This window comes from Myotis yumanensis, unplaced genomic scaffold (genome assembly GCF_028538775.1).
Source record: "Myotis yumanensis isolate MYYU_CA2020_CCGP unplaced genomic scaffold, mMyoYum1.0.hap1 SCAF_3, whole genome shotgun sequence".
NCBI classification, from domain to species: domain Eukaryota; kingdom Metazoa; phylum Chordata; class Mammalia; order Chiroptera; family Vespertilionidae; genus Myotis; species Myotis yumanensis.
In genome coordinates this window covers 29,768,091-29,840,179 of record NW_027223754.1, presented here as the reverse complement: position 1 = coordinate 29,840,179, position 72,089 = coordinate 29,768,091, and the positions used below count along the sequence as shown (strand labels likewise).

Here is a 72,089-nt window from a genome sequence, read left to right as displayed (position 1 = left end):
GATGCAGTTATAAAGCTTAATGGAATGCTAAGCCCAATGTTTTGAACACAGATGTTTTACTATTGACAATGAATTTTTTTATTGTTTAAAGTATTACAAATAATAGTGCATATGTCTCCTTTTTTCCCCCATTGACCTTCCCCCGGCCACCCCTACCCCCTGGCACATGCCCTCACCCCACCCCCCCAGTGTCTTATGTCCATTGGTTATGCTTATATGCATGCATACAAGTCCTTCGGTTGATCTCTTACCCTCCCCCCCAACACTCCCCAGCCTTCCTGCTGTAATTTGACAGTCTGATTGATGCTTCTCTGCCTCTGTATCTATCTTTTTGTTCATCAGGTTATAATGGTCTTTATTATCTATAAATGAGTGAAATCATGTGGTATTTTTCTTTCACTGACTGGCTTATTTCACTTAGCATAATGCTCTCCAGTTCCATCCATGCTGCTGCAAATGGTAAGAATTCCTTCCTGTTTATAGCAGTATAGTATTCCATTGTGTAGATGTACCACAGTTTTCTAATCCACTCATCTACTGATGGGCATTTAGGCTGTTTCCAAATCTTAGCTATTGTAAATTGTGCTGCTATGAACATAGGGGTGCATATATCCTTTTTGATTGGTGTTTCTGTTTTCTTGGGATATATCCCTAGTAGTGATATTACTGGGTCAAATGGCAGTTCCATTTTTAACTTTTTGAGGAAACTCCATACTGTCTTCCATAGTGGCTGCACCAGTCTGCATTCTCACCAGCAGTGAAGGAGGGTTCCTTTTTCTCCGCATCCTCTCCAGCACTTGTCATTTGTTGATTTGTTGATGATTGACATTCTGACAGGTGTGAGGTGGTACCTCATTGTTGTTTTGATTTGCATCTCTCAGATGATTAGTGACTTTGAGTATGTTTTCATGTGTCTCTTGGTTTTCTGAATGTCCTCTTTCGAAAAGTGTCTATTTAGGTCCTTTGCCTATTTTTTGATTGGATTGTTTATCTTTCTTTTGTTAAGTCTTATGAGTTCCCTGTAAATGTAGGAGATTAAACTCTTATCAGAGATAACATTGGCAAATATGTTCTCCCATGCAGTGGGCTTTCTTGTTGTTTTGTTGATGGTTTCTTTTGCTGTGCAGAAGCTTTTTATTTTGAGGTAGTCCCATTTGTTTATTTTCTCCATAGTCTCTCTTGCCCTAGGATCTGTGTCTTTAAAGATATTGCTAAGACATACGTCTGCAATTTTGCTGCCTATGGAGTCTTGTAGGATTTTTATGGTTTCCCATCTTACATTCAAGTCTTTTAGCCATTTTGAGTTTGTTTTTGTATATGGTGCAAGTTGATGGTCTAGTTTCATCTTTTTGCATGTATCTGACCAAATTTCCCAGCACCATTTATTAAAGAGGCTGTTTTGATCCCATTGTATGTTCTTGCCTCTTTTGTCAAATATTAATTGAGTATAATGGCTTGGGTCAATTTCTGGGTGCTCTATTCTGTTCCATTGGTCTATATGTCTGTTATTGTGCCAGTACCAGGTAGTTTTGAGAACCGTGGCTTGGTAATATAGTTTGATGCCTGGTATTTTGATCCCTCCAACTTTGTTCTTCTTTCTCAGGACGGTTGTGGCTATTCGGGGGTCTTTTTTTAATCCAGATGAATTTTTGGAGAGTTTGTTCTAGATCTTTGAAATATGCCGTTGGTGTTTTAATAGGTATTGCATTGAATCTATAGATTGCTTTAGGTAGTATGGACATTTTACTGATGTTGATTCTACCAACCCATGAACAGGGTATGTTCTTCCATTTGCTTATGTCTTTATCTCTTTCTTCAATGTCCTGTAGTTTTCTGATTACAGGTCTTTTACGTCCTTGGTTAAGTTTATTCCTAGGTATCTTAATTTTTTTGGTGCAATAGTAAATGGGATTGTTTTTTTCATTTCTCTTTCTGTGAGTTCATTATTGGTGTATAAAAAGGACATAGATTTCTGGGTGTTAATCTTGTATCCTGCTACATTGCCAAATTCATTTATTAGGTCTAGTAGTTTTTTGATGGAGTCTTTGGGGTTTTCTATGTATAGTATCATGTCATCTACAAATAAGGATAGTTTTACTTCTTCTTTTCCAATTTGGATGCCTTTTATTTCTTCTTCTTGTCTGATCGCTATGGCTAGTACTTCTAGTACTATGTCGAACAGGAGTGTTGAAAGTGGGCATCCATGTCTTGTTCCTGTTATTAGGGGAAATGGGTTTAGTTTTTGCCCATTGAGTATGATGTTGGCTGTAGGTTTGTCATATAAGGCTTTTATTAGGTTGAGGTAGGATCCCTCTATTCCCACTTTGCTGATAGTTTTTATCAAGAAAGGTTGTTGTATTTTGTCAGATGCTTTTTCTGCATCAATTGATATGACTCTGTGATTTTTATCTCTCAATTTGTTTATGTGATATATCACATTTATTGATTTTCGGATATTGTACCATCCCTGAATCCCTGGGATAAATCCTACTTGGTCATGGTATATGATCTTTCTGATGTAATGCTGGATCTGATTTGCTAAAATTTTGTTGAGGATTTTGGCATCTATGTTCATGAGGGACATTGGCCTGTAATTCTATTTCATTGTGTTGTCTTTATCGGGTTTTGATATTAGGGTAATGCTAGCTTTATAGAATGAGCTTGGAAGTGTTCCTTCCTCTTGAATTTTTGGAATAGTCTGAGGAGGGTAGGTTTTAGTTCTTCTTTGAATGTTTGGTAAAACTCCCCTGTGAAGCTGTCTGGCCCCAGGCTTTTGTTTGCTGGAAGCTTTTTGATGACTGCTTCAATTTCTTCCATAGTTATCGGCCTATTCAGATTTTAGATTCTTTCTGATTGAGTTTTGGAAGGTTGTATTTTTCTAGGAATATGTCCATTTCCTCTAGGTTGTCTAGTTTTTTGGAATAGAGTTGTTCATAGTATTTATTAACAATCCTTTGTATTTCTGTGGGGTCTGGTGTTATTTCGCTCTTTCATTTCTGATTTTGTTTATTTGGGTCCTCTCTCTTTGCTTTTTAGTGAGTCTGGCTAGAGGTTCATCAATCTTGTTTATCCTTTCAAAGAACCAGCTCTTGGTTTTGTTGATCTTTTGTATTATTTTTTTGGTCTCTATTTCGTTTATCTCCACTCTGTTCTTTATTATTTCCTTCCTTCTGCTTATGCTGGGCTTTTCTTGTTGCTTTCTTTCTAACTCTTTGAGTTGTAGGGCTAGGAAATTTATTACCATTGTTTCTTGTTTTTTGTGGTAGGCTTGTAGAGCTATGAATTTCCCTCAAAAGACTGCTTTCATTGTGTCCCATAGATTTTGGATTGTTGTGTTTTCATTGTCATTTGTTGCCATGATGATTTTTTTTTAATTAAATCTTTATTGTTCAGATTATTACATTAGTTACTCTTTTTTCCCACCATAACTCCCCTCCACCCAGTTCCAACCCCACCCTCTGCCCTCACTCCCCACCCACTGTCCTCATCCATAGGTGCACGATTGTTGTCTAATCTCTTCACTCACCCCCACACCCCTTTCTCCCCGCCCCGCACAAGAATAGTCAGTCCATTCCCTTTCTATGTCCCTGATTCTATTACAATCACCAGTTCATCAGATTATTTATTCACTTGATTTTTAGATTCACTTGTTGATAGATGTGTATTTGTTGTTCATAATTTGTATCTTTACCTTTTTCTTCTTCTTCCTCTTCTTAAAGGATACCTTTCAGCATTTCATATAATACTGGTTTGGTGGTGATGAACTTCTTTAGCTTTTTCTTATCTGTGAAGCTCTTTATCTGGCCTTCACTTCTGAATGATAGCTTTGCTGGATAAAGTAGTCTTGGTTGTAGGTTCTTGGTATTCATCACTTTGAATATTTCTTGCCATTCCCTTCTGGCCTGCAAAGTTTCTGTTGAGAAATCAGCTGACAGTCATATGGGTACTCCCTTGTAGGTAACTGATTTTCTTTCTCTTGCTGCTTTTAGGATTCTCTCTTTGTCTTTTGCTGTTGGCATTTTAATTATGATGTGTCTTGGTGTGGTCCTCTTTGGATTCCTTTTGTTTGGGGTTCTCTGCGCTTCCTGGACTTGGAAGTCTATTCCTTTCACCAGGTAGGGGAAGTTTTCTGTCATTATTTCTTCAAATAGGTTTTCAATATCTTGCTCTCTCTCATCTTCTGGCACCCCTATAATTCAGATGTTGGTACGCTTGAAGCTGTCCCAGAGGCTCCTTACACTATCTTCATATTTTCAGATTCTTTTTTCATTTTGCTTTTCCGGTTGGGTGTTTTTTGCTTCTTCGTATTTCAAATCTTTGACTTGATCCTTGTGACCCTCTGGTCTGCTGTTGGGAGTCTGTATAATATTCTTTATTTCAGTCAGTGTATGCTTAATTTCTAGTTGGTCCTTTATCACAACATCGAGGGTCTCATTAGATTTCTTGAGGATCTCACTACATTTATCGGCGGTCTTACCAGTCTTTTCGAGGGCTTCTAAACAGTTCTTTAAAGACCTTAAAAGTGTGGTTTTGAACTCTATATCCAACAGTTTGCTTTCCTCCAATTCTGACATTTGTGTCCTGTTTCTTTGTCTCGGCATTTTTTTATGCTTCGCTGTGTCGATAGAGTGCCTTTCTGTGCTAAGTGTCCCAATTACCTAAGGTAGACACTCTTGGTGCACCCCCTTGTGGGCTTTGTGCACAGTCTTGTTGTGGTTAAGCCTTGATTGTTGTAGTTATCACTGTGAGGAATTGACCTCCAGGTCAATTGGCTGTGAGAATCAGCTGTGTCTGCGGTGGGAGAACTTCTGTGCTGGAGACACCCCTCTGGGGCTAGACTTGCTTCGATGGGGCTTTGGTGCTCACTGAGTCTGCCTCCTGAGTGTGTCTTTTATGGTTCCACGGAGCTTGCCATGATGATTTTTATTTCTTCTTTGATCTCTCTGGTAACCCAGTCATTGTTTAATAGCATGCTATTTATCCTCCAGGTGTTTGATTTTTTTTATGGTAGTTGATTTCTACTTTTATGCCATTGTGATCTGAGAAGATGCTTGATATGATTTCTATCTTCTTGAATTTGAAGAGACTTTGCCTATGACCCAATATATGGTCTATCTTTGAAAATGACCCATGTGCACTTGAGAAGAATTTATATTCTGTGGCTTTGCGGTGAAATGTTCTGAAGATGTCAATTAATTCCATCTGATCTAGTGAGTCATTCAGGACTGATGTTTCTTTGCTGATTTTCTGTTTAGAGGATTTGTCCAATGATGATAGTGGGGTATTAAAGTCCCCTACTATGACTGTATTGCTGTCAATCTCTCCCTTGATCTCCTCCAGAAGTTTTTTTTATGTATTTGGGTGCTCCTATATTGGGTGCGTATATGTTTACCAGAGTTATTTATTCTTGTTGGATTGCTCCCTTTAGTATTGTGAAGTGGCCTTCCTTATCTCTTGTTATGTCCTTCACTTTGAGATCTAATTTGTCCGATATAAGTATTGCTATCCCAGATTTTTTTTCATTTCCATTCGCCTGAAAAACGTTTTTCCATCCCTTCACCATCAGTCTGTGTGAGTCCTTTTTTCTGAGGTGGGTTTCCTGTAGACAGCAGATATATGGGTCATGTTTTTTTATCCACTCAGCTACCCTATGTCTTTTGATTGGGGCATTTAATCCATTTACATTTAAAGTTATGATTGATAAGTACTTGTTTGTCCCCATTTTTATTCTTTATGCCTGTGTTCCTTCTTCGCTTCCTATTTTTTCTTTTTACAGCAGACCCTTTAGCATTTCTTGCATTGCTGGTTTGGTTGTAATAAACTCCCGTTGTCCTTTTTTGTCTGTGAAGCTCCTGATTTCCCCCTATTTTGATTGATAGCCTTGCTGGGTACAGTATTCTTGGATTCAGACCTTTCCTTTGCATGACTTTGTATATTTCATTCCATTCCCTTCTGGCCTGATTTGTTTCTGTTGAGAAATCAGTCGCTAGTCTGATGGGGGATCCTTTGTAGGTAACTTTCTGTCTCTCTCTGGCTGCTTTTAAGATTCTTGCTTTGTCGTTGGTGTTTGCCAATTTAATTATAATGTGCCTTGGCATCAGTCTTTGGGGTCCATTTTGTTTGGGACTCTGTGAGCTTCTTGGATTTGTGTGGTTTATTTCTTCCCTATATTAGGGAAGTTTTCTGTCATTATTTCTTCAAACAGGTTTTCTATTCCTTGCTCAGTTTTCTCTCCTTCTGGTACTCCTATTATGCAGATGTTGTTTCATTTCGTGTTGTCCCAAAGGTCCCTTAGGCTCTCCTCCTGTTTTTTAAGTTCTTTTTTTTAGATGCTGCTCTACTTGGGCATTTTTTCCTACCTTGTCTTCTAGCTCACTGATGCGGTCCTCTGCTTCTTCTAGTCTACTGTTGATGCTTTCTATTGAGTTCTTTATAGCAGCGATGTCATTTTTCATTTCTTCTTGGTTCTTCTCCATTTCCTCTTGGTCTTACACATATTGTTGAATTTGTCTTCCATTCTTTTCAGCAACCTTATGACCATTTCTCTGAATTATTTCTCTGGGATATGGCTTGCCTCCATTTTGTTTACTTCCTTTTTTGGTGATGCCTCCTTTTCTTTCATATGCAGGCTGTTTTTTTTGTCTCCCCATAATCTCTCTTCTCCGGGTATCTGGTTATGTAGATCTCTCTCTCCTGCATTGATTTAAAGACACAAAATACAACACAACAAGGCACAATGCACAAAGCACTGAACACAAATGTATTCACGATACTAAAAACCCCAAATAAAGGGGACCACCAGAGAAAAGAGAATTAGGGGATAAGAAAAAAAAGGAGTGCAAAAATTATATTGAGAAAAAGAAAAAAGTAAGAGAGAAAATAAAGAGAATAAAAAAGAAGGGGGGAAAAAACTATATGGGGAGAAAACTCCAATAGAACAACCACTAATCCCAAAAAATGCAAACAACAAACACCCAGAGATGAATGCAAACTACAAACAACAACTAATAACAAGTGAGGAGAGGAAAAACAGAAGAAAAACAAACAAACAAAACAACAACAACAACAAAAAGAGAAACAATCTCACAAACAAGCACAAAAAAAAAAAAAAAACCCAATCTAATCAACAATCAAGCAAACAACAATAGGACAGAGAGAAAGCAAGGCAAAATAAAATAAAACAAAAAAACCTAGAACAAAACAAAACAAATAACAATAACAAAAACAACAAAAAAGAGAAGAGAGAAAAAATTTGGATAGTAAAAAAGAGAAGAGAGGTGTGTATGGACTTAGAGCAGGGAATCAGAAACTAGATATATAAGTAGGGTGAACTTTTAACAGGGGGGGAAAAAGAAGAAATAGGGAAAATCCAAAGCAGGAATATGGTAAGAGAAACAGGACAACAAAAGGGGAAAAGTGAGGAAGAGAGTGTTGGCATAAGTGTAAAATTGAGATAGAGTAAGATGATACTAAAGGAAAAATGAAAATAGAATGTAGAACACTAATCCCAAAATAAAGTAAAATAAAGAGAAAATAAAATGACACTTTAAAAAAAAGGTAAGCCCTAACTGGTTTGGCTCAGTGGATAGAGCGTCAGCCTGTGAACTCAAGGGTCCCAAGTTCAATTCCCGTCAAGGGCACGTACCTTGGTTGCAGGCACATCCCCAGTAGGGAGTGTGCAGGAGGCAGCTGATTGATGTTTCTCTCTCATCGATGTTTCTAACTCTCTATCCCTCTCCCTTCCTCTCTGTAAAAAAATCAATAAAAAATATAAATTAAAATAATAAAAATTAAAATTAAAAAAGGTAAAATAGTAGTAGTAATAATACTGATTAAAATATAATAATTAAAAAGGTAAAATCAAGTGATGAAGAAAGAAAAAAAATTTAGTTTCTTAAGTAAAAGATAAAAAAATAAAAATGTGCAGTAGTGAAGGTCATTCCGTTCCTCTACTCTTCTGTTTAGCACACCTGTTTCCTGTCAGGCAGTCAGGACAGTATTGAAGTTCCCTGCGTTCCACTGTTCCTCCGTGTTGTAAGCCACAGTCCTGATTTTCAAACAGGCCGTATTTCTTTGTTTCTTAGACTCCTTTATTTGTGTTTACACAAGAGTCAATTTGTGATTCCACCCCTGGGTGGCAGTGTTTCTGGATTGACCTCCGGGGCTATAAGTCCTCTCTAGCCAGTATTTAGATTTTGTTTTCCCTGTCGCACTTAACACTGGTTTGGAAGAATGGACTGCCCCAGAGCTGGTTCTCTGATCTTTACTCCCCGCTCTGACCCTCAGTTTCCACAAAACCAACTTTCCCTTGCAGTCTCTTAGAGTGTCCCCAATTTCGTGATCCTATGTACTGGGTTTAGTAATCAAAAGCAAGGATTTAAAGAGAAAAAAAAGAACCAAAGTAAGTGCGTGAACTCTCGACTTTTACCCTCAGGCACTGCGCGCAACTCTGTGAAAGTCTCTGTGCACATCTTTTTCCCCCTGGCTCTAAGCAGCCAGCACATTGGTAAAATTTTAGGCTGCCTTTTTACGCCCAGTCCAGCTATAGGTTGATTTTTAGAGTTCCCTTTTGCCAGCAGCCCTGCGGATCCCCTTCCACATTCGCGGATCATGCTAGCCCCGGATTTTGTGGGGCACAGACTTCCCCTGAACCTCTAGATCCCATTGCGTGTGTTTCTCTCTCCAGCTTGGATCGCAGACCTCACCTTACCCTAGGCCAGTGATGGCGAACCTTTTGAGCTCGGCGTGTCAGCATTTTGAAAAACCCTAACTTAACTCTGGTGCCGTGTCACATACAGAAATTTTTTGATATTTGCAACCATAGTAAAACAAAGATTTATATTTTTGATATTTATTTTATATATTTAAATGCCATTTAACAAAGAAAAATCAACCAAAAAAGTGAGTTCACGTGTCACCTCTGACACACGTGTCATAGGTTCGCCATCACTGCTAGGTGAAATCTGACCTTTCTGTGAGACGGTGCAGAGCTCATCCAAGTCCGCGCATTCACGCTGCTTGAGATCCGGTGTTCCTGGGTTCACAGCTGGTCCCTGGGTGTTGTGGTTGTAGAGTCCCAGGATGTATAGGCTTCTGATAGCAGCCACTCTCCCCTTCAAGATGGCGCAGTCTCCTCGGCTTTGCTCAGGAGAGAGATTTCAGCAGCAGTGGAGGCTGTCTGGTCAAAGGAGCTCGGTCTGGCAGTCCCCAATAGTGCCTTGGAGTATAGCCGTCCCTTACCCACAAATACACTCCCCGTACATCCACACACTCTCCTTTCGTTCTCTCACTCACACACTATTTTGCATTCTGCCTTCCCGTCGGCAGCCATCTTCTTCTTCTCCATTGACAATGAAATTGGCTATAGTTTGGGATTTTTCTTTTTTTCCCTGTTGTTTTAGAGATTTATCAATTGAAGGATATTTTTCCCATTCCTATTTTAACAAGATTTTTATGAAGAATATTTTTATGAAGAATACTGGTTCTTATCAAATGCTTTTCTGAGAGTTTTGAGGTCATATGCTTTTTCTCTTTTCATCTGTAAGGGTGTTAAATTACATGAATAGAATTTTTTAATGTTGAACCAACTTGAAGAAATCCCACCTGAATGGAACCTTGTATCTGGTATATGGCTATGTTCACTTTGCTACTTTTTGTTTAGGATTGGAGCACTTGTCCACATGAGCAAAGTTGGTCTATAATTTTCATAAAAGATGCTATTTTTTCATAGGCACCAAAGTGCTTGTTAATTCTATCCACATTTTTTAAATCTAAAGCACTTCCAAACTTGTGGTGTTCCTTTTCCTCAACACAGAAGTACCTCTAGCATCTTTTACTCATCAGCCACAATACAAACATTTTTTCACTTACAAAAGGAGCAGGAGGCAAAAGGCAGAGGAAAAACTGGGAGTACCTATGGCCCCTCAGCTGGAAACAAATAGGAGAAGGCAGAACTCTGGTTTGTACCTCTTCTGGGCACCAAAAATCAGTTTGCAATAAATCAAATGATGTTCAAATTCCTTTCTAGAGTTTTCCATGAAGAACCCAAACTCCATGCATTGAAAATCATGTGCACTTTTCCTTACAGTTGACTGGAGCATCATGGCTAGCCAACAATTGTAAACACTGCACTGTGAGATTCTGACCGGTAGCCGGTTCCATCCTCAGTTTCACACAGGGCATCTGGGGAATTGTCTCTTTTCTGGCCTGGTCCAGATTTCTTATCTGCTCCATGCAGATCCTCTTGATCCTCCTGTGCTCCACACTAATCTTGTCTTAAGCTGGTCTGTGCAGGGATATTGCTTCCCTGTGTCAGGGACCTTGTTGCTATCTGCATAAAATTCTTGGCCTCTCCATCGGCAATTACTCCAAGTTCACATGAAGTACCACATCTCTATCAATTACTAAAGAGCCTTTGCCCTCCTCTAATCAGTTCTGCAAAGCAGAAATGCTGCTGGTTAAATTGGGAGGCTCCACAGCATTCTCTTTCTCTTTGAGCCCCTCTATGTTTTCTGGTCAAAGGCCAATGTGCGATGATGATGAAGATGACACGGTGATGATGACGATAAGAAGTTAACATTTACCTAATCTCATTACGTGCTGGACACCATATATGCATAATCACTCACTTTCACAGGCCGATGAGAGCTCATTTTACAGATGAGGACGCTAAGCTCCCACAGCTCCCGGAGGGAACAATTTGCCTGAACCAAAGTGACACGCCACAACTCTTCTCGCCCGACACTCGTATGTGTCTTCCAGGCTACAGTAGCCAAGGGCCTCACTTCTGAGTCATTTCATACCCACCATGGCTCCAGGTAGCAGTGAGGAGGTGCTGGCACGGATGACTCATGTGACTGCAAGACTGGCCGACACTGCAGGGGAAGGTCACACGGGTGAAGCCTGGTAAAAGCTGCCTGGCCTCCTCCCAGCAACACTGTCCCCAGAGCTGCCCCTTCAACCAAGGCACTTCTTGGGAAGGACCCTGCAGTGGCTCTCAACAGGTGACCTTCTGGCAGCTCGCCCTGGAGGAATTGGGGACAGTACCCCAAACTATCCACCACAGGAGCTGAAGGCTGAAAACCACTGGGTTAGAGGAAAGAAGCATGAATAGCCATGTGCGCTAGGTGTCTGTAATTTTGGTGTTTATAACTTTATAAATTTTCTTAATAAAAAGTGGTAAAAAATGCATATTACATTTAACATAGCAAGCAATAAAACTAGAAGTGTTCCCCTGGCAAGTGGGTCTGTGAGCAGTTTATGCAGGTTGAAATGGCAGACCGTCCTCCGCTGCTGTCTCATACTATCTCCTCTGCCGGCCCCTCACAGCGCAGACGCCTGCCAATTAGCAGTAAGCCTATCCCTAGCGAGCCCAGGATGGGGCTGTGATCACGTCCAGCTAAGATCAAGGATTAGCAAGCCAGCGTGGCCCCCGATTGCAGAAGCTACTTAAGTCCACGACCAACCAGCTCGTAGTTGCATTATTTTTCTGGCTAAATGGGGAGAGCAAGCTCTGGCTGCCTGGAGAAGCTTACACTTACCTTTCTCCTCTGTCAATTACGGCAACAAAAAACGAGCATCGGTGTTATCATGCTGCTGATCACACACCAGCAAGTCAGCATTCACATCCTAACACTCTTACTGTCCATCCACTGCCTTCCATCTCTTACCACCCTCCCCAGAAGGCTGGGTATTTCTCTAGGCAATGCCAACATTGTCCTGAATGGGCACCTGCTTGAAAATAGACTGAAAGGCAATGGCTTCCTTCCCTTTTCTTCCACCTGGAGCTGATTCTAAACAACTTCACGCCTTCCCCTGCTTACTACCATTGCTAGAGTTCAGGTGAGAAATATATCATTGAGGCTTTAACCAGCAGTACCCAGAGAGGAGGCAAGGATTGTGTTCATGCTGAAAGCCAAGGTTGGTGCTTCTTTCATTCCAGATCAAGGGAAAAGTGGGCAGTGGGGAGACATCCTCCCAGGCTCCCAGTGGATCTTGTTGCATAATCCAGGGGCCAGGAAGAAAATAAATAGACCTATCAGGAAATGGCTCAGGTAAATCTTCTGTATTCACCTGCCTTTAAATGCTCAGAAAGGCAGGTCAAAGTGGAGGAGGCAAACTATCCTTACCCCTGCCTGGCCCTCAGCCTGGTCTCTCCTACTCTGTCTGCCATGAAGGAGGAGTAAGTGCACCCTACCTGTAGCCAGATAGTTATGAGCTTGGGCATCTTCTGGTTTTGCTTTACCTAAGTGGGAAACCTGTGTGTTGATTTTTATGAATTTCCCCCATATTTGATTTCTAACAGACTCAAAAGGAAATGCATATCCTTGTGTAGCTCTCCTTGGCTCCCGGACCATTCATTTAACTAGCATCTATTGAGCACCTACTATGTGCAAGGCATGAAGAATGGGGCTAAGAACATAAAAGCGAGGGAAATGGAGTCATCTTGAGTTGATTAAAACTCTGGTTCATAAGAGTCATACCTTTTTACTGACCTCTGTGAGCCTACAGGGTCCAGCACAATGTCAGGACACACCTGCAAACGAAGGCAATAATGGGCAGAAGGGCCACCTGAACAAGTCCAGATGCATGAGCACTTTGACAACTTGCAGTCAGACCAACATTCACATCCTAACACTCTTAATGTCCATGCACTGCTTTCCCTTAATGACTACATAAATGACAAAATAAAGATGAAATCATTGCAGGATCTATTGATGTTGCCCTGTGATGACAGTGGGGAAGTTTCCTGCTCAAAACTTGTATATAATTCTTACATCAGCTGATACGTATCAATAATCAAATGAATAATGGCATTAGAGTAGCACACAGAATAGTTTCACTGCCTCAATATCCCCTGTGCTCTATTTATTCCCCCAACTCAACCCCTGAAAACCACTGCTCTTTTCATTGTTTCCATAGCTTTACCTTTTCAGAATGTCATATAGTTGGAATCACATAGTCTGTAGCCTTTTCAGATTGTTTTCTTTCACTTAGTAATATGCACTGAAGGTTCTTCCATGTCTTTTCATGTCTTGATAGTGCATTTCTGTTCAGCACTAAATAATGTTACACTGTTTGATGTGCCAGTTTGTTTATCCATTCACCCACCAAGTTTTCAGGCCAGCTCTTTGCAGTACTGAAGAGGAATACAGAAAGCATCAGTGAGAGAAAGGGAGAATTATTGGGACCACCCTAGAAACTGGTCATTACAGTGTGGTTCCCCCTGATTCACATCATCCTACAAAATATACTCATTCATTTTCTTCTAAGACCCATTATAGTTTCAGCTAAAGTCCAGATTGTCATCACCTAAAGATATGGATGGCAGTTCTTATGTGTAGTTCCTTAAGTATACCACCTGAGTACAGCTCCTCTTGATCTGAAGACCTTCAAAATAAAGATAGTTATCTGTTTCCTACACACACACACACACACACACACACACACATAGCATACAATGGTGGGCAAGGCGTAGCATAACTGCTTGAGACCTTCCTGTTCATTTTGAATTAATTTTTGTATAAGCTATGAGGTATGTGTCAGAGACAACACACAAAGCGCCCACGACACACACAGCCCACATTGAGTCGCTCTGATAACATGGCAGGGACCAGGAAAAGATGTAAACCACACACACACAAAAGTTACTTCACACTGAATTAGCCCTCTCTAAGCTCAGCCTCAGAAACCAGAGGCACTGAGCAGCCGACCACCTGGCACTGACCAGGGATTGTTTCCCAAGCACATGCTGGCAGGGTCAGCTCACAGGTCTGCTGCAGAGTGAGCCTTTCCTTTGGGTTGAACTTTGCACAAAAGGAAGATATGGCAAAGATAGCAGTAGCTTGAGAGCTTCAAATCCAAGAGTCACACGGTTCTCATAGTACTTATCCTTCTCCCCGTAACTCACCAAGACTTGGACAGCCCCAGAGAGAGCCCCTCGGGCAGAGAGAAGAGTTCTCCCAAGAAAGGGAGGAGAGACACCCAAGGATGACTGAATGAGGAAATCTGCTTCCAAGGACTGGAAAACAAAAGGTAAAGTTAATACAGCATAATGATAGTGCAATTTCCAAATATTATGTAAGAGGCCGCCTCGACACAAATATTTTTGAATTTCTAATGGAAAAATGGCATTTCTTTTATTTATTTTTTCATGTATTTTTGAATGGTAACAAATAGTTCTCGTGATAATTAGCATCTTTGTATATTTATTGAAAACCAACACTAAATCTGTATATTTACAGAAAAATGCCTTAGACATAGATAATAGCACAATTCCATGTTTGTGAATTGACAGTTTCCTCTAAACATAGAGTAGAAATTCAGCAATTATCACTACAGCTGTTTGTTAAAGTTTGACAATAGATAAATAATGACTAGAAATCAATCTTTTCATTAAAATTCAAGAAACAAAAAAATATCTAAAGGAGTTTTATTATTTCTTTAACAAATCCAGGCCAGCCTTTAGAAAGTTCCTATACTAGTACATATATTTTGATGTTGTTTCTATTTTTGTAGACCCAAATAGTCTTTTTCTTTTCACAGATGTGCATCTTGTTGGTGTCAGGAGAGAGGTGGTGCCTGTCCTACTACTATTCTTAACTCACCTTCCCATCTTTTTTTTTTTTCATTTACTGAAGGCTTAGGCTGCACACACACACTCACACAATCACACACACAGATGGTGCTTGAACCAAAGTGCTCACACTGCTTATTCCCTCCACTGACTGGACCAACATGTGTGTTTGTTCTTGTCTATACGGTCCTCAAAATCACTCCCTCCCAAGAAAACCCTACTGGTTTATGTTTTAAATGTTAATTCATTGAAAATATTGAGTTAGATATTATCTGTACCTGAGAGTTAATTGTGCTGCAGGCTTTTATTACAAAGATAAGTCAGGAATCACAATCAAAGCAAAGATGGATGAGCATGAGCCACATTTTATTCGGGTATAGAAGAGGAAGAACACTACTCTCAGGCAGAAAATGCAGGAAACCCCCATTTTTCAGAATAGACAAGGTGTCTGTGTCGATGCCTGGCCTTCTTATCACCAGAGCCACTGAAACAGAGAGCAATGGGTCAGCACACTGAATGGTGGCTGAGAAAGATCTTCGTCAGTAAGATTCTCTACAGGGTTTGTGTCTGATTTTCAATTTATACAATGTGGGCAAAAATGAGGTTGGGTCTAAGTCAATCTTTCTCTAAGAATTCAGGGCCGCCCTGACTGGTTTGGCTCACTGGATAGAGCATTGGCCTGCGGACTGAAGGGTCCCAGGTTCGATTCTGGTCAAGGGCACATACCTTGGTTGTGGGCCCATCCCCAGTGGGGGCTGTGCAGGAGGCAGCTGATCGATGTTTCTCTCTCATCAATGTTTCTAACTCTCTATCCCTCTCCCTTCCTCTCTGTAAAAAAGTCAATAAAATATATATATTTTTTTAAAAAGAATTCAGGGCCAATGGAAGCCCCTTTCTCCATGATTTCTGGCATTTCTTCTTCATTTTCCTCATCTCCATAATATCTGTACACATGCACATCCATCTCTTGGGATGATGATATTGTGGTGAGCAATAATGCAATTACTCATGCTGGAAGAACAGGATAATTACCATCACAGAAGCCCACATAGTCTACAGATCTTCAATTTTGAACTTTCCTTAAGAGATATAGTATTTTCCATTTTGGAGCTGGAGATATTTTCTTTCTCTTTTCCCTTCTACCCTTCTTAAATAGTCCATATTTTGAATGAACAACAGTGAGAGTTCTACCTCCCATAAGGAAAAGGGCAATTATTTAGAAACTAGAGGCCCGGTGCACAGATTTGTGCACCGGTGGGGTCCCTTGGCCTGGCCTGCAGGGATCAGGCTGAAACCAGCTCTCCGACATCGCCTGAGGGGTCCTGGATTGCAAGATGGTGGTTCTCGGGTGATGTACCCCGGAATCCAGCTCCCTCCTCTCTGGTTCCAGGTGCATCACCCAAAAACCACAGTTGCCAAGTCACCACAGCTCAGCAGCTCCTGCTTTGAGCATCTGCACGCGGTGGTCAGTGTGCATCATAGCTACTGGTCAGAGCATCTGCCCCCTGGTGGTAATTGCATGTCATAGCTACCTGTCGGATGGTCGAACGGTCGCTTAGGCTTTTATATATATGGATTATACAAGCAAAGGCAGATGTGTCTAGCACTGTGAGTCACTCCTTTCATCAGATGAATTATCTTCACCATTCACTATGGCAATGTTCCCATAAAAAGACGGTTGCCAAAGCCAACTCACCATCCTTTGTAGAGACTGTTGACAGACTTGCGGTGGGGATGGCACTGTGAGAAGTTCAGTCATCTCAGTGGGCAGCACCCAGGCTGTAGTTATGAGAATGAAGCAGAGTGTGGAATGTTAGGGTCTTCCTGCCATGATCATTATCTCAGGTGAGCCAGCCAGGATGCCAGGAAAATGTCAGTGGTGTAGCCAAGTTGTATCTGTCTAGAAAATGAGTCCTATTTTGGTCAAAAGTCTTGGTGGAAAAAGAAAACAAACAAACAAAAAAAAACACCTTGAATTTATTTCAGTGAAAGTTTCCATGCTAGAACATATGCAGGGATGGACCTGTTTCAATTGCCTGCCCAATAGACAAACATCAACTCAACGATTTATTGAGTGTCTTTTCTGTTCCAGGCTGGATGTTGGAAATCATATGACAGGTATGACATGTCTACCCCGAGAGGCTCATCATCAGCAGTAGTTTATAGAAATGGATTTCTTTTTAAGTCATTCATGCATTCAACATCATCCCTGAACTTGCCTCCCTAACTCTGCCCATGATGACAGCACCCTAGAGTCCCAATTCCTGGGCCATAGGGCTTTAAATGTGAGCAAAAGTAATCCAGTTCAAACTGGGTTAAGAAAAACCGTAATACACTGGCTTGTGTAATCCCAAAGCCCAACTGTAGGCCTGGATGGGTCCAAGTGTTCAAACAATGCCGACCTCTGTGGCTATCCCCTCTCTGCTTTCATCTGCATTGGCGTCGTTCTCAGGCAGGCTGCCCATGCCGTGGTGAGGATCATCACCGGCATTTCCTGGATTAAAGCCCACTAGATTCGCAGTTCTCCGAGAAGTAGAATGCCTCACTTACTCTTATATAGTCCAGGAAAAATATGTACATGTATGCACATGTGCATATCATATAACACATAAATGGAGAGAGTGAGTGGGAGAAGGATCAAGCAGATGTGGCAGAATGTCATTTGGGAAACCCAGTGGTCTAGGTCAGTGGTCGGCAAACCGCGGCTCGCGAGCCACATGCGGCTCTTTGGCCCCTTGAGTGTGGCTCTTCCACAAAATACCACGTGCGGGCGCGCATGTACAGTGTGATTGAAACTTTGTGGCCCATGTGCAGAAGTTGGTTTTCGGAAAGGAGATAGATGAAACAAGTATACAAGATGAGTGTGGATGGGAGAGTTAGAAGGGGTCGACCTCAGCGAATGTACCTCAATCAGATTGAGGACGTTTTTAGCAAAGGCCAACTTAGGAGTACCCGAATTAAGTTAATAACAATGTACCTACCTATATAGTTTAAGTTTAAAAAATTTGGCTCTCAAAAGAAATTTCAATCCTTGTACTGTTGATATTTGGCTCTGTTGACTAATGAGTTTGCCGACCACTGGTCTAGGTGAAGCCCTTTAGGACTTACTTGTATGCCTCTTGCAAATAAATTTTCGGTGAGACTGGGGTGAAGATTTTAAGCTTTCTTGTCGGTTCCAATAGCGCCCCAGCAAGGCTCATGGGCAACCTGGAGTCTTGGGCCCCTCCTGGGTCAGTTGTGGGCACCAGGGTGTGCATGGCTCATGGGGAGACCCATGCATCAGGCAGTGAAAGGGGTGGCTTTTCAGAAGGATATTGGAGTTCTGTTGCCAAAATGAGGAAACATAGATGCTGGCCATGAGCTAAAAACAAAAGTTCCACGACACCTTTCCCCTGAAATTCTACCCCAGGGGCCTGCCGTTCCTTCATTTTTTCTGGTCTGCTAAGCAAAAGCCAACAGATCATGATTATCAGAAATAAAAAATAATAATAAATCTGCAATTCCAACCCAAAAATCATGGCATTAATGAAAATCTGTGATTCCAAAAACGTGTTTCACACCAGTGATGGGACCTCATCATAGAAAGAAGTGATATCAGTTAAGAAAACTTAGTCATATTATTTTCAAAGAAAATCTTCTATTTGTTTACAAAAATACTTATTTTTCTTTAAAAAGAAAAGTAAGCCTAGTCAATGGGGTTGTTTTATCAAAATGTTCAGTTACATATAGTAATTGTAATTGTAATTAGGCACTAAAATCCAGCCCAAACCTACCTTTAAAGAGGAACTTGAACATGTCAGAAAACATCAAACTCATGTAGAAATCTGACGTTAGAATCTTCCTCAGTCCCTTAGGGGGTATTGTTCGTAATAACACCGGGTAAGTCAGAGAAACCCCTTGGAGCCCAAAGAAAATCTCTAGAATAAAGCAAGGTAGAAATACAACCTTTTATACAATTTTATAAAGAAGAAAAACAACCATGACTCCACGCAGTAGTTTCTACATATTTATATTTGGATTGTTGTGCCTTTAATGTAATGCTATTTTCTGCCTTTCAGGTGCTTAGGCGATGGTAACATTTTAACACTGTTCTGGAATAAGTGCTTTTTGTGAGAAGTTCATCCTCTGGGTTCAAACAGACTGCATGTCCTGGTAAAATTTTATTTTGCAATTATTATACTTTTTTTTTCAGTCTTCTTCATGCCACAAGATATGTGAAGCCCAAAATATTTATGTTCCTGATTGTCAGTCTTTCCTCCTTAGAGATGTTGAAGTGAAAACAAAATAGACAACTTATTTTGTTGAATCAATACAGGCGTATTATCACAGCAAGATTATAATTCAGATGCACAATACCTGCATTTTCAGAGCACAGCAAGGAAGCCGGTAGGTGCTCAGAGGCACAGCAGGTAACTAATATCAATAAAGTAGCCCAGATTTGTGTTCCAACAACAGAGTAGGGGTCAAACTTCAACCTGCAAAAGTGATGAAAAGCAGAGTTAAAGCCAAAGTCCTCCCCTAAACCCACCTCTCAGCTTGGGGATAAACTGCCCCGTGGGACGTGTCCCTGCACCACCTCCTAATGCCCAGGGCTCCACCACAGAAAAACCAGGATTCATTAGGGTTAGAGGCCAATCCATCCACTATGACCAACTCTCAGTCTGAAGCAGGGACAGGCAACCAGGCACAGGCACCACTTAACCAGCTTCAGGTGACCTTTGTCTAAGATGCCATTTCTCTCTGCAGGTTACACGTGTTTAATTTTATATTTAGGGCATCAAGACACTATTTTCAAATGAGTCATTACAATATTTCGTAAGAAGAAGCAGCCTTGGTGTGTGGGCTTCTGCTCAGTGCCAGAGCTGAGCCTCAAATGCACTGGCCATCCATCATCCACCAGTGGCACATGAGTCAGGGGCAGCGTCTCTTCCTTGCCTGTGAGCCACAGGGAGATGCCTCCACACCATCGAGTCAGCCTGTGAGGCCCCACAGCTGGTGCCTCGGTTGTGCCCTGGGACAGAGCCTGGACCACGGACATGATCACTGTCCTGATCGCCCAGGTGGCAGTCCACTGGGCGTGGTGAAGGCAGGGCGATCACCCCAAGGGAAATTCTGGCCAGACAGGGAAGTGTGGGGCCAACGCAGCCCAGGCCTCCAGCTGCACATCAGGGGACCAACAGGTCCAGGAACCTTGCAGCCCCCCATTCTCACCACCTTCATCCAGGGACCACCCTGAAGCCCAGAAGGTTGGGTGTTATGTGTGGGCCACAGCCCCAGGCTTCCCTTCTGCTCCATACCTGAAACCCCAGGATCTGTCACAAGTCCTGTCTTAGTTTGTCTGTCCCTGAACTGAGCCTCCCTGGGCTTCCTCGCCTGCTGGAAACCCATATCCATGCAGTTCCTGCTCAAACACCACCAGGGAAGGAGGGAAGGAAGGAAGGAGGGAGGGAAGGAGGGAAGGAGGGAAGGAGGGAAGGAGGGAAGGAGGGAAGGAGGGAAGGAGGGAAGGAGGGAGGGAAGGAGGGAAGGAGGGAAGGAGGGAAGGAGGGAAGGAGGGAAGGAGGGAAGGAGGGAAGGAGGGAAGGAGGGAAGGAGGGAAGGAGGGAAGGCGGGCTCTGCGGCCTCCACGCTGCAGCCACCCACACATGCTTATGCTCCCAGGGTGGTGCCTGCACTCCCCTCCCGGCCCACACTAGACCCCAAGCACCTCCCAACTCCAACCTACTTCCCAACACCCCTCACCGGCCCTGGGACCTGCACCTGGTCCTGTTTCCACCCACCCAGTTTCCAGGCACCTCCTTCTCTCACATCTGCTGGCAAGGCCTTGAGTCTCTGCAAACCCCCCTGTTCTGACACCCCTCAATGTGGGCTCAGTCAGGTCCGATCTGAGAGAACCTTCTAGACCAGAGGTTCTCAACCTGTGGGTCGCGACCCCTTTGGGGGTCGAACGACCCTTTCACAGGGGTCGCCTAAGACCATCAGAAAACACATGTATAACTACATATTGTTTTTGTGATTAATCACTATGCTTTAATTATGTTCAATTTGTAACAATGAAATTGGGGGTCACCACAACATGAGGAACTGTATTAAAGGGTCGCGGCATTAGGAAGGTTGAGAACCGCTGTTCTAGATGGTGCCTGATACTGGCATTGAACCACTCCTGGGCAATTTCCCCTCAATGTATGTATCCAGATACATATGTTTTATTTCCCAACTGGGTTCAAACTCCTCTAGAGCAATGTTCTTTCTGCTGCTTCAGTTAAAATTCCTCACAAGACCTCAACTGTGCTGGGCAGAATAGACAAATGCTCTTTATGTGAATGGATACTTTTTTTTTTTTTCAAAGACAGGAAAGCTGGTCTTTATTGAAGCCTTAGGGACAATTCTCCACCATATTGCTGTCTATGAAAAGATACAAAACAGCAGCAGATGGCGTGGGCTGTATTTATACAACATGCAGACTTTTGGTTACTTTAACGGGCTGTTTTTTTGAAATTTCTCATCTTCACCACACAGCACTTTGACTCAGGGTAAGTGGGAGGCCCCTGGTGGGAGAAGCCTCCTGCAGAGCGGCCCTGGGTCAGGCTCCGGGAGCCTAAACATCGGCTCAGATGCAGAGCTGCTTGCGTTCCATGATGTAACTTCAGGGTGGAAGGGAGTCCCCATCTAAAATCCCCAGTCCCTCCCACCCAGCGGATCACACACCTCCCCCAGGGCATCCACTGACTTTTAGAGGTTTTTCTCTTTAAAAACTTCTCTTTGAAATGCAAGCTCCCGTAGGAGCTGCAAGATCTTAGGTTGTTTTGAACAAGGGCCTGGGCAGGCAGGGAACAGAGCTGGACTGGGGGTGGGTTATGTGTAGAGAAAGGGGGCCCTGATACATGGACTCAGCCTGACAGAGACAGACATCAGGGGTGACTTACAGCCTTCCACTGGCTCCTGGAGTGAGGGGGAGAGACGGGGCTCCTCTCTGACGGACGAGGAGGTGAAAGAGCCACATGGACACACACAGTGCGCAGGCCCAGGAGACCGCTGGGGAAAGGAGAGGGGCTGTGGGCTTACACAGCCGCTTGAGAGACATATGGTGGTCCACGTACCACCAATGGGGGAAGAGGCACCAGGAAAACCGCTGCTGCTGAATGGCTGGGGAAAAGATGCACAAACTGAATTACATGTTAAGGCAGGTGCTTTTTAAGTAAGTCACAAGTTAAAGGAGTAAGGGACACATAGTAGGGATGAATGTTTCATTTTATGCACAGCTGAGCAGGCACCTCACTGATATCTTTACCTTCCAATCCTCTCTTCAACCTCATAAATATCACAGAAGGACCATAACCCTAGGACTCAAACAGACATTAATATTAACATATACAACATACACACGTAATATGTAACCTGTATGTATAAAATAATGTTTCCATAACACATCACTTACATACATGATTCACACACGCATATAACAGGACCAGGTACTATGTATAATGTACAAATATAACATGCATAGTATACATGTGTGATGTGTATTATAGATACCTCTAAATAACATGTGTTCATAGTATATCATGTGCACATACAGTGCATAACACATGTGAATATAACAAACAGCATTATAAAATATATAAACATTATATACACAACACAATATACATGTGCAATATGCATAATGTACACATAGAATAACTATATACCTAATGCGCACATATAACACATGCATGCAACATGCATAGACATGTATAGCACAAACATAACACATATGATGCAAACATGTGAGAATATATAACATAAAATAGCATGCATACATATGATACATAGTGTACAGGCATAACATGCACACAATGTAATGTACATACCTTTTGGCATTTCGTTGTTATATGCACATGCAAAACATTGAGGCTGCTCCCCGGACCACCTGGGACCAGCTACCCTGGCACACATACCTCCTGGCCCTGCTCATATGAGCTTCACTGAGTGGTGCACCCCCTCACCCCCTCATCCCACCCCCGCCTCCAAACCTTCCTTGGGTCATTGTCCTGTGCCACTCAGTTTTCCAAGAGCCTGCCCTCCACCCCCGAGGGCCCCTCCCACACATGCTAGGGCGCCGTCTTTTCTTTTGGAAACCACAAAGCCTTCTGTGGGAAGTTGAAGCAGGGCACTTACAGTCCCACCGTCATTAATGAATTACTCCTGTTAGCACTTGCAGCAAGTGTTCTGTATTGTGGCCAGGGAACATAATAAGTGTGCCGAAAAGGAAAATAGTTTTAATTAAAGCTGCTAAGAACAGGGCCAAGAAAACTGAAGCTGGAATAGGGCATGGGCTGAAGGCTTGCAGCCCACCTGCCTTCTGCCTCCCAGTTGGGGCGAATTGGTGTGGGGGCCCAGAGGACTTCTCGGCGGATGGGGGCTCAGGACCACCACAAAGCTGGACAGGAGGGGAGGGGCCATGCTCTCTCCTCCCTCCTGAGACCCTGTAAAAGGGGTTAGAGAATAAGGCTCCGTTATTGTGAATGTTTTTGTTCTCAATTTACTGCCAAAGGGTGTCTCATCCTCTCTCCCAATTTCCCTCTTCAGTGCCTGAGTAAAGGGTGTGTTCTTAACTGCTTGATTTCTGTTTCCTGAGCATTCCAGTGAAACCATTCCCTGTTGGCACACCCACCATGAGAAAACAACATTCTGAGTGCAAGTTCTCTCTCCTGCTCTTAAATCCTAGAGTCCCCTGGAGAGAGAGGGGTGTGCACTGCAGGTGGCATTCAGGGCCATAGGGACCCCAGGAAATCTTTGGTAGAGCCTGAAAGCTATGAACAGGCTTCCAGGCCTCTATGAAAGGCATGCAGGAGAGGGGATATTTATCAACATCAAACAATCACTTGCATTAGGCATTAACAAGGCAATCAGGGGGAGTAAGGGAAAAGGGCCCTTTGGCGGTAGGATCACCCTTCCGCCCTGAACGAGGAAGACTTTGGTGTCCTGCTCATTGTGGTCCTAAGAACCCCCTAAAAAGTCAGCACCGCCTGGTGAGCTAGTCCCAACAGAGCGCTGCACAGCCCTTGTGTTCAAGATTCACTGAAATCTAAAGTTCTACCGAAAACGTGTTTGATCTGGCTCATCAGATTCCAGGCTGCCTCTGGTGATTTTAGTTGCTCTAATTTAATTAACTTTAAAACACCCAGAGCATATTGGGAAAATACAGTCCCTGGTCACATCTACAAGATTGTTCGCAACCTACCCAATTACGGGAGGGGGTCCCGACCCCTCGCACCTGGTAATTAAAATTGCTAATCACCAGCAATTATCTGGCTCAGCTTTGGAGGCAGGAGAAACAGTCTGACCCTTTGCCCACCGCAGGAACAATGTTTGCTGTCCATCGCCGGGCGCTTAGCAAAGCTGTCCGGCCCCTGCCTATTAAGTGCCACTAATAGGAAATCAACAAAAGAGCCGCGACATCTGCGGGGACGTCCGGGCCCCAGGTCTGAGCACACAGGTGCTGGCGTGAGGCTGCCAAAGAACTCGCCCCGAGCAGGAAAATTTACCAATAATTAAGCGCCTGTGCTCGCTGCAAAGTTGGCAGCTTGCACCCAGCAGCCGGCCTCCCAGCCCGTGATGAGGGCCTCACCCTCCTCGGGGAGTGAAACAAGAGGCGGCCTTTTGTCACTGAGGGCTGCCTGGTCAAAGGCATGGACGGGGATTTTTTTTTTTTTTATCTTCTTTTCTTTTTAATGAATCTTCTCCGTCCTTGAGCTGAAGTGAAAGATGTTGTGTAGCCTGTTCTGTTGGGAGGCTGGGCTTTTCAGCCATCATTCGCAGAAGACGGATGTTGTATTTTCAAGTGCTGGGTTGTTGAAGGGGCACACACACGAGACTGGCTGTGATCTGCTAGTGGGATGAGGTTCTGAACTGACTTTGGCTCCCAAAAGGGGACTTCCAGAAGCTTCAGGGGGGTCAGCACCCCCAGCGCCAGGCTTCTGAAGTCCCTGCCTCTTCATCCTAATGCCATCTTCTGAAAGAACGCTCCCTCGCCTCATTCAGCAAGTTCACACGCACACTGCGCGCTCCTCCTTGTCATCTAAGGAGGACATGGTCCCAGAGAAAACCATGTAGTATCACCAAGGCCGTTTGTAGAAGAAATTGTGCTCTTGGTTCTGAGGTGGGCAGCCGGAACATGCTGGAACTCTGGCTTTGAGCCCTTATGCACTGAGAAATAAACAGCTAATAACGGTTCCCTTTTTCTTAGAGCCAAGATGCTTGGTCTCAATGCCATGGAAAGGAGCGTCACATGTGGCCTGAAATCGGGGCTTAAGAGTCAGCTGTCAGAGAGGCTCCCACCTGAAGAGGTCATCTCCCACACCCCGTCCTCCTTCCTGCACTGCACACGTGCAAACCATTCCGGGGTGTCTAGAAAAAGAAATATCGGGTGCTAGGGGCCGAAATCTTCATCCCAAAGCCTCTAGCCACCCCCTCCAAGACATTGCCCTTTCAATGGACAATTTACCCAGTGTATCCCCGACCACATGTCACGTGGCCTTCTGATTTCTAAATGGCACCACTGTCCTTCCAATGACAGAGCGTGGGCACCTTAGGACCCCACTTACCCCTCTATCTTCCTTTGTCCCCTTACCTACAAAGGTTTCTTTTTAAGTTGTGTAGATTTAGTTTCCATGATACCTTCCATCTGTTAAACCATTTCTCTCTAGTCCTACGACTTCCTTCCTGGCTAGGCCTGATCTCTCCCACGTTTCACGATGGTCTCTCCCAACTGACTTGGGGGATTAATGGGGTCTCCCAGATTGAAGATGCCCCTGCCAAGAGGCTAAATTCTAAACTTCTTGGTGTCTGGGACCTTTGAACTCACGAGTCCTTTCTCTATCCCATTGCCGGTCACTGCAGGGAGCCAGTGAGGCCAGGACCCCAGGTCCTCAGCCATGTATCCCAAGATGCCCACAACTCAAGGACCCAACGCCTCAGATCTGCTTGCCTCGAAGAAGACCAAGCCCTTAGCTGCCCACCTGCACTTCACAGGGAGGACAAGCCAGATGGAGAAACAGTCACGTCGATGGTCAGGCAGCACCAGCAATGCCCGGTGCACACAAGGGAACAGCTGCTGAAGAACTCCCAGAGGCACCCAAGGCAGCTGCCCAAGACCCATGGCAGCATGGTCTTCTCCCAGCTGGCTTCCTCTGCCTTCGTAGAGCTACGAACCTCTGGCAAGTTGCTTCACCTCTCTGCAGCGTGGTTTCATCCTCATCTGTAAAATGTTTTTGCAGGATTATTGTGGAAATTAGAAATAATACATGTAAAGGAAATAACACAGTGCCTTGCTCTTCAAATGTGTTCAGTAAATGGTGGTTGCGGGCATATATTGGCTGGCCAAATAGTTCCCAGCCCAGTGAGTCTTCTGCGGTTACCAACCCCTGTGAGTATGTGCGGGAGTGGGGGTGGATACAAATCAATAACTATATCTATACCTGAGATGGTTAATTTTATGTGTCAACTTGACTGGGCTAAGGGATGCCAAAACTGCTTTTAACATTATTTCTATGAGGCTGTCTCTGGAAGAAATGGGCATTTGAATCCGTAGACTGAGCAAAGAAGATGGACCTCACCAACAGGGTGGGCATCATCCAATCTGTTAAGGGCTTGAATAGAACACAAAGGCAGAGGAAGGAAAATTTGCTCCCTGCTAGCACTGGGACACCCATCGTCTCCTGCCCACTGACACGGTGCTCCTGGTTCTTGGACATTTTGACTCCAACTGGGATTCCATCATTGCCCCCTGGTTCTCGGGCCTCCAAGTTTGAACTGGAGCCAAACCACTGGCTTCCCCGGAAGAGGGGCCAGACTGGGCTCAGACCCACCGTGTACAGAAAGAAGCTCGGGGGTGCTCCACGTGAGCGAGCTGCCGTGGGTGGGTCAGCCTCACATTGAGGATCCTGAAAGATAATAAACTGATGTTAAAGGACCACTGATACCTCTCTTGACAGGCTCTAAAAGGAGCTTAGTGACCTTGTGTAATTAGCCATGTAATAACCCAGAGCTAAAATAGCTTCTTCCCACAGACTGGGTCTCAGCACCGTTCTCTTCCCCTGCCCGTGACAGAGATGCTGGGAAGAAATCAAACGCCTCTGGCCCTTGAGCAAATGGCTCAAGAAAAAACTAAAATGCCTCCAACTTCTGATTAAGAAGACATACGTGAACGTCTTGCCCCGCTGTCCCTGATGTGCGTCTCTCCCGTCCTGACTTAGATTTTTCTATCAGGCCATCAACAAATGTGCTTTTTCTTTCTCGGGGGAGATTTGACACTAGTTCCTCGGGGACACAATGGACCACGGGTTTAACGTCAAAGCAGGAGTTTCCTACCCATCAGTCCACTGGATCCGCAGGCCGGCATGTTTTCTGGAGAGTCGCTGTAATGGCATCACAATCACAATCCTGTGACTTGGTAATCCAAGCTCTTTTCATTGTGGTAAACACACACACACACACACACACACACACACACACCAAAAAATGTACCCTCTTAACGGTTTTGAAGTGTACGTTCCACTCCACACACCATTGGGTATCAGATTTCTAGAACGTTTTCATCCTGCAAATCCAAAACTCCGCACTCCTTGCTCATCTCCCATTCCCTCCCCAGCCCCTGGCAACCACTTCAGGCTTCAGTTTTTAAATCAACAATAAGTATCTAATGAAAATATAGACGGAAATAAAAGTCTGACCAAAGGAATTGGGGCTGTGAAAAAGAACCAGGGTCCTCCCTGGGAGGGAAGGCCCCGGGAGACCGGGATCTGTGCGGCAAGCCCAGGCTAGTGTGCGCTGCGTCCTTGGACTTGAGAGCTTGTGAGCCCTGTAAGCTCATCTTTCATGGCTGCTGTTGCTGGCCTCCTGCACAAGAGGTGACAAATACTTGGAAAGTCACATTTTCCATTAAATCAAGTCAGTGTCTTCCCAGTAATTCTGGAACATTCTAGAACAATGTTCTTCTATTGGTTGGATTGCTCCCACATCACTCACAGGCCTGAGTTGATACGATAACATTTGGAATTTGCATAACACAGGTTCACCATTCCTTGGCCTGGGATCCTGCTGCTGAGTTCGAGGTGCATGCGCAGAAGGAGCAGGGACGCAGCAGCGAGTGCCTCAGATGCTGGAAGTCCCGGCACAGGCCCCAACTTACACCACAGACTCGTTTCTATCTGGGGTATCGACTTTGAAGGCATTCTTTCCCCACAGCAAGAACTAAACAACCATATTCATGATGTAGTTCTTATATTGAACAGTTGATACTTCTCACCAAAATCCACAAGGTTAGCCGACATGTGGGCAAAATCGCTCCTCCAGGGAGAACACGGCAGCCAGGAGCGGGCGTTTTGGGTGGAGGCCCCAGCAATGAACTCAGGTCTTAGTGTCCCCAGCAGAGACCGTTGCGTGCAACAGAAGAAGCAGGGGCGAAGTTCTTATTCAAATGGAGTAATGCAAAAGTAACACAAGGAAATTTGGAAATCTTATTGCTGAAGGAGAGTTCACCCCTGCCCCTCTCCCATCCAAATTGTGAAACGTGTGCAGACACCCTGTGACAGGGTGCAATCCCCCACCAGGGAGAAACACTTGGTGGTGCCAGGCCACCCAGGCTATGCCACAAGTGTGCCACCTGGACAGCACATGACCTTCCCAATCACCTTTGGTGGCTCCGAGGAGGCCAGCAGCACTAGGCCAGAGCAGACCAGGGCTCTCAGCTGGCCGGTTCCTGCTGGGGACGCTGGATCACAACGCCCTCCACTGGCTGAGCCGTCCTCTCATCACTCATCAGAGGCTGCAGAGAAATCACTTTGAACACTGAGGCGAGGCGCTGGAGGCAATTCCCTGTGATTGATAGCGCTAAATATGAAACCGCATGTACCTCATCCATGAAGCATGGAATCAGAGGCGTATTGTTAGTGGGGGAGATGAATGGAACTTGAGATAACCTTGGCAAATTAGGCATATGTTAGCGTTAAGCTTTGTCAGTAAGCAGGCTATAAATTACAGACATATTGTAACTCCATAAACTCTTCTAATGAATTGAATGACATTGGTAATTTAATATGGAACATGCCAGCTTAACCCTTTTAAGAAATTAGCCCGAGGTCTCTCCGATGCAACACGCCAAAATGCGTTTTCCAAGCTGATGTTTAACGTCTCCTGAGAGAGTGTATGCAGCAAGATATAATACCTTCTTAAAAGTTTCTGCATATTAAAAACAAAAGTTCAAGACCTATAGGCAATTACATTATTTCATAGTGAATTCTTTCCTGAGTTTCTTCCCCACACACATAATCATCATAGCCCCCTTTCCCCTCTAAAACAGTCACACTAAATACATGGAAGCCATAGGCCCCAGCATGCAGTGCATTTCTGGGTGATTATTGAACACATCAGGGGTATTTTGCACTCTATGGCTAAAGGCTCAGAGACTTTAACCAGAAACGGAGGTAGTAATTCCATACAAATGCACTACCTGTGGTGTCTTGTTGCAATAATGAAGTGGAATTTATAAATAAAAATAAGGTGCCAAGAAATCCCCTATGCATTTCCCCGGCCATTACTGACAGGGGTATGACATCAGTGACAGCTAAACTGGGAGTCTGAAGCTATTTCAGAATTTGCTGTATATTTTAGTAAAAGTTGCATGTAGAAATAACTGACAAATCAGTGTTGAGCAAAGGAAAACTTTACATTCAAATGGGAAAATTAAAGGTAATATGCCATTATTTAAAATGTGTTGACATAGTAAAAAGCATTCTTTAGTTCTTATTCAAATGGAGTAATGCAAAACAGCACAGTGGATATAATTATTGTATAACAGCTACCACTCTGCTTCTTAATGTTACAAAACTAAGAATTTTAAAAATAAATTACCCCTATATAGGTGTATTTTCTGTCTTACAGAACACAGATATCTCTTACTATAGATGTTAAAGGGAAACTTGTTTCATTTTTCTTTTGTTGTGGAGTTAACATTTTTGCAGCCTTCCCTTTCTGCATAGACCCATGGCACAAGATTCCAACCAGACGTTCAATACCTTCAGATTTTACATAGCAGACCTGCAATATTATTTCCTCTGGCTCTAGTAGGAGGTGTTCATAGAACATTTCTCTTGAACGGAACCATATCATTTACTCTAATAAGAAAAAAATGAAAAACAATTATAATCGTATTTTACATATTTCAGTTGCACCTTTTGTCTGGTGATCTTCAAGGACCTTGAGAAAAATATCATAATATTATCTTTCAGTAATGTATGAACTGTAATCATTAAAGAGTCTGAATTATTTACTTTTAAAAAAAGTGTGATTCAGGGCATACAATCTGTGTACCTGTTATCTGCCATTCAGGCAGGAAACAAGGAATAAAGTCTGAACTACGAAACGTCTGTCACTGTTGCGGGGTTGGATACATTCTTTTGTTAGACGGGACCCTAAGTTTCTAAGCAATGTAAATAGACTTTATTTCAACCTTCTGACAAAATAGCGCCTGGCCTTTTCAGGGGCAGGTAGTCACGTGGCACATTAACATGCAGAAAAATCCAGCTCTGCCCAGTTGCTGGCTCTTTGTGAACAGAGAGACAGAACTGAGAGGTGGGAAACAGTGGACTCTGCTTCTGGAACCCTCATGGTACTTGCTCCTGCCTACTCTGCTGCTCTTCGCAGCCAGATGTGCCTGCAGGAACATAGGGGTAGATGTTCTGTGGTTCTGATGACAGAGACAAACACAACCACTGATGCCCAGACTTCATGAATCGTCTCAGTCCACAAGTGTGGCCGCAAGACCTGGGAGGGGCATTGGCTTGTTTTGTTTGGTTGTAGATGCTTGTACATGGCTGTGGGTGATTGTAAATGGTTGTAGTAGGTGTTGATGGTTAAATGTGGTTGCAGTCATTGTGCCTGGTTATAAATGATTCTAACAGTTCTTCTGGTGTGAGCAGTGTGCATCTTCCCTACTTCAGGTAAATGAGCCTCCACACACACTGTATTTCCTGACATTGGCCATAATATTTATGCCAAGCCTTCATCACAAACCTTACGCTCAGCGATCTAGTGCTACTGACCAACCATCCCAAAGGTCATGGCTTAAAATAACAACATACTGTTATTTCCAAGGTACGGGGGTTGATGGGCTCAATTGGAGGGTTTTGACTGGGGATCCCTCTCATGGTTTAATCAGATGGTGGCTGATGCTGGAGTTGTCCACAGGCTGGAATGTATGTAAGGGCTGGGCCATCTCTCTCTCCACCTACTCTCCCCCCCATCTCTACATAACTGGCTTGGGCTTTCTTACCAGATGGCAGTCTCTGTACATGCATTTCCAAGAGACCAGGTGAGAGTAGGACACTTCTCAGGACCTTATTCTATGGGTGAAAAAAGTCACAGGCCAGCCCAGATTCATGGGGGTGGAGGAGTAGACTCCACGTTGTGAACACAGACAGGGAAAGATAGATGCTAGCGTCTTTGAGACGCATCCACAATCAGATTAGAGGAAACAGCATTGGCTACTTTTCCTAGTTCATGTCTACAGCAAAATGAAAACTTTAACCGAGTCTGGAATGGAAGTTTGGGGTTCATGAAACAATTTCTATATTTCTCTCTATTTTGAGGAGTTCCATTTCAACAGAAGACAGAAAGCATTTCTACACTCGTATGTAACTCAATAAAAGCTCCGTCTCAGAGGGTCTGTGTCTGCCAGGTGGCAGAGATGTTGTGCACTCTTGTTCAATTTGAATAAAATAGGAGCTTTTGCTAAATGGCTCTTGCTAGAGATGGTTTTTATATTGGATAATGTTGCCAACAACTGAGGGAAAATCAACAGGATTGTAACGAACATGCATTGAGCACTTACCAGGGACTGGAACCACACTAAGCTCTTTATTCAGATTCTCTCCTTTAATCCCCACAGCCCTGAGGGGAGGTAGGCGCTCTGAGGCTCTGAGATGCTACAGACAAGCTGCACTGCCAGTGAGAGAGGCACAACATGGCTTTGAAAGATGGGCCTCTGGCTTCAGGGTGATGGTTTTAACCACTGGGCCTATGGCCTCCTGATGAAGATGCTTGGTCTACACTGGACCTGGCCACTGAGTCCCCAAGGAGCAGAGGAAGAAGGTCTACTGCTCAGGCTCCTCAAAGGCCACTTTGCTTCAATGTCTCTCCAGAGCTTCATCTGCACGTCTGTGAAGCATCTTGAGTTGCTCAAGGCTTAAGGTATTATTTTTCAAAGATGTTATTAGAGCTCAAAAAAAAATCCACAAACCTTGAGAAATATTTTGGATGTGAAGTGCCTGCTGAGCTGGCGACAGCTTAGGGTCTCAGGCTCCCAGGGTCTGAGCCCCTCCCAAGGCGAGGCTGTGGCCTCTGAGTGCCCCACCGCACATTTTCATTTAGATCAGTTGGTGGGTGAAAGTTGGGATGATATCCAGCAAACCCGACTCTGGGTTTTTCTACAAACACAAAATATTTGTTGCATGGTTTTAGCATCAACTGGATTTTCCAGCAATGCAATGACTTTGTAAATCAAGGGGAGAGAGTACTTTATTTTATTCAGGTCTTTATCAAGAGTTGTTCGCCAGTTTGGACAATCAAGCCACGGATGGAAAATCCCACCATTGCTGATGCACGTGACACACCAGCAGGTTGCATCTGTGTACCGTGTACATTCCTGGGGCTCTCTGTGTAAGTATGTACGTGATTACAAATCTATCCATTAGCCCTATCAAACAAAAGTGTTAACAACTGTCAGCTGAGTATTGCTCTACTTCTCTTAAACTCAAATGGATTCATTTAAAGAAGGTATAAGGGTTTGTCCACTTCCTTTTGCCCAAGGATTTACATTTTGAAATATATGTTATTATAAGTTAATGTCTTTTTATTACACTTTATTTTTAAAGTATTTTCTTTTATTAAAGTTAACTGCAATACCGTGTTTCACGTGTGTTGGTTAGTCATATTAGCAATGACTTTCATTCCAGGCAAGGGGAAGTTACAACCTGCTTGTTATAAAAAAATGGTGGTATTGGTTTTCAATGGGGTTGGCATAGTCTTGCTTTGTAACGCATTCAAATTACTAGCTAATAGATGTGTTCAATAAGGCAGCCCTCTGTTCTCTCAGCAGAAAACACACATGCTTTCCATGAAAAATAAATAACCCTTTGGATAAAGCGAGAGGCCATCTACAGTCAGCTAATGCCTACACTGAAGAGCTGCTAGCTTAATGAAGCCATCAAAGTTTTGTGTCCTGACCTGAGCACACAAGGGCAGTAAATAGCAAGAATGTTGACTTTTAATACAAGCTGCAGCGTTCTCAGAACAAGGAGCTCTCTGAGGCCTCAGAGCGCAGCCAACCTCGTAGCTCTTGTCCTTGGAACTGTGGCGTCCGCCAGGCATTGGAGATGACAGCATAGTAAGGACTGCTTGCTTTTTGAAAGAAGGCATCGATCTCATTGCTTAACCCCCAAACATTCCTTGTTTTCAGCCAAACAATAGCAAAAATTATTTCATAAATTCTTAGTAGCCTCACTTCTTGAGAATGCTTCACCTCAGAGACTACCATTGAGTTTCTCTCTCTCACCCTCTCACAAGGAGCAGGTGGACCTTGCTCTGCTATTGGAACTTAACGGTACAATGAGGTGGATTCCAGGTCATGTTTTCAGAAGAGAAAATCTTGAAACACCATCAGAAGTCAAATCAATGGGCAACAGATAGAATAAAAATGAGGGGGTAAAAAAGAGTGACAAGATTTGGTATAAAAGATGTTTTCAGTTAAATTTGAAAAAAAAAAAATGGAGAGGTTACCAAATATCAAAAAGTCGTTTTGAAATACTCTCTGGAGGTGACCATTTCTATGCAACACAAGTAGAGCACGTCATCTCTCCAGAGACAGATTAGATCCTGGAGGGCAGGTGACATCCAGCTCTTCTAAAGCTCTAATAATTTCTTAAAATCCTTTAAAAGAGTGACCTGCCTCAGGGCAGCAGGGAGCTGTGCCAGGAGAAGGTTTGACACCAACACCTGACTTGGTGACCTGAAGGAGCCCAGCCAGGCATCAGGGTGGCTCACTGAAGTCTAGTCAAAGAGCCAGCTTAGAGTCGGGTGAGGGTCAGGAAATTGTGTGGGGAGACGAGGAGGGGGTCGAAAAGACAGACCCTGACCCAAGAACCCAATAAAAGGTACCATTCCCAAGCCCAGAGGGGCCTTGGTCAACCAGCTTTTGCTCATTGAGCTGCCAAAAATGGTTTCTGGGGAAGTAACCTGACCTCTGACCCCACTGCATGGCTACCCAGTAACAATACACTGCACACCTACCAGGGGTATAGGTGTCAGTGACCCCATTGTACAGATGGGGAAACTGAGGCATAAGGAGCCCAGGTCCTTACCTGAGGTTGCAGAGGATTTGAACCTGGCTGTCTGGCTCCTAAACATCGCACCCCCTGCCTCTCTCATACACATAGATGCAGTGAGTGGTTGAAAAGGGGTGCAGGGAGCTGAGGGGGTACAGAGTGGGAGGAGGAGGAGGAGGCAGGACTGCAGGAAAGGGAAGGTGGGGTGGTGCACCGGCCCGCATATGGGGCTGTGGGGCCTGATGTGTAGGCTTTCAAAGAAGCTACAGGTGTTTTTACTTCAAAGCACCTGATCAGGTGTATTATTCAAGGTTAAATGTGATGGGGGAGATGTCATCATTGCCACCACCACTGGGACTTTGCCCCCATGGCAGCCCAGTTCAGTGGTGCCTGCTGAGCTAAGGAACCTTGGTCACTACCTCCTCTGTCTCCTGCCCATCCAGTGCTCCTTTGCTTCCTGGTCTCCTTTGTGCCTTCTCTCCCTCTCTCCATCTCTTCTACATACAGTCTGAGAGGGGAGCCCACTCCCAAAACAAGGAGTGTTTACTAGTTCAGAGGCAAGGCAGGCCCTCTGAGGGTGGGGTCACCTGGCCTCAGGACCCAGGTGACCTTGAGGCTGCCCTCCCATCCCAAAGCAGGCACGGCCACTTGAAGCTTCTCCAAAGCCAGTGGGCTCAGAAGCCAGCAGCCTTTGGCATGCATGGCCCAGTGGGTCCTCCAGGAGCGCACACACCTTAGCTAGTCTCACCCTTGACAGTGAATCCTAATGCGAAACTTGTAGTGCAGAGAAATATACCTGAAAACATTAGAAGACCAAACTTTCATGAGATTTCACTCCCTCCAAAGTGAAAACTTTCAAACCCCCCACCCCTGGCAAAAAAAAAAAAAAAAAAAAAAATCCTGTAAGATAATCTAGGGTTTTGGTCATGTAAATATTCACATCATTATGCTAAGTCAAGATTACCTTTCCTTTGGGGCCTGGCTATCCACAGAGTACTTCCATTGGCGATTGGTGAAGAAAGACCCTGTACGCATGGCCTGGGCAACAGGTCTCCCATCTCTACGAAGTTCTTTCTCCATATAAAGGTAATGACTTCCTGGGAGGCAGAGCAGTTATCATGCGATTGTCAGATTTGTGTCCATCTGAGGAAATAGCATCTTTTTTTAAGATTAAGATTAATTTTTAAAATTGCACTCCATTATTTCAAATAAAAACTTGAAGAGACACACAAATGGAACAATCGGTTGTTGTTCAACTTGCAATAGGTAAGCACAGCGTGTTAGGCTGCAGTTGCCCAATTCTATTTCCTGTTGTCCTCAGAATTTCATTTCCCAAGTTGTGCGTGTGCTGCATGAATAGAGATTCAGAGGGTGCGTCTTTCTACTCATGCTCCAAACATCAGGTCCTTTATACTTTAGTGATGGCATTGGCCTGTGACCTGCTAAGCTTTTGGCACGAATTTGATCTCAGAATAAAATTAACCCTGATTCCCCCTCCTAGTGGAAATTGTATGGTCTTCTCTCTCCACTTTCTTAATGGGCTCTTCACTGCAAAGCCTCAATTGAATGACCATGTCGGCCATCTCCGAGATTTGGAATTAAATGTTCCTAGTGTCAATCGATAGAAAGGAAATCAAAACTAAAAGGCAGAGTTATTTTTGCAGATCTCTTTGTGCAAAACAACTTTGCATTGAACCTCTGGGCCACCTGGAAACCCCAGAGCAGCTCTGCATTCCAGTTTCAGGTACACTAATGCAATGCAGTAACTTTTATGAGCAGACATTAATGATGAGATCTATTACAATGGAATTAAAAGTCTTGCCCATTCACCTCCAAGAGCTACTGAATAACAAAATTAGAAAATTCCAACTAAGTGTTCAGTTTCAAATGGAAAGAGAGGCTGCACTTGCAATAGTCTCAGCAGCCTTTCCTTGCTTCCTGACTCAGATTACCATAGAATGTCATGTTCAGGTGAATTTTAAATGCTCCACATTCTCAGTTAAACAGTGGTAGATATAAGAAAGCCCTACAGTCACATTTAGAATTGAGTGGAAGGGGTCTTTAGGAGCCAGCCTTTCCTCCCTCCAAGACATCCACTCCAAGAGCTCTGGGTTGTCCTCCAGCAGAGCACACCATGTAAGGACCTTCACCCATCTTTACTCTTCCACCCTAATCCTATGCCTTCAGACTTGCCAACTCGTTACTGCATTCGGGAAGCCATTTTCTAAGTTAGGTAGCTCTTCAGTATCAATGGTTGGTAAATTATTTCTATCCCTTCCAAAAGTATTTAATCTTGAAATGGTACCCTCAATGCTATAATACTTTAAGCAAAGGAAGAACTCTCTAATGGTAAAAATTCAGGCACTGAGCCAATAAGACTAGCTGTGCCTCTATGGGTTTAAGGAGCTGCGTACTGTGTCGCCATCTATGGTTAGTTCAGTGAACTGCAGATTCCCTGTTGAATTTCTGTAGTGGTCACTGGGAGTCCATAAATGATATAGCAAAACTACTATTCTGTTCTAAACATTTATAAGTCGAAAGATAAACATTTTACTTCCACCCTTTCTTGTAGTTCCAAAGTACATAGGCTTTTATTTATTCTGTATTGTTTTAAGAAACATGAATTCTTACTTGCAATGAAGCATAAGCTTTGGTGAGTGGGTGCTGGGGATGTGTAATTTCAGTGTGAAAGGAAGCAGTAGACTCAGGGATTCTTTCAAGGCTGTGGGTGTCCTCTTCAGGAAGTCAGCAAATGAGAAAAATATTTTTCACTCAGTCATTGCCATATTAACAGCCATCAGAATGAACTTCTTTGCAAAGTTGATCTCATCTATAGAACATTAGAATGACAGAAAGATCTTTGAAATTTTTTTCACCGACAAATTCTACCTCTTTTTTGGAATCTCTGAGTCCTAGAATGCACTTACCTAAATGAAAAACAGAAAAGAGAACTTCTATGGGAAAACACAAAAGAATGGAAACAAATGAAGTAGTGATTTAAAAAAGTGTGTGTGTATATGTATATACATGTGTGTATCTATGTGTGCATATGTATATGTGTGTATATGCATATATGTGCATATACATGTATATATATGTATATATAACAGATACATTCATGATTGGATCTGCAGGTTTTGAAATAGAACTCCTTAATTCCATTTCAAAAGTGATGTTCGTTTTGTACCCAAAGGGTAGTAATTTATTTCCCAGGAATTTTAATAATCCCCCAAGGATGACTTCAGGTTAAAAATATATTCCATGTTAAGGTAAAGGTCTTACCAAATGTAAAGTAAAATTTTACTGCCAGTTCACACATTCAACCAAAAAATTTTTTAAGTTAATTATACATTATCTGAACAGGTGTATATACGTTCAGTCTCTTCATATCTGTACACATTCTCTAGCACTTTTGTTCAGATTTTTTTTAAAACCTTGATTAATTCACTTTAGCATGAAGCTAATCCTACACCATAGGGCTAAAGTATAAAACAAGTGACATTCTCAAATGGATGACAAAAATGAGCAGACTGGAGATCATTAAGTGCTCATTAGCTGCATGTTGTCACATTAACTATGGGGTGTAGCACCAATTTTCTCTTCTTTGTCATGAGGCAACACTATCCCCTTTTTATGGAACAAAACTCTGGGTGAGATGGTACCCATAGCATGCCCTGACTCTGCTCTATTCATTTAGGCTTCTCTGAGCTTTATTTCCATTGCCACAATTTTAGAAGTTCACCAAGAGAAGGCTATTGGTAACAGCAATGAGTAATTGAAATGATCAAGTATCAGAAAAAAAAAATTATTTCATACCATTCAGTATACACAGCTGTTAGAGCCATGGGTGCGAACAGCGTCGTTCTATTTCAAGTCATGATTTTAGAATCTTAAAGATGGTCATGTGGCCTAAACATTTAGGATTCCCTGTTTTAATTCTTAGTCACCCTTAGTCCCAATAGGACTGATAACTGTGAATTTATGAATTCGCTCCACAAAGAATGCCAAGGTATTTAACCTTCATCTGCTTTCAGCAGTGACTGGGAAAACAGCGTTTAGGCATAAGCACATGTTTTAGTCAGGGGTTGCTGCTAAGCGTCTTTAAGGTTTCTTTGCCCTGTTTCTCTATTTATTTCCTCCAGTTTATGGTGGTCTTTAAAAAGGAAGGAAGAAAGGAAGGGAGGAAGGAAGGAAGGAAGGGAGGGAGGGAGGGAGGGAGGGAGGGAGGGAGGGAGGGAGGGAGGAAGGAAGAAAGAAAGAAAACCTGCATTTAAGCACAGCTAACAGAGGTCCTACTCCATAGCATTATGTTTTGCAAGGATTAGGTATAAATAAATGTTTCTAGCATGATTTTATGTCTAACCCCTGATCAATTTTTCTCCTCATTTTTCAGTTAATACTTAATCCTATGCAGGCAAATTTTTCCCCTGAATTTTAAGGTGATTCCATCTTATATCAAAAACACCGCAATGCATTTTGTTTCTTACATCCCATTTTGCCAAAATTGTTTCTTAAAGCAATATTGGAATCCTAATTGGAATTCGAGAGACGGATATAAAATAGAACCCAAAAATGTGGAATTGGTCCCAGTGAACACATCTTGAGGAGCTCACAGTTGGGCATCTAAACTGACCAGCCATAGCAGAGGGATTGGATTTTATTGCATGTAGCAATGTACAACCAATCTGATTTCCTGTAACAGAAACACTGAAACAGGATCCTCCCAGAAAACACACTCCATAAAAAGACAAAGAAGATGAATGAATGAATGAATGTTTTAGGGGATTTCCTTACTCAGGCAAACCTTTCCCTGTTGCTTCCTCAGAAGAGGCGGCACTTCCCTTTAGCATTTCACTTTTGTTGCTGACCCCTGGAATTCCCAGTAGAGGGATCTCGGGAATGTGAAGTTATTACAGCCCATTGAGGTCAAGGGTGGTGTTCCAAGCCATAGTGGCCTCCATGCTAGACCCAGGTCCCATTCCGCCTTTTAAAGCATCAGCATAGCAAGTCTGTAATTAATCTGTAAAGCACCAGAACTTTGTGATCTGACACAGTTAATCGTTCCCAGTTCCTCTATTTAAAGCTTTCTGAAGACAAAAGTAAGAAGACAATTATACAGATTGCAGAGACCAGAGAGAGAGGAGCAAGAGAAAGAGAAGCTCAGAGAGCCAACAACAATATAACATAAACAGCTCAGTAGATAATAGTGCAGCGTCCCAGCTAACAGAACGGTTTAACACCTGAATACATTCACACGCCTGATTAAACACTGACAACATACACCATAAAGGAAGATTATAAGTTGTAATATGTCTTTGCAAGAAGCAGCATATTAACCACTGTTTGTATACTTCTCCAATTACATTCCTTTAATTCTTTCACTTAGAAAACAGTTTACATTATAATAGCCAGCATCACTTCTGTTTTTGAAACAATTGATTATATGTATATTGCCAAATTATGGGTCTCCAGGGTATTTTCATAAGCAAAAACAACTACAAACGTGCTTTGAAAACAATCTTTAATTGGGGCATCTGGTCACCTCTTCCTACTATTCCAAGGTCTCCCAGTCGGTCAGAGCATTCCATCTATTCCTCTCAAGTTTTCTCAAAGCAGATTTGCTTTATGAACTCAAAAACCTGAAAAATGTGCATCTGCTGCAGCTCCCTCCCTGGCCTCTGGGTTCTCTCCCCAGACCCCAGCCCTTCCAGGCTGTCAGATCTCACTGAAGGAAGGACCGTGAGCTGGTGACCCACGGGTTTCTTCTGTGGCCAAAAGTGCCTCAGAATCTTCCATACCAGAACCCCAAAATCCTGCCAACTGCATCCAGCCAGCACAGAACCTTCCCTTGGACTTAAACATGTCAGAAGTCAAGACATAGCAGCAAAGAGCAGAGGCCCAGAGACAAAACACCTATGAGGACCCCTGTGGACAGGCAAGGGCACAGCCAGGTGGAGACAGAAATGACCCCAGGGGGCTGGACTCAGCCCAGCAAGCTGACACCTGAGGCTGGCTATCCTCATGGGATTATGTGGAAGCTAATACTCAGAGGGTAAATCCACAGCTAGTAAGTGACCAAGGTAGGAAGTAAGTCAACCTACTGGTTTGTGACTCAAGCTGACCTCTTAACCACAGTGTGCGTTGCCTCTCCAAAGCTTACCTGAGCTGACACATGCCTCCAAATGCTTTTAAGAGAGCATGCACGAACTTCTACTTCGGCAAAACTGAAGCAGGTGTGATTTTCCCTATACCTTTGGTTAAGCGCAACAAAAGCCCTGGGCATAACATACAAAACACATGTGAGAAGTCTCCAGAAGGTACAGAGAAGGCAGATGGACCCCAGGACCCAAGGAATAGCACAGCAGGGAGTCCCTGGGTTCTTGGTTTGCCTCATGAACTTGAACAGGGTGCTGGAGAAGCTGGCAACCTGGAAACACCCATACAGCCAGACAAGAAAAGCCTGCTCTCACCAGCCAAAGAACCCGAGACCAACAGACAATGTCTACACAGTAACAGCTCTTCTCCAGCCAAACACCACAGGAAACAATGAGGTCCTGCCCCAGCCGGCCAGCAGAAGTTGAGTGAGGAACCTAGACTTGTGTTGTACCATCACTGGGCTGTAACAATTCCCTCCAACCCACCCTTTTTGGCAGTGGTAGAGACACTCTCTCTCCAATTGACAGGAATATGATGGCACCAGAGTGACACCAGGGCCTGCTGAAGGGCAGTTCTAAAGGAGATCCAGAGTCTCATTACATACAGTGTCCAGGTTTCCATTGAAAACCATCCATCACACCAAGAACGAGGAAAATAGCAAATGGAACAAGAAAAGACAATAAGCAGATGCCAACATTGAAATAACACAGATGTTAGGATTATCTGATAAGAATTTTAAAGCAGTAATCATAAAAATGTTTCAATAAGCATTAACAAACATGCTTGAAACAAATGAAAAAATATATATAGCCTCAACAAAGACACAGAAAGTTTCAGCAAATAAATAGAAAATATAAAGATGAAGCAAATGGATATTTTAGAACTAAAATATTCTGTATCTGAAATATTTTAAGACTCACAAAATGGACTCAATAGCAGAATAAATACAGAAATGAATCAGTGAAAAAAAAGGGTAAAACAATAGAAATGCCTTAATGTAATTGACCATATTAGTGTGCTAATGAAGAAAGTACATTACACACACACACACACACACACACACACATAATTTAACAATTCTCCCCAAATTGATGTACAGGTTTGACACAATTTCCATCAAAGTCCCAGCAGGTTTTTTTTATATAGCTCCAATAATCAGGATAGTGTAATATTGGTGAAGGCATAACACATAGATCAATGAAACAGAAGAAAAAGAATAGAGAACCCAGAAATAGCCCCCACACAATTACAGCCAACTGATTTTTGACAAAAAGGCAAAAGCAATTCAATGGAAGAAAAATTAATATTTCAGAAAATAGTGTGAGAGCAATTGTAAACATAAAGACAAAAATAAATAAATAAACTTTGAACTAAACCTCACACTTTATCTAAATCAATCATAGATTTAAATGTAAAATTATAAATTTTTAGTAGGGAGGAAAAAATCTTCAAGACCTAAGGGTTGGTGCAGAGTTCTTAAACATGACTCCAAAAACCTAATCCACTAAAAAAAAATCAATATACTAGACATCATAAAAAAATAAAAACAATTGTTTTTCTACCAAAGACCTTGTAAAGAGGAAGAAAAGACAAGCTACAGACTGGAATAAATTTTTTGCAAGTCACATATCTAACAAAGTATTTATATTTAGAATATATAAAGAACTCTCAAAATGCAACAGTAAAAAATAAATCTAATTGGAAAATGGACAAAAGGCATTGTTGTCTGCAAAATAATGATACCCCCAAAATGTCTATGTCTTTAGGTCTATAACCCCAAGAACCTGTGAATATTTTGAGCTATATGGCAAAGGGTAACTAATGTTGCAGATGGAATTAAAATTGAAAATCATCTGAATTTGAGATGGGAAGATTATTCTGGATTATTCATGCCTGTACTAGTCAGGTTTCTCCAGAGAAACAAAGCCGTGTGTGTGTGTGTGTGTGTGTGTGTGTATAGATAATTTATTTGAAAGAATTGGCTCACTTGATTAGCATTCTGGCAAGTCCAAAATCTATAGGGTAGGCTAGTAGTTGGAGACCCAGTGAAGAGCCACTGTTGCAATTCAAGTCTGAAGACCATCTGCTGGCAAAAGTCCCTCTTGCTCAGGAGATGTCAGGCCTTCAACTGATTAGATGAGGCCCTCTCACAATATGGGGAGTAATCTGTTGTATTCAAAGTCTATCAATTTAAACATAAATCTCATCAAAAACACTCTCGCAGAAACATCCAAAGTAATATTTGACCATATGTCTAGGCAGATATGACTCAGCCAAGTTGACTCATAAAATTAACCATCACGGAGCCCAATGTTATCACAATGGTCTATATAAATGGCTGAGGACAGCAGAAAGAAGAGAGGGAACCAGAGACAGCACAGACTTTGAAGATGGAGGAGGGGACCAGAGTCTAAGGAATGTGCTGGGCTCTGGAAGGTGGATGAGCAAGGAAACAGATTCCATAGAGCTCCCTAAAGGCACTCAACACTGTGGCACCATGATTTTGGCCCAATGAGACCTAATTTGGACTTGTGGCCTCCAGAACAGGTAAGATAATAAATGTATGCAGTTTTACATGGCTATTTAAGACACATCTGCCCAGGGTCAATCTCTCTGGCTTTGCTTCCTATACCCTTACAGGGAAAGGCCAAGAGCTTCCTTCCACTTGCACCCCAGTTTTCTCTGGCTGGTCCTAAGTTGAAATTGGAGGTAACAATTAGAAAAGTTGTCAGTGATTGGACAGGTTTGGACCATTTGGGGCCACTTGTTGCAGGGGTTGTAGTTTAACTACCTGGATGGTTACTGCAGATAGCTGTACTTCTTGGTCTAGTTAATATAGATCAGTGATGGCGAACCTTTTGAGCTCAGCGTGTCAGCATTTTGAAAAACCCTAACTTAACTCTGGTGCCGTGTCACATATAGAAATTTTTTGATATTTGCAACCATAGTAAAACAAAGATTTATATTTTTGATATTTATTTTATATATTTAAATGCCATTTAACAAAGAAAAATCAATCCAAAAAATGAGTTCGCTTGTCACCTCTGACACGCGTGGTATAGGTTTGCCATCACTGCTATAGATAGAACATTCACTTCCTGGATGGTTTCTGTAGATGCTAGTTTTATTTCCTGGACTGGTTACTATGGATATGAAAGGGTTCCGATCAGGTTCACCAAGATGTACTCTTTTAACATGGGGCTTATCAGCACAATTCACCATAGCTAAGATTTGGAAACAGCCTAAGTACCCATCAGCAGATGAGTGGATTAAAAAACTGTGGTACATCTACACAATGGAATACTATATGCTGTAAAAAAGAAGGAATGCTTATCATTTGCAACAGCATGGATGGACCTGGAGAGCATTATGCTAAGTGAAATAAGCCAGTCAGAAAAAGATAAATTTTATCAGATGATCTCACTCATTTGTGGAATATAATGAACAACAAACTGATGAACAAAAACAGAGCCAGAGGAAAAAAAAATTTTAGACTATAATAGAAGTAATCCTGTTATTTGCAGATTTTTAATATTTCCTACAACTTTTGTGATATTATACTATGTTAGTACAGTTTTGGTAATATTATTATATTTAAAATCTTTTTTCTTGAAATATTAATGTTTATTGCATGTAAATGGTTAATTATTTTATATCTACAATCTGGTAATAGATTTATTTTGTGTATTGTAAAAATAAATAAATAAATAAATAAATAAATAAAACATGGGGCTTATTTTAAGCTGAAGGAAATCAAGACATTGCATGTTTAAGAAAACACTTTTATCTCTCCCTTTAAGAATTTAAAAGGGGGTCTTGCCCATAATTAGAGTTATTACCAGAAATAGCTTTTTATGACCTAGATAAATAGCAGAGAAAACATCTAATTATTGAACATCTCTTCCTATCATCCTATGAATTACCCTCCTCCCCTCTGAAGCCTCAGGCACCTTACCTCACTCCTTAGCTTAGAACATCATATATACCTCAGTTTACCTTTCTGTCCCTGAACCTCTTATGTATGTGGGGTCTCTGACTCTCTCATATATGTAGGATTACTCTATGTACATATGTAATTAAATTTGGTTATTTTTCTCTTGTTAATCTCATGTATATTTAATTATTAGACCAGCTGAAAGACCCTAGAAGAGTAGAGGAAAATTCTTCCTCCCCCACAGATGGTAGTTTCACTTCCTGGACTGGTTACTGTAGATGATAGTTTCACTTCCTGGACTGGTTACCAAGGAATATAAGTTCACTACCTGAACTGCTTACTGTGGATGGTAGTTTCATTTACTGCGTGGTCACTGCAGTGGGATCAGAGTTCTATTTTCATTCATGGTGCCATTGTTCATGTGTATTTTCACTGTCTAGAGCTAAAGCTGCTGGTCCAAGGATCACACTTGAATAGCAAGAGTCCAGGCCACTGGTCTGTAGGTCATCAGACCATTAACTCAAGTGGGACATGGAACCCATCATGCTCAATATGCCAAATGGACACTGCAAACATTTGTATTGTGCTCCATGATCATCCCCTGAGGTAGACTGGATTCTACTACATCTATTAGGAAGAAACTTAAATAAAAATCTGCAGTGGTTCCCCACATCAGCAATAAAAAACAAAAAATTAAAAAGCCAAAAGATCCCTGGTGGGCCAGTTGTCTTTAGGGTCCTTACCTGGTTGTAGAGAATGCTGTTCTTGTGCACTCCCTGTGATCGGAGGCTGTCCACCTGAGACCCCCCCTCCGCCCACAGAAGAGCCTTGACCTGGGTGGACCAGGTACCCCACTGTGAGCCCCATACATAGAAATTGGTACTGGGATTGGATGTGATCCAGATGAGCTAACCATAATGCTTTCTTTGGGGCTTTTTCACTGTGCTTTTGAAGAAAACTCTAGAATCTCTAGGGAACGGAGCAGTATGATATCATGAGACATGCAGTCATGGTCATTTCTTGTGATGAAAGTCTACACCAGGGAGAGATTGGGGCTGACGCTGAGAAAAAGGGGGAAGAGAGTATGGGAAGCCACCGCATGCCAACACTGTCATGAGAGCACACTAAGGAACGCGGGAGGCCGATGGACCTTGAGCGTTAGCAGGGATTACGCTAGGCACCGATTGTTCACGTTGAGCTAGCGGTGGCTGAAAGCAATCTCCTGACCTGATAGCCTCCAAGTAAATGTTCACTGGACCTTACTGCTCTTTACTGACCTTTGAGACTGTCTGCTACTTGTTTGCCGTGCTTTACTGAGGTCAAGAAGTGTATCTAAAACTGAATAAAAAGTGGACAAGGCCAGGACTTGGTGTGTCTCTTCAAGAAAGAGGCTCCACCTGGCCCCACCCCTTAATAATTCATATTTTTGTCTAGCATTTTCATTTGTACATCAACCCCTCCTTCAGATTCTGAACCTCACCATGCAGGTTGTGGCAACAGAGTAGCCTGAGGAGAGGATGGGAAGGCCTAGGGCAGTGGTCGGCAAACTCATCAGTCAACAGAGCCAAATATCAACAGTACAACGATTGAAATTTCTTTTGAGAGCCAAACTTTTTAAACTTAAACTATATAGGTAGGTACATTGTTATTAACTTAATTAGGGTACTCCTAAGGCTTAGGAAGAGCCACGCTCAAGGGGCCAAAGAGCCGCATGTGGCTCGCGAGCCGCAGTTTGCCGACCACGGGCCTAGGGTATCAGCCATTGCTCTTCAAGGACACCTGGAACTAATGCTTCCAGCATTTGTCTTGTAACTCAGTTAGCTCTCTACCCTCCTTCTGATACATCTCTTTTCACTTCAGCAGATTTTGTATGGTTGTGCCACTTGCACTTAGAGTCCTGGTTAATATCCTACCCCCTCAGCTCAGGGTCTGCATAACTGAGGAAGGCACCAGACTAGGCAACTGAAACCAGTAGAGATCTTCATTACCCTAGGGCCCCCACCAGACTCTCCACTTCTTCCCAGTCAAAGACACTGGGCACAACCCTCCCCACACACAGGACAGGACCCGGCCCACTTCCTGCTGTGATGTCACAGGTCCCTAAACATTCCACAGTATCCTGGAGACTAAGGTGAGGGGAGCTGAGGGGCCTTCAGGAGGAGGTCCTCCTCCTTCAGCTGAGGGAACATGGCAGCGAATAGAGGAGTGACCCTCTTTGTCCTGCTGCTGTGCTGCTGTCACAAAGCTGAGCAGCCGGTGAACACGTCTTCAGGTACAGTCGCAGTGGATCGTGTGGCAGGTAGGAAACATGCTTCTTCCTCCCTGGGGCCTGAATCAGGCAGGTGGTGGCTTTCTGCCACAGGTCCTTTCTTCCCCAATTCCCCACATTTACCACTTATTCCTATGGGCACGGAGTAAGTTCAAGCCCTTTTTAAAATCTGAAACTCCCTGGGAGAGTAGCATACATTATGTATGCTAACTTTTTATTATGGAAATGTGTGTGTGTGTGTGTGTGTGTGTGTGTGTGTTAAAGATATTTTTATTGATTTCAGGGAGGAAGGAAGAGGGAGAAGGAGATAGAAACATCAATGATGAGAGAGAATCATTGATTGGCTGCCTCCTGCACACCCCACACGGGATCAAGCTTGTAACCCGGGCATGTGCCCTAACCAGGAATTAAACCATGACCTCCTGGTTCATAGGTCAATGCTCAACCACTGAGCCATGCCAGCTGGGCTATTATGGAAATTTTGTACTTACCCAAAAGTAGAGAAACAGTATAAATAACCTCCATTATCCAGTTTCAATTATATAGATTTTGCCATCTTTTTTTTCCACACGCACGCACACGCACACACTCATATACATTTGTTGTTACTGGTAATATTTTAGCCTGTCCAAGATGTCTTAACATTTCATGAAAATGTTTTATTGCTAAGATAAGGGCCTTTTTCTTTTACATATTTACAATGTCTTTACTAGTAAACACTGAGAAGAGTAACAAAAATTCTATAAAGGACTGAATATGGACTCATAACTGACCCATATTCAAATGTCTCTCATGGTTTCAGAATGTCCTTTTCCAGATGGTTGGTTCCAATCACACCCAAGCAACACCCATATGCCTTTGGCTTTGACCCTTTTGTCCTGACCACTTAACGTATTAAGAAATGGGACAGTGGAACAGTCGATGGGGGATGGCCTTCTGGGAATATGACTCAATGGTAGAGAGGTCAGAAGGCAGCAGAAAGGGAGAACTTCCATGACCTCTCTTTCTGCCCAAGAAATTACATGTTCAGACCACCTACTCCCTCTCCCCCTTCCACCTCCCACTGAGGTCACCAAAGATGGGAGCTCAAGAAAAGAGGCCTGAGAGGGTCCCCCAGCCCCAGGTCCCAAAGTTGGGTGAATAACACTGAAGAGTCATCCTGAGTGGCTCTCCTGAGAGCAGGACACGTGGGTCCTGGCCCTGAGCCCAGTGGTGCATGCTCCCTCCCACCCACACCGGCCTGGGGGACAGTCCAGCCTGGCCTTGGTCTGGATGAGAAGGCAGGGGGTCACCTGGGCCTGACAATGTCATGAAGGAAGCTAACATTTCCAGCTTTCTTTTCATAAGGATACTTCGTTTTGTGGCACTTACCAAGAACAGTGTCCTTTGAGGTGCTGGGGTGCTGAAGGGTCGAAAAGGCGAGGGATGTGTGGTCACTCCAGGCCGTTGTCATCCCTCCAGCCAGTTCAGTCCTATTTGTGCCTTTCTGGATCCCAGTTCCACACCCAGGGATTAAGTGGACGCTCCTGCTGCAGCCCTAAGCCAGCCTCTCCCCTCCCCAGATCTGGTCTCCTTGTCAGACACTGAAAACCTTAGGTTCCCTCCAAGGTCTGCCCCAGCTTGAAAGACCAACTAGGGGAGGTTTCTAAATCGTTTTCTCAAAAGAACATTGGTTATCTTTACTCGGCTGCTGGGATCTTTCTGCCTCGGTGGGCAGTGTGGCCATTGGCCACACCGTTGGCCGAACCACGAGGAGAGGAAGGGGAGCAGAAGCCATGGGCCTCGTAATGGAGGAAGTTACAGCCTTGATTTCTTCAAATTAACTGGATCACGGCCACAGAACTCAACAGTGAGCCCTTCCTCGTGGCCAGGATGGGCGCCATGCAAATATGGAGAAAGAATAGTCAAGCCGTATGATAACATGGGTGCTGGGCCGGTTTAAAACTGAGAGACTGTCAGTAAGAGGTGACAACAAGCAAAATCCGATACAGCAGCTACACTTGACAATACACTTTAGAAACCGTGCAGATATTACAAAACATAAATATTTTTCTGCATACGCTTACTGGCTGACTTGCACAATACTTCCATTATAATTACGGGACAGACACAAAATGAAAAGAATATTTTTAACAAAGTGCTTGCGCGATGCAGCTGTACCCATTCTTAATGACGCATTAATGTCTTCTCCAAAGAGAACTGTACTTTTGTTTGCTTCATTTACCGAAGGTCAGCACACTGGGAAGCGATTGTCATCGCAGCACAGACCTTTTTACATCGTTTTCCTGTATTGTTCTAAGCCCTCCGTGCGCAGATGAGTCAATTGGTATGCAGATTGTCCATCATTAAACCCATTTGAAAATCAGCCTTGTCATTGGTTTAGAGTTGGAACTTCAGCGTCTGCAGACGCCACTTAAATGCTCTGAGCTGCAGCAAGGGGAAGGTGGCCCTGCCTAGCCAGTCCTTGGGTGCTGTCTCCTCTCTCATCAGCCTGCCACTATTGGGGGTGGGGGGAACAGCATCAGATATTAGAACCATGGGGTCAAACAGGACCTGGGTTCAACAACCTTGGTTCTTGAGTTCTGGCTAGGAAATTATTCAGAGCCAAGACTCAAACTATAAGAGAATGTCTATAATAATAAAAGTGTAATATGCTAATTAGACCAGACATCCTCCCAGATGTCCTTCCTTTCAGACAAAGCCACAGCGGACAGGGGCTGAGGGAGAGGCAGCAGAGGCCCATGATAGCAGCAGGTGGGGGCCAGGGCTAAGGCCCTTGCACAAATTTCATGCATCAGGCCTCTAGTTTATTTAGAAAATCACAGAGGTAGAAGTAGTAATTTGTAAAAGAAATAAGCTTAGGAAAGAAGTTATAGAGGCACAGGAAGGGCCCTTGGAACTTAGAAGTGAGGAAAGTAAAGGGACACCCATGGGAGAGTAGGGAGGGGGAAGGGAAAAGCGAGGGGTGCTCCCAGGAGAGAGAACACTCTGGGCCCTCCTCCTAAGAGTTCTAAGGGTGGAGATTTTAGGGGAGATTCCAGGGGAAGATTTCAATACAATATTCTACAGCTTTCCAGGGGTATCATTTTAGGGTCAGGATCTCCTCTGATTGATTGATCATTGCCAGGGCAGGGGGTCATTATTCATGTAGCTGGTTGTGAGGTCAGCATGGTGCCAATTGCCTGGTTTTGCTGCTTTTCAGGGCCTGGAGCTGAAATACAATTGAGGCCTAGATATTATCTCTAGGGAGGAAAGACCTGGGATCTAAACCACATCCAGTGATATGAACGGTTGAGACCAAACTACATGAACAGCTCTATGCTAAGGGAGGAAATGTTACTCTAGGGTGAGGTCCCAGGCTACAATTGCCCATTGCTAGGTACCCAGGGCTTTCTTCCCTGGTGACCTCCTGTACTAGGCCCATCATCCTAGCTCTGCTCATGTCTGTCTACCTGCCTACTACAAAAGGATGTCCATGTCCCTTTCATTTGCTCTCCTCAGAGCACTGGCACAAGCACAGTCATCCTTGGAGCAAGGACAGTTTTTACTCTTCTAGAGGGATGGTGCCAGTGGGCACTGCAGGTGTCAGCTCAGAGCAAATGGGCAAAAGTGTCATTCCATCCTCAAAGCCACCTTGCCCTCCACTTTCCAGAAGAGAACCCAGACCCAGGAACACTGTGCAGGGTTCTGCAAAACAGAATCTATTTAGAAAGAAGTTAGTGCAAATTCAACGAACATTGTTAAACTATTAGGGTTTTTATTACCCCAGTAGGTCCAGCTACTGAAATGTCACCCAGATCAAAATCTCAGGAGCATATGCCTGGATTAGTTGATAAGGAGCTTCCTATTATCAAACATCTGGCCCATATTTGGACGGGCTTGGGTGATTGTCAATGTGTGTTTCCCAATAACCTGAGGCAAATTGCACAAGGTAGCGGAGATTTGGTTAGAGGCTAGAATCATATCCCCATGTCCCATAGCTTGAGTGCTTACATCTAAGAGTCAAACTCCTAAGAAAGATGTAGAATTTTAGGCCATTAGACCTAAGAAAGGTGAGGTGCATGGACCAGCAGTGCCTGCATACCTAGGGAACTTGTTGAAAATCCCTGGTATCCAGCCCCACCTGGAAGCATGGACAGGTTGGGAATCATTGATCTCACCCAGGGCTGTCAAAAAGAAATACAATGCAAGCCACAGATGTCATTTTACATTTTCTCCTGGCCATTATTTTACAAAAAATAAAAACAACTGATATTAATTTAATAACATTTTATTTCATGACATTTCAACATGTAACCAATATAAAATTATTATTGAGATATTTTAAGTCTCTATCTCACTGAGTCATCAAAACCCAGTTGAACTAGCCATATTCCATGTGTGTTTGTGTGGCCAGAGCGACAAGGCCCACAGTTCTGGTCCAACCAACTATTTTATATTTAAAGAAATTGAGGCTAGAGAAGTCCTCTGAGCAGACAGCTGAGACTCAGAGCATGGAGTCGAGACCTCCAGCTAATGTCAGGAAATTTATGCCCACTGCTGCCTGTTCATGGGATCTGGAGTAAGGATTTTTGGTCACCCAAGGTATGAGAGATAACCAGGGGAAGTGTGACACTGACATTGTTCTCGAGACTTAGAAGTCTCAGGACACCATCAAGTATAACAACATTCACATTGTAAGGGTGCACGAGGGAGAAGAAAGAGAGCAAGCGATTGAGTACCTATTTAAAGAAATAATGACAAAATCTTCCTTAACCTGGTGAAGAAAAAGGGCATACAAGTCTGGGACCTGCAGAGAGTTCCAAACCAGATGAACTCAAAATGCCCCACACCAAGACACATCATAATTAAAATAGCAAAGATTAAAGACAAAGAATCTTAAAAGCAATAAGAGAAAGATAGTTACCTACAAAGGACCTCCCAAAGACCGTCAGCTTATTTCTCAGCAGAAACTTTTCAGGACAGAAGGGGTTAGCATGATATATTTAAAGTGATGAAAAGCAAAGACCTATAGCCAAAACTACTCTATGGAGCAAGGCTATCATTTAAAATGAAAGGAGAGATTGAGTGCTTCCCAGACAAGAAAAAAGCTAAAGAAGTTCATCACCATTAAACCAGTATTACAAGAAATGTTAGAGACTTCTTTAAGAAGAAGTAGAGAGGAAGAGGGACATAAATATGAATAATAGAATGGCAATAGCTATGTACCTATCAGTAATCACTTTAAATGTAAATGGATTAAATGCTCCAATCAAAAGGCATGGGATAGCTGAATGGATATGCAAACAAGACCCCTATATACAATGTCTATAAGAGACCTACCTCAGAGCGAATGATACACACAGACGGAAAATAAAGGGATGGAAAAAGGAATGAAAATGGAATGGAAAAAAAAAGGTGGCTTAGCAATACTTATATCAGACAAAATAAAGTTTAAAACAAAGGCTATAATAATAGACAAAGAAAGACATTGCATAAGGATAAATAGATCAATATATTTAGGAGCTCCAATATAGGAGCACCTAAATATATAAAGTAAATATTGATGGACATAAGGGAGAGATCGATAGTACTACAGTCACAGTAGGGGACTTTAACACGCCATTGACATCAATGGATAGATCTTCCAGGCAGAAAATCAATAAGAAAAGAGCAGCCTTAAATTATAATTACTGGTAGACCAGATGGATTTAATTGATATTTTTAGGGCGTTTCACCCCAAAGCAATAAGATATCTTTTTTCTTTTTTCAAGTGCACATGGAAAATTTTCCAGTATAGGACACAAGACAAGTCTTAATAAATTTAAGAAGATTGAAATCATATCAAGCATCCTCTCTATAATAATGGTATGAAACTAGAAATTAATTACAGTAATAAAAATAAACAACACAAACATATGGGGGTGAAATAACATGTTACTAAACAATGGATGTGTTAACAATGAGATCAAGGAAGAAATCAAGATACCTTGAGACAAATGAAAAAAAAACACACAACTATGGGACATAGCAAAAGCAGTTTTAAGAGGGAAATTCATAGTAATATGGGCCTAGCTCAAAAAAACAAGAAAAATCTTAAATAAACAATTTAAGCTTACACCTGAAGCAACTAGAAAAAAAAACAATAAATAGCCTGAACCAGTTTGGCTCAGTGGATAGAGCGTCGGCCTGCGGACTCAAGGGTCCCAGGTTCGATTCCAGTCAAGGGCATGTACCGTGGTTGCGGACACATCCCCGATAAGGGGTGTGCAGGAGGCAGCTGATCGATGTTTCTTTCTCATTGATGTTTCTGGCTCTCTAGCCCTCTCCCTTCCTCTCTGTAAAAAAAAATCAATAAAATATATATAAAACAAACAAACAAACAATAAACAAAGCCCAAAGTGAGTAGAAGGAAAGATATAATAAAGATCAGAGTGGAAATAAATGGAATAGAGTCTAAAAAAGAACCACAATATATAAGATCAATGAAACCAAGAGCTGGTTCTTTGAAAAGATAAACTAAATTGGTAAACCTTTAACCAGACATCAAGAAAAAAAGAGAGAGGATCCAAATAAATAAAATCAGAAATGAAAGAGAAGTGACAACTGACATCAGAGAAATTCAAAGGATTATAAGAAAATACTATGAACAATTTTATGCCAACAGATTGGACAATCTGGAAGAAATTGATAAATTCCTAGAAATATGTGATCGTTCAAGACTAAAACAAGAAGAAACGGAAAATCTTGACTGACAATTTACTACCAATGAAAGCAAATTAATAATCAAAAAACTCCCAACAAACAAACATCCTAGACTGGAAGGCTTCACAGGTGAACTTTAGCAAACACCCAAAGAAGAATTAACATCTATCCTTCTCAAACTATTCCAAAAACCTCAAGAGGAGGGAAGGCTCCCAAGCTCATTTTAAGAGGCCACCATTTTCCTCACTTCAAAACCAGATAAAGACATTACAATAAAATGATAAGCCAATATCCCTGGTGAACATAAATGCAAAAATCCTCAACAAAATATTAGCAAACCAAATTCAGTAATATGTTAAAAAGATCAAGTGGAGCCCAGCTGGTGTGGCTCAATGGTTGAGCATTGACCTATGAACCAGGAGGTCATGTTTCAATTCCTGGTCAGGGCACATACCCCAGTTTCAGGCTCAATCCCCAGCAGGGGCCATGCAGGAGGCATCCGATCAATGATTCTCTCTCATCATTGATGTTTCTCTTTCTCTCTCCCTTTCCCTTCCTCTTTGAAATCAGTAAAAATATATATTTTTTAAAAGATCAAGTGGCATTTATTCCAGGGATGCAAGGTTAGTTAAATATCCACAAATCAATTAACATGCTACACCACATAAATAAAATGAAAAATAAAAATTATGTGATCATATCAATAGATACAGAAAAAGCATTTGATAAAATCCAGCATTCATTTATGATTAAAAAACAACAACAACCTCTCAGCAAAGTGGGAATAGAGGCAACATACCCCAACGTAATGAAGACCACTATTATGACACCATATATGACAAACCACTGCTAACATCATACTGAACAGGGGAAAGCTAAAAATGTGACCATTGTGTTGCAGAGAATAGGAGGACTCACACCTGCCATTTATTTATTCAGCCTCCACTACAGTTCAGGAGCATATTTCTTACATTCACGGCTTTATTTGAACCTCATAAAAAGCCCAATGAAATACAGACCCCGTTTTACAGAAGAGAAGACTGAAGATGGGAGAGAGACGTGTCTAAGACCACATTCCGATAAGAGTAGAACCAGCACTGTTTGGCACAAAGCCCCGGACTCTTACATTATAATCTCCTAGGAGGAGTCAGAAGGATGTAAAGGAGAAAACCATGCCGCATGATGTAGACATCAGGAACGCCGTTCGTGCCTATACAAGGACAGCCTGGGGAAAGACTCGGAAAGAACAGGATGACGACAGGGTCAGAAAGAAGTATGACTATATGCGGGGCCAGGTGTCCAGCCTCGTGTCTTTGGGAGTCAATGTTTATTGTCCAAGGAATCTGGCTGGTTTCAGGTTTCCAGAAATTACTTAGAAAGACAGTGGTTTCCCCACCCCAGACAAGGTTCTTTAGGAAGCCAACTCCCATCTCCATGGAGTCCCTGGCTTCCTGTTGCCAGTCACTACATTCACAGACTGCCTTGGGTCTGTTTAGAGAGCAAAAGGGTGTGGGTTCTGCATCACTGGCTTTAATGTGTCCTGTGTGCTTTTCCCAAGATGAAATTCTAGTCCAAGAGATATTGAATCCAAATAAATCATCCGGGGCGGAAACACCCAGGACAGCAACACCACCAAAAGCATTGTTCAAGGGGGAAAAAAGCAAGTATATGTTTTTTAACCTTATGATTACATGTGTTCCTAGGGGCCTATGGTATTAAATGCACAATCCCATCATCTTCACATTCTTAAGGCCAGCTTCTTCTGGGGCAAAAGCAAATGGAGATGTGAAAGAGGCTGTTGTCCCAAACCATTTCCATAACCTGCCCGAGACTGGGGAGGTCAAAGCTAGACCGGCAGAGACAAGTTCCCTTCATTTTGAGGTGGTCTCTGGGGTGCATGTGCACAAGTGGGGCTCCATCACTGCGGGAACAGGGGGCACAGGAAAATAGGAACTTCCCATAAGCCACATGTGTGATGCTCACCCAAGCTTCTTAGAGAGCAGAGCAGTGACCATGACCCCATTTGATGGGATCAAACTAAGGTCTGAAAAAGGACGTGCCCAAGGCCACACTGCTAGTAGAGAATAAAAGCAAAGAATGTGCTTTTTCAACGTGTAGCTTCATATTGTTCAAAGTGAACATAAATAATAAAGTAGCGCACTGAGAACCAAGACAGAATATTTGGTTGACACCTGCTAAGGAGAAAGCCGGGCACCAGAAATCTACACACAGAGCGTGAAAATGCACAAAGCAGCAGGGAAGTCCAGCTTTTTCTTGAAAGTTTGCATCCAGGCATAAATTTTAAGTCCTGGCACTAGCTCACCAACATCCGCCCAGACCCAAACTGCTGGTTCAAGTCACTCAGATGATAACTGAATCTCTGGTTACACACTAACTTTCCAACACACATTTCCAATGGAAACTCTATTAGCATTCCACCCTAACGTTTTAAAATAAATTATGGACCAAAATGTTTATAAGTGTGTGATCAAGAAAACATTTCCTCATTTTTTCCATGTTCTTCTTCAAAGATGCCAGCACTGATGAGGATGAGCAAGTTGGTGCTGAACCGCCAGAAAATGCACAATTCTCTCCTAGCAATGAGGACAAAATTCTCAATAATGGTAAACGCAACCCGGTAACTCCCTTGCCTGAGTTCAGAGCTTAGTGGGGAGCACAGAGGGGCCCGACAGAGGCAGATGGAGACGGCTCCTTTTTGGAGGGTGAAAAGCGAGGTTGCAGAGCATGGCCATTTCACCAGGTCAGACAGATTTTCAGTCTCTGTCAAGGCCCAGAGACCACCAGCCTCCCCTCCCTGTCCAAGGGTCTAAGGCTGGAAAAGTACGGCCTAGAGGAGCTGGCAGGAATGTCGTCCCTGCAGGCAGGTGGGTACCAGAGGGCAAGGAAGGCGCAGTCACACTGCCCATCCCCTCGAACGTTTCAGTTAAGTCACTGCTCCTCCCCTGGGGTGGGGGAATGGAGAGTGCCCTCCCAGGTTACCCCCCTCCTCCACCAGAAGTGGAGGAAATGCATCCCTTTAGCAGACAATTTGCTGAAATGAAAACCAGTGTCATTGTTTTCTTGTCCAAATTATCCCAGATTTGCCTTCCATCCCTTGCATTTTGTTCCTCTGTCCTTTTAACATGCCCCGTCCTTTCTGAGCACATCCTCACTTTCTGGCACCATGAGGTGTTCTAGGGCCTGTTGTACCATCCCTGTCTCAGTCCTGGAGTCTGGTTTCTTTTACCGAAGAGCTGCACTTAAAAGCCAAGAACTGGGTGCTGAGTAAATCCAGTAGAATGGCATTGCTTCCAGGCTCTCCCAGCAGACCAAGCTGGAAACTATGAGCACACAGATATGCACGCACAGACACAGATGCACACACAGATATATTATATTGAATCCTCTGCCTCTCTCCTTCCCTCCTTCCTTTCTCTGAAACCACTTGATACCTCTGACACCCCCCTCCTCTCCCCCCCCCCCCCCAGCAGCGCAGGGTTCTCTCAGGGTTCCTTCTAGTCCTTCTTTGTTAGAGAACCTGGCTTCCGTTTTCCACAATATATTTAACCATTTGCTTAGTCCCAGAGTGCAAGGATTGTTATCCCACACTCCCAAGAAAATCAGATTTACCAACAGGAGAACATATTTGTGGGTAGTTTTTCATCTTTAGTCTCACAGTCTATAGCAGTGATGGCAAACCTTTTGAGCTCGGCGTGTCAGCATTTTGAAAAACCCTAACTTAACTCTGGTGCCGTGTCACATATAGAAATTTTTTGATATTGGCAACCATAGTAAAACAAAGACTTATATTTTTGATATTTATTTTATATATTTAAATGCCATTTAACAAAGAAAAATCAACCAAAAAAATGAGTTTGCGTGTCACGTCTGACACGCGTGTCATAGGTTGGCCATCACTGGTCTATAGTAGCATACTGTTTTCCGAAGTTACCTAGTTCTTTCCTTCCTTGCCTGTTCATTGTGTGTTACTCATTTCTGATAAAGTCAGGATCATTTGTTACTGTTTCATCTCTTTTTGGTTCCCTCATCCTGTTGATTTTAAATGTTGATTTATATTGGAATACATGAAGCATTACCATGGTTTTTAAAGTCATAATTATAGGGGAAAAGTATCCTATATAATAAAAGGGTAATATGCAAAATGTAATGGCGGAACATCCAGCAGGACTGCTCAACCAGTCACTATGAGGTGCATTGAACACCTCTCTGTCCCTTTCCCCAGCCAGCAGGTTCCCATCGCCCAATGGTGAACGGGGTAGGTTTGGGGGACATGGGTGGTGCCAGGCCAAGGCCCCTGCCCCATCAGTTGCCCCACACATAGAGGGCAACCCGCTGGGGGACCCAGGGCCAGTGAGCGAGCGGGAATGGCTGACCTCATGGTTCCTTCCCCCGGCTGTCATGCTTCAATTGCCCGATGGCAAACAGGGAACTGGGGGGAGTGGCGGCGGGGGGCAGGGGCTGGCTGCAGGCAGCCAGGGAAGATGGCCCTGATCGCATGCCAGGCCTAGGGATGGTACCCGCACACAAATTTCGTGCACTGGGCCTCTAGTATATATATAAAATTACCACTGGCCCATCACCCAATCAATTCCACTCATAGGTGACCTAACTCATTCATTCTGTTCTACCCTCCCTGTATTTCCTTTTGCACAGATGAGGAGATACATGCATATTCATATACCCCTACTTTGTTACATGAGGGGTACACACCCTTCACTCTTTTGATTTAACACTGTAAACTGGAAATCACTCAATATCACCTGATAGAGATCTTCCTCTATTTTTTACAACTGCAAGGTACACCGCCGTGTATATGAACCATAGTTAGAGCCCCTATTATCGGTGTGTGATCTTTTCACATGTTTTAATTTTCTGCAATGACAAATAGTGCTGCAATAACTAGTCCAGTGTAGAGCCCAGAGCTGGGAGAGAAGAGCGGTGAGAGATGAAGTTAAATGAGAGCAGCGGCAGGTCATGACCTGTGGACCATATTGAGTACTTTGGACTCTATTCTAAAGGCAACCAGAAGTCTGCATAGGCTTTTAAACAAAGAAAAGATCAGATTCGATCAGATAAGATCAGAATTGAGCAACCTGTACCCTGCCTGTTGCACAATTGCTGAATGGGGAATAAGTAAGACCAAAGATGATCTTCCAAGTAAATTCTATATAATAAAAGCCTAATATGCAAATAGACTGAAAGGTGGAATGACTGGTTGTTATGATGCGCACTGACCACCAGGGGCAGATGCTCAACGCTGGTAAGCACAGCGGTGGTGGCGGGAGGCTCGCCTCCAGGGCAGTGCTAAGGATGTCCGACTGACAGCTTAGGTCGGGCTGAGGGACACCACCCCGCCTACTGAGTGCATGAAATTTGTGCACCGGGCCTCTACTCATAAATAAAGCAAAAAACTAGTATAACAAATAAGTAAACTCCCAAGAGTCATGAACAGCATTTGTAAATTCCCTATTCTTAGGCATTCAGGCTATTTCAGAGAGTTGTCCCCTGGAATGCCAAGTCTGCTGTTTTTCTCCATGCTGACCTGTGGTGTGCCATCTGCCTATCCCTTAATCATTTCCCAGGAACATGCAAGCAGCATTCTAATCAATGGCCTGCACTGACTCATCCTGGCTCTTCCAAAGGTCTCTCAGTAGAGTGTCTCTGCTCATTCAAGGGAATGTGACTGCATCATAGTAATAATGCACTTACCCAGCACATTTCCCAGGGGTGTCTCAAAGCATTTTGCACACAGTTAATTAAGTTAGTATAGTAAGTGCAGGGGAGTCTCCAGCCTCTCAGCACCAAGAGGTCTGTGTGGGAGGGAGTGATGGGACTGAAGTGTAAGGCCTACCTCCAGCCAGGCTCTGGGACACAGGGGCTCCTGGGGAGACGTGCAGGAGAGTGAGGCCTCTGTGTCAATAGGGGGAAGCATTCATATTTGCAAATAAAGAAATAACCTGGTGCATATGTATTTTCTTATTGTTGGAGATAACCTCCAGGGTAAATTCTTAGAATTGGGATAGCTGGGTCAAAAAATGAATGACTAATAGTCATAGGGTACCTAACTCCATATTTACATAACTTTCCAAAACACATTTTCTAATAAAACGTAAAAAACGATATTAACTTTCAACTTAACCTTTTATTTTATTTATTTATTTATCTTTGTTGTTGAAAGTATTACAGATGTCCCCCTATTTTTCCCCGTTGACGTTCTCCTCCCAGCTCCTGCACCCTCCCCAGGCCTTCACTGCACTATTGTCTGTGTCCATGGGTTATGCATATATGCATATAAATTCTTTGGTTACTCTTTTCCCACCTCCCCCTTCTTTAACATTTTAAAATGAAGTATGGGCCCAAATGTTCGTAAGTGTGTAATCAAGAATATGTCTCTCCTTTTCCCCCCATGTTTTCCTTCAAAGAATCCAGTGCTAATGATAGTTACCAAATCGGTGGTCCCGAGGATCATGGTGAGTCACATCTCTCTTCCAGCAGAGAGGACAGAATTTTCAATAGTAGTAAATGCAAACTGGTGATTACTCCTGCCTGCACTCTGCAGGAAGTGGGAGAGACAGAGGACGGGAAAGTCTTCCCCCCAGCCTTCCCAATGGTGTGTTCTCATACTGCAAAACTTTGAGCAGACTTATGAGTGAAGAGTGATATTTAAGTGTTCTTTTAATCTGAAATTCCATAATTATAAGTGAGTTTGACTAACATATATTTAATGGCTTTTTATATCATGTTTGTTCATTTTTTTAATGCTCATTTTCATATAATTTTTATGAATGTTCTGTTCAGTATGTTTATTTTTCCGCTAGGTTTTTGGTCTTTTATCCTCAATGTCGAGTTCTTTATATGTTAAGAATACTACACCTTTGTCTGAGATATATATGACAAATATTTTTTTGAGTTAGTTGTCTTTTAACTGTTTCTGAATTTTTCATGCAAAAAATATTTAAATTTTTGTGTAGTGAAAATTATTCATCTTTAATTACCTTTAGCTTTTGAGCTGTAGTAGAGTTACTGGGCATCATTGCCTTCCTCGTGATTTTGGCAGAAATGCCTCTAGTATTTACCCAATAAGTAAAACTCTGGCTATAAGAGAGAGATATATGTATATTCACATGTAAAGAAAGTATCCATAAATTCTTTTACATTTTGTCAAAGTCTTTTTCATCATCTTTGGAGATAATCATTTTTTAGCTCTATTAATATGATGTATCAAGATTTTCTAATATTGAACCAACCTTGCATTTCACCACTGGGTCATATTGATCATTTTCTTAAAATGGTATTGCATTCTGCTTGTTAATACTTTATTTAGTATTGCTGCACCCAGATACACACGTCACATTAGTCTGTAGTTTTATTGTACAATCTTTATCAGGTTGAAGTATCAGTGTTATACCTACTTTATAATATAGAATTAAAAGTTTTTCCTTCCTTTTTGATTCTCTTAGAAAATTTCTAGAGAATTGGAACCGTCTGGTCTTTTCAGATTTGTTAGAAATGCCCTGTGAATCCATCTTATCCTGTTATTTTTCCCCTGGGGTACTTAGAATGTTTTATATTTTTTCCTAGGATAAGTGATAAATTTCGGCTTTCTTAATCAAATGGGGTCAATTTTAGCAATCGGTATATTCCCTAGAAAATTATCTATTTCTTATATGTTTCAAATGTATTTGCATGGAGATCTTCAAATTGTCTTGTGAATTTTAAAATGCCATTTGTTTCCATTGCTATTTCCCTCTTGTTATTATTTTGTAAATTTATGCTTTTTTCCCCTCCATGATCAGTTAAACTAGTAGTTGTTCTAGTTTATAAATTTTTCCAAAATCCAGGGTTTTAATAAATTAACTCCACTATCTTTCCATTCTGTACCTCTTTAATTTGTCTTTATCATTAATTTTTCCTTCTTTATGCTCTCTTACAGTTCACTTTGTTGCCCTCTTTCTAGGTTTTAGAGCTGAATAATTTTTTATTTTACCAATAAGTGTTTGGTGCTCTGCTCCTTTAAACGTTTTTCATAGATTTTTATACATAGTATTTTAATTAACATTATTTTTTCAGAAATTTTACAGGTTTTGTTTGTACTTCCTTTTAACCCAAAACTTGTCTAATAAAAATGTTTTCTAATGTCCTAGGGCCTTTTCTCTTTGTTTCTATTAATAGTTTCTACTTTTATTGTACTGTGATCAGAGAATATTGTTTTAATAGCTCTACTTTGAAATTGGCTTACATTTTCTTTTGACCTAATATATAACCAATTATGTGAATATTCCATGAGCATTTGAGAAGATGTATTCTCTACTATCGAGATGTAAAGGGTACTTAGTGTACATTTATAATATCTACCTTATTGATTATGTTAAGTGTCCTCTCTCCTATTTATCACCTTAATCTTTCATTGAGAACAGCGTACAAAAGTTTCCTATTATAAATGTGTTTCTGTATATGTATTCTTGCATTTCTTCAGCTTTTGCTTTATAAGTGTGATTCTTGTGTTATTTTCTGCATAGATTTTCATGATTGTTATATTTTCATTGTGAACTCTCGCTTACTCTAGCTTTTAGTATTAAAAAGAGCACTTCTTTGTCATGTTTAGTGCTTTAGGCTTGATTTTACTGTCTGATAAAAGGATTACTGTTATCTGCTTTCTTATTGTTTCAATTTACTAACATCTTTGTCTATTTCTTTCCTTTTTTCATTTTTAAAAAAATCTTTATGGTTGAAAGTATTGCGTTCGTCCCCTTTTTTTCCTCATTGACCCCTTCTAGCCCACCCCTGCCTCTCCACCCCCCACCCCAGGCCTTCACCACACTATTGTCTGTGTCCATGGGTTATGCATATATACATACAAGTTCTTTGGTTGATCTCTTCCCACCCACCCACTCTCCCCACCTTTAATCATTCAGCATCACTTTAAGTATACAGACTATTCTTGGATCTCGTTCCCTAAAAAGAATTGCCAAAAAAAATTTAATGGATAAGTTAAGCTCATTTATATTACTGATGTGACTGACATTTGCTAGAAAAATGTGAGAGTTGCACATTGATAGGAGTTTATTAAAATTTCATCAAGGATTTAATGTGGGAGGACTGGAGAAGTAGGATGTAAGAAGCAATAGTGAACCCAAAAAGTCCTCTTAACTAGGAGGGTAAATCCAAAGATTTCCTGAGTAAAACAATAATAGCGAAGCAATTTCTACCTCATTGCAAATTTGTTCGGCATACCATGAGTGTTGGTTTTCCCACATTTCAAACAGGTGTTCCTGCATGCTGGCCAAATAGACTGGGCAAGTTTAAGTGTGTCTGCATGGGGAGGAGTTGGTGGAAAGTTCTCCCCTCATAGCCACCGCCACCATTTTCAGATTAGTATGATGATATTTTTCATTACACTAATATAATGTTTCCTACTTCCTAGTCAGGCATTGATTTCCTCTCCTTTTGCTCTGCAACAGTCTATTTTGGATTTGTGTTGCACTTAGGATGATAGAATACCAGAGCCAGAGGAGCTCTAGATGATCGCCCAGAACAAGTTAGTGGTCAGAGGTGAATGGAACGGCAGAGTGGCACACAAGCCCACGGACAGCTAGTGACGTTGTGTTACAGGCTTATCCCTTTTAACGGAAAGAAAACTGCAACATGAAGTCCCAAACCTCCCAACAGGGGGAAGGTTCACAGAAACAGAGTCTGAGCCTTGGCAAAAGCCATCCTTGGGAGCCTTATCCGCAATTAGTGCTTTGCTTCCTCTTATTTCCTCCTCAGCCTGAGTCAGACCTTTTAATTTTTAGAAAAAGCTAAATGGATGTGTTAAGACAGCTCCCAATTTAGCTTGGTTCCTAAAAAATTAAGGGAAAGATGTCAGGTGTAGTTGGTGGGACCTGGTTTCCTGAGGGAACAGCACATTCGTCCTTGGTATCAGCGCCTACCACACTGGGTTGCAAGAGTCCCTTTGCATGTCTGCCACCCCCAGTAGAATGTGGCCTCCTGGGAGGAATACTGTGTCCTCCATGCCACCCAGCATTTTGTAGAGAGGAGGTGTCTGTTGACTGAATGAATGAATGAGTGAATGAATGAATAAATGAATGAAGTGTCACAACCTTGGGATTCGTTTGAGCAAAGGACTGGCAAAGATGTTTCTATGAAAATGTGTGGCGATAATGTAGATTCATGAACACGAAGAAAAGGCTCAATTCCATAATATTCTACTAACTATACAAGCAACTCAAACACAATTTGACAGTATTGCTCTGTTTTGCAAAAGACGCTGGGTTCTAAGATTCTTACCCCCAGATGCTTAGAATTTGGTCTGGGAAATGGGCCAGGGAAATATACTATACAGAGATGATCATGGAGAAATTGAACTGGAAAAGCAGTTGAAGGAAATATAAGGACATGTTTTCTCCATGTCCACCGAAGGCAAATGACAAAGATAAACTTTGGCAGAAACAGAGAAGAGATCAGACCAGGACATGGCTGCAACCAGAGAGAAATCCATTCTTTTCCTGGGAAATAGGGCACCTGCTGGCTTCCCCCCAGCCTGACCTGGTTCGTTAGACCCTTTTGCAAAGAAAGGAGGGGCACCTCCAAGCCAGTGGTTTTCACACTGGGGTGGTTACCCGTGAGTGGATTATCAAATCAATGTATTGGGTTGGCACCAACCTTTAAAACAGAAGAAGAATAAAAATAGAGTGCATGTGTCAATGAAACTTTTGTTGAGAGAGAGAGAAACTTGGTTATGATATAATGCAGTTTCCTTCCTGTGGGTGGAGAGCTAATGGATACGCAGCTGCTGCTTCAGGTGATTCCCTCATCTCTGAAAGTCTTGAGATCTGGGGATTAAGTTTGCTGCACGTTGCTTGTGTGCGTAGTGGGTCTCCTCATTGTGCTGGAGCTGGAGCTGGGCCGACTTCTTGGAGGGCACACTCAGCGGTGTTCTACCTACGCAGAAGGGCTCTCTTCCTTGTTAGATGACAAGGCTCCCAAGGAACTGCTAGTTTTCAGCAAAAATAAGACCCATCACCCGCAGTGGTAACCAGTTTATCCATCTGTGTTTGTTTCCTGGGGCTGCCATAACAAAGAACCTCAGCCTGGGTGGTTTGAACAATAGGAATCAATTGTTTCTCAGTTCTGGAGGCACAAGTCTGAGATCAAGGGCAGGTTGGTTCCTTCAAGGCTGTGAGGGAGAATCTGTCCCATGTTGTCCTTGGCTTCTGAGGCTTTCCCACAGTCTTTGATGTTCATTGGTTTGTAGATGCATCATCTGATATCTGCCCCTGTCATCATGTGGTGTTCTCCCTGTGTATATCTGTCTCGGTGTCTAAATTCTCCCTCTAATAAGGACACCAGCCATATTGAATTACGACTACCCTACTCCAGTATGATCTCATCTTAATTAGTCACATCTGCAATTACCTTATTTCCAAATTAGGTGGCATTCGGAGGTAGCGGGAGGCCGGACTTCAACATGAACTTTAGGGTGGCCCATAACACCATTTGCCTGCAATGATCTTCAAGCCAGCAGTGCCTGGGAAATAGTCAGGTGCTTCCCCACTGAATGTTGGCTACATTTGTTAAAATCCTCCTCTGAGGATATGTTTCGAGAGAGGAAGGGAGAGAGAGAAAGAGAGTGAGGGAGAGAAACATCAATCTGCTGCCTCCCATACACTTCCCCACTGGCAATTGAACCCCCAAACCTAGGTATGTGCCCTGACTGAGAATCAAATCAGCAACCTCTTACTATACAGGACAATGCTCTAACCAACTAAGCCACCAGGCCAGGGCTTGACTGCCTTAAAAAAAATAAATAAAAGTAAATATTTTGCCATTTTATTTTAATTAAGAAATAGAGTGAGGCTCAGGACAGCCTTATTTTTCCTGTGTTGTTTCTTCTTGTGGTCAGATGTGGCCCCTGACCCCCAGGCCCTGGACAGTGAGGGTGGTGCCCATGTTTTTGAGGAGACTGAAAACATGGTTCCCACGGCGGTGGTGGCGGTGGCTGCTGCCACAGGAAAGACCCACCCTCATCGGTCAGAAGGTTGTTTTTGAGTGATCAGTATCCAGAACCCATTAGAATATCAAATCCATCATTTGAGCCTCTCTGAAGAGGCTGTGGTCTGGGAGACAGAGTGACAGTTCAGACTCTTCTCACTTGTGAGCCAAGATTGATGCCTGTTCAATTTTGTCAGGTTGCCTCCACGCTGTAACACCGGAGCACTCCGTTCTCTCATTCACGGGCTGAAACCTATGAATTTTTTGCCTTGAATCTAATGGTTCTAGACAGGAAAATGTATATAGAAATTTAAGTAGCACCTTGTTGCAAGTAATAGTAGTAACAATAATAATGATAATAATGCTGTCTCAATGCACCTTTCAGTGCCTTGTATTAAGAGAAACAAATCCAAGGATCTGGGACTACCCTTGGGCCACATGTGGCTGAATACCGTGATGACAACGATAATAATGAACTTGTGCATAGGCCTGACACTGTCACATGCTATCTTTTATGCTATCTTCCCAACAAGCACACGAGATAGACCCTGTGCTTGCCTTTTATAGATCAGGAAGTTGTTTAAGGAACAGACTGGGTTAGCAGCCCTTACCACTCAGGTCAGAAACCACCCCACTGTCTTCTCCATTCTAGAAAAGTACAGATTTTGCATCCACACCAGAATCACTGAGAGAACAGCCATCTCCCAGAGGGTGACTCCTCCGAGAGAACTCAGAAACTCGGACTACAATGAGCATGGCTCCTTGTAGGAGACCCACAAAGCCCGCACTCCCCAGAGGTCTGAAGCACCATAGGTAGGACCCACGACAGGCACTGCTCAGAAAGGTGCTATGCTGTACTGGGCCCAGACAGCAGGCACCCCATAAAGTCTTCCCAAGTGAGTGGGTAAAAGTCAATGATTATAAAACTAATGTCTGTCAAGTTTCCTACCTTCTCTCAAGGAGCTATGCAAATATACCCCTCTCCAAAGAACTGGCAGATAATACCAAGCAACCCACGAGCTAAACTTATGTGCCATTTATGTAGATAGATGATAACGATAGGTAGGTTGGTAGATAGATAATAGACAGACAGATAGATACAGAGTTGATAGATAATAGCTATAGATATAGATACAGATATAGCTATAGTTATAGATTTAATTTGGGGAAAAGAAAGCTTATTATCTACGTTTTTTGTTTGTTTTTTTGAAAAGCTATTTCTTCAAGAAAGTAATTTTTACTCTTCTTTTGGGAGGAACCAGAGTAGACTGTGGTTATTTCAACTGAGCTATCAGGCCAAGGTTTGACTGCATTTTTTAAAAAGTAAAAGTAAATACTTGAAAGGTAAAATACCACTGCACTGTTCTACAGAGGCAACATTTCTAGCAAATTAACAGTCCAGATGGAATCCTCCCTGAGAAAGACAGGAAGGGTGGAGGGGTGTTGGGTGCCATTGGAGTTAAACCAAGGACAAGTTCTCAGAGCTGCTCATTCCCTGGGTATCTCCAGGGAACCCTGTGGTGCAGGATCCTCCAAGTGTCCTTGAAAAGGGCATGAGTCACACGGTTTCTCACAGGTCCCTAGGCTCCCACCCCAGGGCTCACTAGGGGTGGATTACTCTCTACCTCAGATTCTGCATCTGTAAAATAGGCATAGGATTGCTGAGGGGTCCAATGGGGTAATTCAAACACAACAGTTCTGGGCACATAGAGAAAGCTCCAAGGTGATAACATCATCATTATAGTAATGGTTACTCCTATTACAGGGGAACAACTAGTCAGTATTCTTCCTAAGTATGCATTATTGATAACTCACTTATTTAATAGACATTAGTCAGCAACTACTATGTGCCAGATAAAAGCTTCAGGACCGAGGGGGAACATTAAGTTCATTCTTCCTGGTGCCTGTCCTGGAGAGGCTTGTGTTCTGGTGATTACATCACAGATTTTAAGTGTTGCTATTTGTTTTATGTCCACTTCTACTTATGTACGTGGAGGAGGATTAAGGGCAAATATAGAGGGGAAAATGGACAACCTAAGCACAAGGATGCTCTGATTGCAAAACAGCCAATTTCCCCTGTGTGATTCCAGCATATCTGAGAAGTCCTCATGGTCCATAACACCATTCCTGAAATCTTAACTGTGCCTAAACTTTAGTTTAAGACTTTGGGATTGCCCTAGCCGATTTGGCTCAGTGGATAGAGTGTCGGGCTGTGGACCAAAGGTTTGATTTGGATCAAGGGCATGTACCTCAGTTGCAGGCTCCTCCCCTGCCCAAGCCCTGGTAAGGGCGCATGCAGGAGGCAACCAATAGATGTGTTTCCCTCACATTGATGTTTCTGTCTTTCCTTCTCTCTTCCACTCTCTTTAAAAATCAATGGAAAAATATCCTTGGGTGAGGATTATAAAAATAAAAGCTTTGGGCTCTGTTAAAAATTAAGTGTCCCATGAAGCATATGTAATTTTATGCCATAATCATTAATTTCCTATTAACATTAGCTTTAACAAAAGATTCACTCACTTAATAGAGAGTGAGCATCTCAGTGCTGATAGATAAACAAGGGGTTGTTCTAGCCCAAGAACCCACAGGCCAATGGAAGATCCAGCTAGTTATTATTCATGTGTTCAACAAATATGTGCTAAACTTAAAGGTTTTTCTTAAGTGTTCCAAGGAGTTTTGGGAAAACTAAAGGGAGGTGGATCTTCTTGATGCCCTTTGAGAGTAGAAGGGTAAGAAAGGAGAAGGAGCATGCGCTGCAGGGCACAGTGAAGGTCATGCCCAGAGAAGGAATGACTCTGACTCTAAAGTGAGCCCACCTCCACCCTGACTCTGTCGGACTGGAGTCGGCCCTGGGACCAGGCACATGCAGAGTCCCTCCCCGCCCTGTGCAACCCCACACTGTTCCTCTTCCCTAGCAACAGGACCAGTCCCACACAATTATTGGTAGAAAGGGCTTGACAGAAGTCACCCACTTGTGAACTGTGTCCAATCACTCAGGAGCATTAACTCCATAGGAGGAACTGGAGCTCACCACTAGGAACGAGGGCCCTTCCTACACCCGAGTGACAAAGTAGTTTCTCGCTAGTGCATCCTCTGAGTGTAGAGAGAAAGTATGAAGGTGTACGCTTCCACCCAGGCTTGAGCACAAGCCACACGTCCTCGGTTCTGGGATCATGGAAGGAAAGGATGTTTTGAGGGCCTCACCTGAGGCTATGCGACCATCACAACTCTGTGAACAGGATGCTGCTTCCTCAGAAGTTTTAAAGAAAAGACTTTGGAATTATGCCTTAATTACTTACCAAAGCTTAATTATTGTATTTATTTTTTTTCCCCACAGACAAAAAGAACTCAAAAAATGATCCCTATGAAAGTTTATCAGTTCTAGACAAAATCCTCAAAAAAATTGGAAAATTTTCAGGTAAACTGGAATAATAAGTGGATCCCCGTTCTGGGATTATTATCTTAGTATGAAGAAAAGAAAAACATCCACTCAGGAGATGTGAACAGCTCTCTGAAAGAGCAGGTGACACAGTTCCTGGGTAGACCACAGGAGTTTCCTGGTGGTTGTCAATGCAGGGACACCTGGTCCATCAAATCCAGATTTGAGGCGTCATGGGCCACATATGGGTATTTCCTCTCCTTCTCAACCTAACTGAGCAAGAGGCTGTCCCTCTTTCTCAGGAATAACTAGGGAAGGTGAAGCTGCTGTCAAACATATACATTGCAGCTGTTGCTGTCCCTTGTGACCAGACCCAAGGAGGTCCAAACCACCAGTCACACCTGCCCCTCACTGCAGGCAGCCTCCCACCTAGGGCTGAGTCTCATATCTATGAGGGTCTCTTATCTCCTGCCCTTCCCACTGTCTTTTCTGATATGACTTCCTAACTGCTAAATTGGTCCACACATATTCCCCATGGCTTCTGTTCTTGGCCCCATGCTCTCCCAGGAACTTTCCAGATCATCTCTGAGCCTTTTATCCAGGCCAGTCCTCACCCTGTCCTCTCAGCATCTCTGAGTTAGACTTTGTAGTCATGCTGATGATTCATTATCTCCAGCATTCTACATCCCACACATCTGTCCACACACCCTAAGACTGCCCCCAACTGGCCTCATTCCCCCACCCAGGACTCCTCCTTCTCACCATCATCTTCCAGTTCACAGAGCACCAGGGATGCTTGAAGCTGGTTTCAGGCTTCCTTACTAGTAGTGTCTGTAGCTGTGGGACCTCCATGACAGGCTCTGAACTGCATGCTCATGGAAATAAGTGGAACACCTCAAATTTCTCAAGAAAATCTCATTTCTCCAAACAGGAAATCTTTCCAGTAAATTGAAGAGGACAGGCAAACCTCAAAGAGCAGAGAGTGGTCAGCATGGCCATCAGCTCCGAGAGATCTCCGTAAAGAATGAAATCCTGACTGAATGAGAACACATCCATCCACCCCATTCTTAGGAATAAAGAACATATGTATACACATATGTATGTATGGTTAACCATTTGGTAGAAGGAAAGTTCTTTTATTCATGTATTCCCAAGTAGAATTCATTTATTTAAACATTAAGCTAGAAGGTATGTGTTTCTTTTTATTTGTGTAGGCTTTTAAAACTATATATTTTTATTGATTTCAGAGAGGAATGGAGAGGGAGAGATAGAAACATCATTGATGAAAGAGAATCATTGATCAGCTGCCTCCTGAATGCCCTCTACTGGGGATCTAGCCCATAACCTGGGCATGTGCCCTTCACCAGAATTGAACCTGGGACCCTTCAATCCATAGGCTGACACTCTGAGCCAAACCAGCTAGGGCTGTGTAGATTTTTTTTTTTTTTAAGGAAACAAGAACCAAAAAAATTTATTGAGTCTGAAAAGAAGAGCATTGAAAGCTTCCTCTTTTTAAATAGGATAAGGTTTAAGGAAACTTAATCTCTGATAGTCTGAGAATTCTGTCCATGAAGCCTGATAGTCAGCCCTCCCACATCTCCCTGCCTCTACAGCACCTGCAAAGCATACACACACATGTACAAAACACACACAATTGTATTGCACCATAATGCTTACTAGGCTTGGGAAAACAAATATTGGGTCTCTATAATATGGGAGGTAAAAGTATGCTCCAAGTGAGGTATCCAACCTACAGCATTTTCAGAGGGAGGGGAGAGACCAGAAGACATTCTCAGCAACTTTTTTAATCCAAACTCATTTAGATTGTGGACAGGTTATTCCTCTGCTTGACGCATGAGGTGACCAGGTTGGAAAGAATTACTGAGAACAAAATGTGGTTGTCCCATTTTTTTCAGAAAGGCCGATCTGGAGAAGTTCATGAAGCATCTGGTAGATATGTTATCGGGTTTTTCTTTGTCTAAAATACCGATTTTATTTTTGAAATATATTTTTACTAAGCATAGAATTCTAGGTTAGCAGTTACTGTCTTTGTTTAAAGATGAGTTTCTATTGTCTTCTGACTTTCATCATTTCCATTTAGAAGTCTGCTGTCACTGTCAGTGTTCCTGTTATTCCTTTGACAGTAAAAGTCCTTTTCCCCTCTGGCACTTTTAAGAATTTCTCTTTGTCTTTTTATTTCAGCAGATTTACAGTGATGTACCTGGATGTATTTTCATTGCACCTATTACACCTGGGGTTTATAGTGATATTTGAATCTGTGGTTTATTTTATAAATTTTGGAAAATTCTAGGTCTCTCTTCAAATATTGATTTTGTACCATTATTTCTCTTTCCCCTTCTCCAATTATACATCTTAGATCTTCTACTGTGTCCTATATGTTTCTTAAAATTCTTTTATTTTTCATTCTTTGTTTTCTTTGGCTTTTATCCAGATATTTTCTACTGACCTAATTCCAGATAACTTACTCTCTTCAGCTGTAGTTATTCTTCTGTTTTGTACTAAATTTCAATCATTGTGCTTTTTAATCCTAAATTTTCCATTTGATTCTATTTTATGGATTCCACTTCTGTGAACTCACCATCTTGTCATCTGTTTTATTGAATTGTATTAGTCGTAGTTATTTTTTTAGCTGTATTCAACAACTCCAATATCTGGATTACCTCAGAATCTGTCTGGCCATTGGTGTGATTGGTGCTTTCTGACTGAATGCTGGACACTGTATTGTGAAAAACTGCAGAAACTCCAGGGATCCTATAGTTCTGTCATCCAATTTGAATAAGGAAAGATCTTTTTGAATTATTTTGATACCAGGTTTCAGTCTTTGTAAAATATATTTTCAGCTTCTTTTATTTTTTATTTCTAAAGAAGTTCCTATTTAAATCTCAGAAAATTTACCTGGGCCTTTAAATTTTATTTTTATTTTTACACCATTAGAATGTTTGAAAGCTCTTTAGCTGCTTAGCCAAGGTCATATGGCTATTACATTTTGCTCATCTTATCTCAGCCTGCATAGTTAAGGACTTAGAGAATGCTTTGAGGGGACGAGCAGATCAGAAGGTTAGACTCACTATAACTCACATGCCTTCTCTCTGACACCTCAAGTCCTAGCTGTTTCAGAAGCCCTGAACTCACAATTTTGTCTTTCCAGCCCTGGGAAATTCCTGAAAACCTCCGAGCATCTGCTTTCTGCTATTTTTTTCACCCTCTCTGTGATTGCATAAGAATTAACAAATGCCATAAGGGGATGATGGGCTTAAAGTACAAAGCTCACATTAATGAATCTACCATCTTTCTAGAATCTTGACCCCTTGTGTTCATGGTAGCTTTCTAATGTACACATTTGTCTTTTACCTAGGTTTTCTAGTTATTTTCAGTAGGATAATTGGTCTGCTACAAACTAGTTCACCACTTCCAGAAGTGAAATTCTGAGAAACATTATCTATCCTGGGCAGTAAGAATAGGTAATGAAAGGAAAAATATTATGGGGAGTGTTTATAAGACTTGTCTATTTTTATATTTAGAAAAAGAGCACAAAACAGTATTCCCTCTTTGTATTTTCTGATCTAAAAATGATGCTATTGCCCTAGCTGGTTTTTCTCAGTGGTTAGAGTATTGGCCTACAGATTGAAGGATTGTGGGTTCAATTCCAGTCAAGGGCATGTACCTTGATTGCAGGATTGGCCCCCACTCCA

At 42.6% G+C, this 72,089-nt stretch overlaps 1 protein-coding gene across 1 annotated transcript; it reads left to right on the top strand.

The window, feature by feature from the left end:
• The first annotated feature begins 46,216 nt into the window (after positions 1-46,216).
• SPACA7 (sperm acrosome associated 7) lies at positions 46,217-69,420 on the top strand. Its single transcript, XM_070407421.1, has 6 exons — positions 46,217-46,328; positions 54,541-54,646; positions 55,521-55,606; positions 59,426-59,473; positions 68,335-68,415; positions 69,308-69,420. The coding sequence occupies exons 1-6, from the start codon at positions 46,217-46,219 to the stop codon at positions 69,418-69,420; spliced, it is 546 nt and encodes a 181-aa protein (XP_070263522.1).
• Positions 69,421-72,089: the final 2,669 nt, after the last annotated feature.

Excerpts from the sequence above, each read along its gene's own strand:
- SPACA7 (XM_070407421.1), top strand. The coding sequence starts at position 46,217 with ATGGCAGCGAATAGAGGAGTGACCCTCTTTGTCCTGCTGCTGTGCTGC. Across the intron at positions 55,607-59,425 it reads GGACAAAATTCTCAATAATG|AATCCAGTGCTAATGATAGT; the intron begins GTAAACGCAACC and ends TTTCCTTCAAAG. Across the intron at positions 59,474-68,334 it reads CGGTGGTCCCGAGGATCATG|ACAAAAAGAACTCAAAAAAT; the intron begins GTGAGTCACATC and ends TTTTCCCCACAG.